Here is a 60,948-nt window from a genome sequence, read left to right as displayed (position 1 = left end):
CAAATCCCCGCTCCTGTCAGCACAGCCATGGCCGAGCCCCTGGACACCCCCAGAGAGCCTGGGAGAGCCCAGCCTGGGATGGGGGGATGTGTTGGGATGGGGGGATGAGGGGGATGTGTCAGGATGGGATCTGTACCGGGATGGGGGGGATGTGTTGGGATGGGGGGCTCTGCCGGGGTAGGGGGGATGTGTTGGGATGGGGGATGTGTTGGGATGAGGAGCTGTGTTGGGATGAGGAGCTGTGACGGGATGGGGGATGTGTTAGGATGGGGCAGTGTTGGGATGGGGGATGTGTCGGGATAAGGGGCAGTGTTGGGATGAGGGATGTGTTGGGATGAGGGGATGTGCCAGGATGGGGGATGTGTGAGGATCAGTGTTGGGATGAAGGGCAGTGTTGGGATGAAGGGCTGTGCAAGCCCTGCCACCCCCTCCCCAAGAGGCCACCTGAGAGACCTCCCTGAGGGAAACACCCGCAGTGGGTGGGGTTGTGGTGAATCCTCCAGCCCAGCAGTGCAGGGGTTGCACAACCAGCACCAGCAACCCCCTCACACCCAGCTCAAGGTTGAAGAGTTTGGTGGTGCTTGGCCACAACACCCTCCTCCTCAGGAGCCAGAGGATGGGCTCCTCCATCCCTCACCTGATTTACTGTCCAGGTGTTTGCTTTTATGGCACTTACCACATGCATGGGTCACAGGAGGACTTGTGCAACAGGGTGGAGGAGCTTCAGCTCATGTTTAAAATCAAACTTAAGAGGACAATTGGTTTCAGAAATACAAATGGGTCTAGAGGCACAGCAAAGTTAAGAGGGCTCTTGGTCACTGAAGAACCAATGCAGCAGAAGGTCTTGCCAAGAGCAATGCAGTTGTAGAATAACAGATTTATACTTTGTCTCCCCACCTACTTTGATTCTGTCAAAGCTGACATACTGTCTTTCTTCTGGAAAAGAATCTGGTTGAACATCTTCCCTTTTTTTAAGATCTTACCACGAAAGCCACAGCAGAGCAGATTATTGTGTTTAAGACTGGAGTTTATAGTTTGTCACATCCCATAAAATTGACCACTGCAGGGTAAATAAATCCATCTTTTCCCCAATTCTAACTTTACTAACCTACCTTCCCCACCTTCACATTTAAAAGCAGCATGCTCCACTCACTGAAGTAAAACTTAACCTAAAAGTCATCAAGGCTCCATAGCCCTTCCCCCAGAATGACCCCCAGACCCTCACAAGTATCTGCATTTCCCAAATGAGACATAGGCAACCAGCATAACTTTTTCTAACACAGAAATGCTGTGTTCATTTTATAGTTTACTTACAAAAACATAAACATTTCAAGTTCTGTTAAGATAGGCAGCTGAAGGCAAAAAGGCATTTCAAGGCACAGAGTATCTATAATCCACATTCCACAGCCATTTTCAATATCCTGAAGGACATTCAACTTGCACAAAAGCATCAGTGAATAAAACACCAGACAAGATACTGGGAGCACAAGCAGCTCCCTGGCCCAGCAAGGGCATTTTACACCAACCCCAGCTTTGTGCAAACTACCCCAGTAGCACAGGAACTTAAGGTCCTAAATCTTAGTTCAATAATACCATCAGAACCAGCTCTCAGGAACTCCCAGATGTTTCCTGGAAATGCAGCTGCATGGCAGGCCAAACTGTTTTGTTTAAGGGCAGTCCATAAGCCTTTCCTTGTCAAGGAATATTGAGTGGTTCCCTTGCTTGCAAGAGAGAGGATGCACAGTACAGAGCTTGGAAGGGCAGCCACTCACACTCACACACACTCACACACACTCACACACACTCAGGGAGGGTTTCAGAGGACAGTACAGGGCTCACAAAGAGTCACAGTGCTGAACATGACATCCCAGATCTTCTGGACTTACTGCAGGAACCCATCTGCCTGACGTTCAGGGAAGCCAAAGAAAAAACAGATGCTCTCCTGACTGCTCAGCAGCAGGACTTGCTCCATCAGAAGGGAGGTGGGAAGAGCTGGCCTGGGTAAGGGAAGGCTCAGAAGGGCTGGGGGGGTGTCTTGCTGGAGTTAGGCCACTGTGGAGGGGCATCCTGCTGATCAATTGACTCGTAGGCACTGCGATCCTGACCTGCATGGGGGACACCTGGATGGGGAGAGAAGAGAACAAGCTTGGGAAAAAACCACCCAAACAAACAATATCACAAGAATCCTCTAGAAGACATCAACACCTCAGAAACACACCACCCTTAGCTGCTCAACCAGCTCCTCAGCACCTGTGCTCCTCACCAGGCAAGAAGGAAGGAAATTCATCCAAGAAAGGCAAACAACTGAGATGATTCTGAACATGCCTCTTCATTCCCCAGGAACTACTCTCTTGGAAAGCAAGACCTGCAATACCACATCCCACTTAACAAGCTCCTGTAACAGTGAATTTCAGCATGATCAGGTTTGCTATCTAGTGGAAAAATGAGCAAAACCAGAAGCAGCAGGAACCAGAGCTGGCTGACAGCATAGATTTAAGAGCATGATTCACCCGTGAACCACTCTTCCCAATAACCCAGCTGTGCCTCAAGTGTGCCACACCATGGCACTGAGTTTTAATCCAGATTGCTCCCAATTGCAACTATTAACAATCTGCCTGTGGTGCAAGACTGGTAGAAAATGATGTTACTGTCCAGGGATAAGCAGGGGAAGGAGAGAGAGAATGTACATGGACAGCTCTTTATTTATAGGCCAGGTATCTGCCATGGCTAGAAAGCAATCTGAATTAAAGGTGGGCACCAAACCATTTCAGAGGCTTGTTCTAAGCAGTAAGGATGCTGCCAAGCAACAAAAAGGATTTTGTGTGGAAAGAAAATGAGACAGAACAGATGAGAAAAAATGCAACACTTAAGTTCAAAAGGAAAATGCCAGATAGCAAGAAAACGAGAGAGGAAATCTGTCAGGCACATTATACAAAACAACAGCAGACAGTTTGTCCTGAAAAATCTTGAGAGAAAGACAGTTCAGGAGAGGATACAACAACATAAAATGTCTGAATTCCAGCCTGTGTGTGCCTGAGAGGAGACTCTGACAGTATCATGCTTTTACTGGGACACTGTGGCTGGAAAGGAGGAGGAATACTCCCAAATCCCAAGCAAAGGGCTGAACTCCTCAGTGATACCTACATTTTCCATGGGATACAAATCTCAAATCCCAGTTACAAGCCCAGAGAGCAGCCAATAAAAACTGTCACAAACGTGGCTGCAGTGGGCTCAGAGGCTTCCTGAGCCAGGTCAGAGGTGTTTGGCATCTGCAGGAGCAGGGGTGGAGAAGCCACCCACATCCCACTAACAGAGAGATGCACATAGCATCCCAAGCCATGGCCTCTTCCATGGCCTCTCCTCCTCCTAGGTTTCTGCAGGAAGTTTCTCTTCTTCCCTGGCACCAAAGCAGCAGAGGTGACAGCTTCCAAACTCTGGAAGGCAGTCACACCATCCTTTGCCCTCTTAAAGCATAAAAATAACTGCACCAGGCTGCTGGTTCTGCCAGGGTGAACTCCCACACAGCAAACAATCCCTGGCAGCTGCCCCAGCATGAACCAGCACCAGGGATGTTTGGCAAAGCTGACAGCCCCAGAGCACCCTGCTCTCTGGCAAGGCTGCTACATAATCATTAGCAAGTACAACCAGGAGAAAAATCAGTGCCTGCAGGCAGAGTCCCATGAGGTGAACACCAGCCCTGCTTTCCAAGTGAGGAAGCAGAGGTCCAAAGCATTTGAGGTAGCTGGGACATGAGGCCCAGAAAAGGCAGGGAGTTAGAGATGGAGCTGCTTTCCCTCATGCATAATTAGAGGGGGTGCTGCCTCTACTTTACCCCAGAAGGAAAAGAAAAGGTTGGCAAAAATAGAAGGACAGTCAATGCCTTCCAACAAGCACACTACTGCAGGAGGAAGAAGAGAGGAAAAGCCTGTCAGTTTTATTGAGTAAGAGAGAGAGCAATGGGATCAACTGTGGGCAAAATGGCTGTCAGAGGAGGAGTCCAGGTCTGCAAGGGAAGAGAGGAAGAGTGTAAATTTAAGGCTTAAGTCACAGCAGAACCACCAAATGGGAGAGGGAAAAGGAAAAGGAAGGAAAGGGAGGCAGAATTCAGCTGCACAGAGCTCAGGACAAAGGGTCCCTGGTCTACCAAAGCCCCCCTGAGCCTGAGGCAGGGGCAGGGTATGTGGTTACCTACGATCAGGCTGTACAAGGGTCCCTGGTCTCCCAAATCCCCCTGAGGCAGAGGCAGGGTCAGGGTGTGTGGTTACCTATGGTCAGGCTGTAAAAGGGTCCCTGGTCTCCCAAAGCCCTCCTGAGGCAGGGGCAGGGTGTGTGGATACCTATGGTCAGGCTGTAAAAGGGTCCCTGGTGTCCCAAAGCCCCCTGAGGCAGAGGCAGGGGCAGGGTGTGTGGTTACCTATGGTCAGGCTGTAAAAGGGTCCCTGGTGTCCCAAAGCCCCCTGAGGCAGAGGCAGAGGCAGGGGCAGGGTGTGTGGTTACCTATGGTCAGGCTGTAAAAGGGTCCCTGGTGTCCCAAAGCCCCCTGAGGCAGAGGCAGGGGCAGGGGCAGGGTGTGTGGTTACCTATGGTCAGGCTGTAAAAGGGTCCCTGGTGTCCCAAAGCCCCCTGAGGCAGAGGCAGGCTCAGGGTGTGTGGTTACCTATGGTCAGGCTGTAAAAGGGTCCCTGGTGTCCCAAAGCCCCCTGAGGCAGAGGCAGAGGCAGGGTCAGGGTGTGTGGTTACCTATGGTCAGGCTGTACTCCCCTCCACGCTCCCGGTACATCCGGTACAACAGGTAGCAGGAGACAGGTTTGAGGAGGAGGCTGAAGATGGCCATGCCTGCACTGAAACGTTTCTCATCAGTCAGGTGGTTGTTTGGAGGGTAGAAGACAGAGATGTGAATGATGTCTGTGAGGACTGTGAGCAGCAGGCCAGCCAGGAACTGGAAACAAAGGGAGAAGGGGATGTGAACTGAAGGGGGGATCAAGCAGGAGGAGTTACAGGGACAGCATCTGCTCTGCAAGCTCCAGGCTCACACAGTCAATGCCTTCAGCTTTGTGTCACACATTGCCACCCTGTGACACTGCTAGGCAGACAAGACCTTCCTAAATCAACCATCTTTTCCCAGGCAACTCTCAGCAAGACAAGAGGGCAGGGTCTCAAGTTGTGCCAGGGGAGGTTTAGGTTGGAGATGAGAAAGAATTTCTTTCTGGAGAGGGTGATCAGGCATTGGAATGGGCTGCCCAGGGAAGTAGTGGATTCTCCGTGTCTGGAGAGATTTCCAAAGAGCCTGGATGTGGCACTGAGTGCCATGGGCTGGGAACCACGGGGGGAGTGGAGCAAGGGTTGGACTTGATGATCTCTGAGCTCCCTTCCAACCCAGCCCATTCTGTGATTCTATGATCTTGCATTTTGTGCATTTTCCTCACACCTGGCAGGTGCCTTCTCATGGTCTCTGTTTAATGTTCAGAGAGAGGGTTTTGTAAAGCCCTTCCAACTCAAGCATATTAAACACTGAGTCCTCCCTTGGCATTACAAGTCACACCAGCAGGTAAAAAAAGGAAGGCTCAAGTATGCCTGGCCTCTGAGGAGTAAAATAAGCAACAGTGACTGCTTCTCACCATGGTTTACAGTGCTTAGAGATTTATACAGTCTCTTAAAAAAATAAAACAAAAAACCCCAACCCAAACAAGGAATTTTACTTGCTCACTGCTGTACTGGGAACAGCTGAAAATCATCACTGACTCACAGCAGCCCTCTCTGCCCTCCACCCTCTCCCCAAGCAGCCCCATGGAGGCAAATACCCTGACACTCACCATCATGATGGCATCAAGGGAATCTCTCTGCACAATGGCCCAGATCCCCACAGCGAGGACACTGAAATTTCCCCAGGCATAGGAGGCTGGAAACATGTAATTCATGCATCCCCTGGCAAAGGAGACAAAAAAAAAAAACCCAAACAACCCAGCCCACATTCACAATAAGCCTGCAAGTTTGTTTGCATTCATCCCTGTTCCCCTGCAAACACCTCACTCTTTGATTTAGGATCTTCTTGCAGACAGACAGGCACAAACATGGAGTGCTGCCTCCCTGAGAACATCCCATCCCATCCCATCCCATCCCATCCCATCCCATCCCATCCCATCCCATCCCATCCCCCCATCACTCACCACACTGTCAGCAGCCAGTGTACCAGAATGATGGCCTGTGAAAAAAAAAGAACAAAAACACAAAACAGAGAAATGACAGGTCAGCAAGTTGGAAGAACTGTGAGAGGACAGACATGAAACAGCTCCATCTGGTTTCTGAGGGACCTGGCCCCAAGAACCAGTGCAGAAAGCTGGGGCAGCAACTGGAGCAGTGAAGACACAAACCCATTTTTCTCTGTTTTTGCTGAGTGTTTCGTGTGGTGCTTACACTGCAGCCATTCATTATTGTTGTCATCTCTGTCAAAAGCTGATCCAGGGCCCACTGACCCTTTTCTAAATGGATTCTTGATTTTGGAACTGCAGAAGAGTTTGTGCAGACAACAGGACAGTCTGATTCACACCATGCCACACGTTTTATACATGACCAACCTGGCATCCCAGCACCAAGAAGTCCAGAGACAGCCACACCTGCAGCTCCGAACAACTTCACTCCAGTCCTCAGTAAATATTCCTTTTACCTCCTGCCAGTCTGTTCAGAGCAGTGCTTCAGCCTCACTGCAATATTAACAGACCTGAAGACACCTTCTAGGGACCTGAGACCTCATCACTTTTCACTCCCAGGGAAGCCAGCAGAGCCCAAATGGCAGCAGGAGGACAATGTTGTCACTGACTGTGCAAATGTCCCTAATGATCCTGAGCCTTGTGCTCAAGGGGACAAACCCAGGGAGAAAGCATCTTATTGTAACAAGTGACACAAGGATTCTCTTCCAGCAGCACCTGACATTTCTGTAACCAAGGAGACATATTCTACATAAGACAGCAAATGGGAATAAGAATGTACCACTTGAGTCTTCTAGACATCTATCCATGTGCACTTGCTTGTGAGCCTGCTGGCCAATCTCAGTGAAGGGAAACCACTCATCACTCTCTAAACATCTGTAAAAACCAGAATATAGATGGCAGGCTCCATGAGCAGCCTCAGAAGTGAAAGGATGAAGCCTGGACACAGCAGAGGATCCACAGGATCCACTCTTCCATTTCTTCCAGGTGTGAGGAAGGCTCCGAGTGGCATTTATGCGGACATCAACATAAGGAAATAAACAAAACCACCACCAAAATCCATCTGAAGCACACTCCTCTCACATATTGCCACACACACACAAAAAAAAATTAAAAAATAAAATAGGGAAATAAGTAGCAAAAGGCCAAAGTACTTTGTCAAAATGGGAAGAATGTATGCAACTTGGGCCCCTCAGCTCAGGAAGGAGCTTGAGGTGCTGGAGCAGGTCCAGAGAAGAGCAAGGAGGCTGTGAAGGGATCCAGCAGAATTGCTGTGAGGAAGGGCTGAGGGAGCTGGGGGTGTTGAGGCTGGAGAAGAGGAGGCTCAGGGGAGACCTCATCACTCTCTGCAACTCCCTGAAAGGAGGTTGGAGCCAGGGGGGGTTGGGCTCTTTTCCCAGGCAACTCTCAGCAAGACAAGAGGCAGGGTCTCAAGTTGTGCCAGGGGAGGTTTAGGTTGGAGATGAGAAAGAATTTCTTTCTGGAGAGGGTGATCAGGCATTGGAATGGGCTGCCCAGGGAAGTAGTGGATTCTCCGTGTCTGGAGATCTTTCCAAAGAGCCTGGATGTGGCACTGAGTGCCATGGGCTGGGAACCACGGGGGGAATGGAGCAAGGGTTGGACTTGATGAGCTCTGAGCTCCCTTCCAACCCAGCCCATTCTAGGATTCTACGATAACAACCCCTCAAACCTACAAGGAACCCATCCTGCACCATGCCCAGGGGGTGAGGTCTGCACTGGAGCTGGTTCTTGTCCCTCTAGAATGTCACAGCCAGGGAAAAAGGAGCCGTGTGCTGGGCAGGCATAGCCCAGCCTGGTGACCCAACTGGCCAGGGTTGACCTGGCAGGAATCTCAGGGTTTGTAGAGATGGAAGAGGAGCTCCCCAGGCAGCATGGGCTGGGAACTGCAGCAGCAGTGGATCAAGGGTTGGACTTGATGATCTCTGAGGTCCCTTCCAACCCAGCCCATTCTGGGATTCTATGAACTAATCATTAAGACTAAAAAAAAAAAAAAATAAAGATCTCCTGACATCCTGTTACATTCACTAACTGATCCATTACAAAAGTAGTTGCTCAAGAAGGGAGTTAATAACCAGTGAGGCTGTGACACGAGTGCAGCAGAGCCAGGAAGGGAAGGGCAGAGGAGTGAGCTGTGCCAGGAGCCCTGGCACACTGCAGATGGCTCAGGAGTCCCAGCTCTTCCCTCACTGCATTGCCCCAGCTCAGCTCCTCAGCACTCACCCCCAGCAGCCTTGGCTCTGTCATCCTTTCAAACCCTGCTCAAACAGATTTTTATTAATGACTGGCTTTAATTGTTCCTGAAAGGCTACAAAATGCTTCCCCAGCACCGCCCGCTTCCCCTTCTCCCAAACTGTACCACAGAGACCAGGCAGAAACTGATAATGAGGAAAACACAAGTTGATCTTGAATAAGAATGGAGAGATGCAAATAGCATTTACTCAAGAGATTATCACAACATCAGGGAAATTCTTAATTAGGTAGTGTTTAATTGCACGTTACGTACCCACAAGACCCCTCAAGGCTCAGCACTTAACATAATTAGACAGGGTGGCTTTTTTTATTTATTTTTTTCTTTTTATAAAAGCTGTCTAGATCAATATTACCATTATTAAATTATGAAGCCAGACCAGTCCTCAGCACAAAGCCAGGTAAGGTAGGGCTGATAGGATGAGGGACTGCTGAAATAAAACCAATAACCCTTCCTGGTTATTAGTCCAATTTACCTGACAGTTCTTCAGGGCACTGTGGAATTACCTCGTGGTCCTGGTAACATGGGAGATGCAGTGTTAATGAAAAACATTCTTTAAAGCTACAGTCACTATATTAAATAATTTGCAAGCAGTCTCCTGATGTGACCACAGAAGAACTCAGTTTTTTTCCATCTGTTCAAGGTGCAGCCAAGGCAGACACAGATTTCTGCTTTTGAGACAAAAACTCTCCAGACTTGAACCAGTGCTGGGAGCAGAAAATAAGAAAGGTGGAACCTTTGTCCCCATCCCTCCTGAGGACATCAGAAAGATGAGCATGTGATTCAAAGCATGGAATTGAGGAGAGCTGAGGGGAATTCCTATCTCCTCTGCAAATCCCAGCATGTGATGGAATTAATTGCCAAGCATAAAAAGAGCCCAGATCTGCCTGGGTCTTCTTAGATGGGAAACTCTTTGGAACAGGAACTTGCTCCTTGAAACATGTTTGAGCACAGAATCCAGCACTGGGCTGAATGCTGACAAATGTAAAAACCCCATTGTTCCAAATCACAATTCTTTTCTTACAGCACCTTTAAAAATCCTACTTAATTTCTTTCTTCTTCAGAGTGAGCTCTGTGACTGACACTGCCCTGAGGATGTACTAGCCAAAAGCTAGATCTGAGTGGCCACCTGTGAGTGAGTCACCTGTGAGGATGCTCTCATTATGGTAACAGAGGTAATCATGAGAGTGGTTGGGCTGCCCAGCAGGGGTTGGCTTGGCTCTGTACTTAGAGATTTTTAAAAGTCAGCTGAATTTTAAGTTGAGCTATTTGATCTGACTTTGATGTTAGCTTTGCTCTGAGCAGGAGGTTGGACCAGATGTCATGCAGAGGGCTCTTTTCATCTGATTTATTCTGTGACTCCATGTCCATTTAAAAATGCCCAAGCCAAGCCATGTGTTTCCAGGCAGGTGGATAACAGGGCATTATCCAGGCTTCATCACCTCAAACTTTGCATTCTGAAGCTCTGCATGGTTATTGCAGTAATCCTGGGTGTCAAACACAAGGTGAAAAAACCCCACATTTGTACAGCTTCCCACTTGCTTCGCTGAGCAGTGCAGTTAGGGCTGAGCCAGGAGATGCTGTTTCCTGAGCATGTTCCTCATCCACTCCAGCACAAAGCCTGCTACATTCATTTTATTGCTCTGCAAGGCTGAGAGAGACCCTGCTGTGTCCTGGCACAAACACAGCTCAGTCATGCAGTTTTCCTGGGGCTACTCCTATCACGAGGCTCCTCTTCTTTAATCTCCCAGTAGCTGTAAAACAGATCGTGCCAAGGAGCTGCAGTTACCATGTGATATTTCCAGTCCCTCTCTGAGCAATCTTCCTGACCTTTGGGACATGTTTCAGGCAGGCCCCAAACTCAGGAAGGTGTTTATTTACTGACTCCTGATTCCCCAGCTCTGCAGCCCCAGAGCAGCCCCAGGAAACCTGACAGCTGGGAAATTCTTAATGCAGAAAACGACTTGATGAGGACAGGGAGAAATTTGGGAATGGGTGTCTGAAACCAGCAAGGAAAGGGAACATTTTAGTTGTGTTGCCATGGTGACTGATGCATTCAAGAAGTCCCTACTTCTCAGCTCCCCTACTCCCACCCCCCATGGCAGAACCTGCATTTCATGTTAGCAAACTTTTTTAACTAAAATGTCTTGATTTTGCACTGCTCTTTTAGCATGGGGAAGAGGACAAGACCTCTTCATCTTCCCAGTGCCCTGGGAATCACACAATAGTCCAAATCTGTCACAGCAAAGGATCAGCTACTTTCCAGAATGGAATATAATCCACATGCCAAGCCTTGAAAAAAAAAATCCATTTGCTTACCTCCCCCAAACAAGGGAAGCTGCTTTTCTAGGGAACTCCTAAGTGAGGGAAACAGCCTCAGGTGAGCACTGAGCTTTTACATAGCACAACCACATGAAGGCTTTCCCTGAACAAAGCTGAATTTATAATGGTGCCTGAGATATTATTCCCCCTACCCAGCTCGAAACCCACTGCTCACAGCTTTGTGAATTGGCAGCAGGAAAAGACTGAGGGGATCAGGGATGCTCCCACTCCCTGGGCAGATTTAATCAAACAAAGCACCTGAAAGTTGTTGTGCCAAGAAAGATGCCCCAAGTAGTGAAGCTGGGAAAAGGTAGAGACACTGAGGAGTTTCAGGGCTCTGAGTATAGCAAAGGCAGGAAAAGGGGAAGGAAAGGGGAAGGAAAGGGGAAGGAAAGGGGAAGGAAAGGGGAAGGAAAGGGGAAGGAAAGGGGAAGGAAAGGGGAAGGAAAGGGGGAAGGAAAGGAAGAAGAGAAAGAGAAGAGAAAGAGAAGAGAAAGAGAAGAGAAAGAGAAAAGAGAGAAAAGAGAGAAAAGAGAGAAAGAGAGAAAGAGAGAAAGAGAGAAAGAGAGAAAGAGAGAAAGAGAGAAGAGAAAAGAAAGAAAGAAAGAAAGAAAGAAAGAAAGAAAGAAAGAAAGAAAGAAGAAAGAAAGAAAGAAAAGAAAGAAAAGAAAGAAAAGAAAGAAAGAAAGAAGGAAAGAAAGAAAGAAGGAAAGAAAGAAAGAAGGAAAGAAAGAAAGAAGGAAAGAAAGAAGGAAAGAAAGAAAGAAAGAAAGAAGAAGAAAGAAAGAAAGAAAGAAAGAAAGAAAGAAAGAAAGAAAGAAAGAAAGAAAGAAAGAAAGAAAGAAAGAAAGAAAGAAAGAAAGAAAAGAACCACATCAGAGGAATGCTTCAGTATCAAACACCAACCTCAAAAGCAAAAGAAGTTACTTTAGCATACTCCAGCTTCTTGGCAAGGATGTACTTCCCAAAGTGAAAAGCATAATGTTCCCATATCTCTGGCTACCAGATATTCAGCAAAACTTTCAAACTGCCCCAGCTAAAGCCCCCTGTGCAACACAGAAGGAATTTGAATTACCTAGCACAGGGATAACCCCAAAGTCAGTGGGACCATCTTTCTAAACTACTCTGCCCCACAAGCAAAAACTTTGCCTCCTCCAGATCCTGGGCAGTGTTTATTCTGGATAAGCTCTTGTCAGCCAGCTGGAAACCCCCAAGGACACAAGTGGCCACCCGGCTCTTCCCCCAGCCCTGTCCTTGCCCACTGCCCCTCAGCAAGGGGGAACTTCACAGCCATTGCCCGACGACCCCGAGCTTTTGACACGCTTTGCCCGGCTGACGAAAAAGCTTTACAAACACCAAGCCTTCCTCCTCGGAGGCCTTCTGGACACAAAACCACCCAGGAGAGGAGGGACCAGGCCGGCCCGGGCCAACCTCCCGCTTCTCCCCTCACCGCCTCCCGCCGGGGCCTCGCTCAGCGCCGCGGGGACAGCCGGAGGGGCAACCCGAACCCCCAAACCCCCGGGGGCAGCCGGAGGGGCAACCCGAACCCCCAAACCCCCGGGGACAGCCGGAGGGGCAACCCGAACCTCCAAGCCCCCGGGGGCAGCCGGAGGGGCAACCCGAACCCCCAAACCCCCGGGGGCAGCCTGGGAGCAACCGGAGGAGCAACCCCCAACCCCCGGGACAGTCCAGGGGCAACCCCCAAACCCCCGCGGGCAGCCAGAGGGGCACCCTCTAAACCCCCGGGACAGCCCGGGAGAAGCCGGAGGGGCACCCCCCAACCCCCCCAAAACCCCCGGGACAGCCAGAGGGGCAACCCCCTACCCCCCGGGACAGCCTGGGAGTAGCCGGAGGGGCACCCCCTATACCCCCGGGACAGCCCGGGAGCAGCCAGAGGGACAACCCCCCAAACCCCCGGGGGCAGCCGGAGGGGCAACCCCCACCCCCCCCAAACCCTCGGGACAGCCCGGGAGTACCGGAGGGGCACCCTCCAAACCCCCGGGACAGACTGGGAGTAGCCGGAGGGGCAACCACCAAACCCCCGGGATAGCCCAGGGGCAGCCCCTACCCCCCCAAACCCTCGGGACAGCCCGGGAGAAGCCGGAGGGGCAAACCCCAAAACCCCCGGGACAGTCTGGGAGCAACCGGAGGGGCACCCCCTAAGCCCCCGGGACATCCCGGGAGCAGCCGGAGGGGCACCCCCTAAGCCCCCGGGAGGAGCTCGGCCCTTACCTTGAGGTTGACAGCGGGCAGCTCCATGGCAGCGGCCCAGCCGCCCCGTCACTCCCGGCTCTGGAGCCGCCTCAGACGGGGTTGGGCCGGGCCGGACCCCGCGGCCTCCACCGGGCTGGGCCCGAGCCGCCCAGGGGAGGGAGATGGGGCGGGAGGAGCCGGGACCGCCCCGCCCGCGTCCCGGAGGAGGAAATGGTCCCGGAGACTCCGGTGAGCTGAGGGGGGATGCACGGCACTGGGTTTGCCGAAGGGAAAGGCACTGGTAGGGTAAAAATGCACCTGGAAGAGGTCGGTGACTCCAAACGCCCAGCCAGACGGCTCTGCCCGCGGCTTACACACATCTGGCAGCCCAGAGAGGGTTTGAAAGGATTCCCGGGGTCCTGACGGGATACCTGGGATCTTGACAAGATAACCTGGGATCTGGACAGGATTCCCAGGATCTTGACAGGATACCTGTGATCTTGACAAGATACCTGGGATCTTGACAGGATACCTGGGATCTTGACAAGATACCTGGGATCTTGACAGGATTCCCGGGGTCTTGACAGGATACCTGGGATCTTGACAGGATACCTGGCGTCCTGACAGGATACCTGGGATCTTGACAAGATAACCTGGGATCTTGACAGGATACCTGAGATCCTGACAGGATTCCCAGGATCTTGACAGGATACCTGGGATCTGGACAGGATTCCCGGGGTCTTGACAGGATACCTGGGATCTGGACAGGATTCCCAGGGTCTTGACAGGATACCTGGGATCTTGACAGGATTCCCAGCGTCCTGACAGGATTCCTGGGATCTTGACAGGATACCTGGGCTCTAGGGGAGTCCTGGAAAGCGAATGCCAGCAGAGGAGTGAGCAGCTTTCTGGAGAAAGAGAAAACTTTTGTGCACTAAGGTGAGGAGTGAAGAGGCTCTTGATAAAAAGGTTTAAGCACTCAGCTGTACCACCCGCTGCCTGCCAAGCTCTGGTCAGGTTTGGGGGTTGAGCCATGAGGCTGGGAGAGCCTTAGTTGCTTCCTTTGGCCCTGGATTTCCCGTTTTACAGCTGGGGAAGTTGAGAAGTGAGCAACCCAACCACAGGCAGTACAGCTATAACTTTACCTTTTCCCATCCAGTTCACAACAGGAATCTTCTCTGGAGGTGTGGCAAATGAACCGAACCAAGAAGTCAGAATGATCTCTCCCAAACCCTCCCCTCCTTGCCCAGTGTGTTCTTTACCTCTCTCCAGTGTAAGACTCCAGTATTTTATGAGGTCAGTGGCTTGGTTGTCATAATTTCTTGTTGCAGAAAAGCCTCTAAGGAATGAGGAAAGAGTCAGAAGCCCATTGCAGAAGCTGAATGTGGAAATGCATGAATCACCCTTCAGTCTCACTTCCAGCTCGAGCAGTGCAGTGCAAGGTTATTCATGAGAACCATGCAATTATAAACCTGCACTTGAACATTCTCTGTGCTGCAGATGTAGCCCTCCCCAGCTTGTCCTTCACTGCACCGAGTGCCATCCACTGCTCAGACACAGCATGCCTGAAGATCTCCCAAAGCAAAGTATAAAAGACTCTGAAAATCCCCCATGGAATCTCTGAATGTGCCACTACAGATGAAAGACCGAAATGTAACTCACCTATTGCCACACTCCACATGGGCTCTGACTGCATTTCCATTTCTGGGCCTTGCAGGGAAGCCCGACCTCTGCTCACAGAAGTCATGCCATTTTAGGTTGGAGATTAGAAAGAATTTCTTTCTGGAGAGGGTGATCAGACCTTGGAATGGGCTGCCCAGGGAAGTAGTGGATTCTCCGTGTCTGGAGAGATTTCCAAAGAGCCTGGATGTGGCACTGAGTGCCATGGGCTGGGAACCACGGGGGGAGTGGAGCAAGGGTTGGACTTGATGATCTCTGAGGTCCCTTCCAACCCAGTCGATTCTATGCTTCTATGATTCTATGAAATGGGATCAATTCCAGTGGTCCCAGTTAAGGACTGGATTTTACCCTGAATATAAAGGCTGGGATGGGGTAGGGAAAATTCAGGAGAGACTTTGGATAGCCATATTGCTGGCTCGGTGTTTGTGTGCAAAGTGCAACAGTGTAGAGAGACATTGTCAACCAGGTGCCTTGAGTTGCCAAAGAGTGGGTGTGAGTCCACCTGTGCCTGATTAGGACAGGCCCCTATTGGGCATGAGCAAGACCAGGGGGCCAATAAAGGTGGGACTCACACCCACAGAGGTAGGCACCTTCAGCTCACTCTGGTGTGAGGTATGGAGAGGCCAGCAGCTCATCGAGCCTCTGGAGCAGGAAAGGCTCTTCCCACTACACTTCTACCCTAGAAGCACTGTGTGGTGGCTGGAGTCCTGGAAAGACCAGCAGCTCGTCGAGCTTCAGGAGCAAGAATGGCTCCTCCTGCTACACAACAGGGATGCCCTTCTGCCAGGGTAGGTATCAGTTAAAGGAGAACTGTTTGCTTGAAAGGCAAATTCCCCTGTCTCAGTTTAAGCACTGTTTAGATGCAGCAGTATCTGGGTATCCTTTCTCCTTTCAGCATTCTCACCCAGTCTGACTGAGACAGCGTCTCGTCATGGTTTATGCAGCATGAGCCATAACTTGGATTGATGTGACTGCTGTTAATGCAAAACGTTTGTTTCCCCTTGTAAATAAAAGCACTTTACTTCATTTTCTTCATCAATGTATCATGCAATTAATTCAGCCCTCCTTATTATATCCAGGACTTGCATGTCATGGGCTCAAGGGACTTAGAAATGTCTTAATGATCTCATGGATATGAAAACCAGGAGAGCTGTAACAGACACTCTGCATTTGCACAGCTCTTACACCTCTCTGATCTGGGGGGGTTGGTTGTTTTTTATCTCTGCTTTGCTTTGCTTGTGCCTTGTAAATTGCCACCCTGTGTAACCTGCTGTCTCTGTTCCCTTCCCTAGGCTTGATAACTCAAACCAAAATAAACATGGAGAGGAAGATAAGCAGCCAGTTAAAGAAGACCTGCAGGGAGGGAGAAGCAGGTGACCCAGGAGACTAGACACAGGATATGGAGATTTTCCTGACTAGAAGACTGGTTCAGGTGAGTTAAGCTCACTGCAATTGATAGCCAGCAAGTAGCTGCTTTATGTCAAATATATTGCTGGCATGTCTTGTGCAGGCTGAGTAAAAACCTAATACACAGCTGGTTCCCTTCCTGACAGCATAAAAATGAGGCTAATAAGGCAGAAATGCTTTTCTGTGCTGTTCCAGGATCCTGTGCCCTTGGTTGGTACGATGATAGCAATTCCATGAGGAAGCAGAGGAGCTGATACAATTTCTCCTGCTGTCCTTGTCTGGGCTGTGGGGATGGAGATCAGCTCCATCCTCCCAGTTCTGCCCTTTGCTGTCACTCACCTCAGGTCTAGTCTGAAGGTCACCAGAGCTGCCCCTGCTTTCTTTGGATTGTGCTCCTGGCTGTGGAGCCAAAAATGAGGTGATCAATAGAGCCTTTTGGAATAAGCAGTGAGGAAGGGTTTGTCCTGGCTCTACGAACTCCCCTTTTAAAACCCAGAGGGAAATCAGCAATTGGAAGCATCACTTGGATTGGAGGGAAAACTGAGGGCACTTTGCCATGCTGGTGGGAAGCCTCCTCCTACAACCTTGCTGCAAAACAGGCTCTGGCAAGATGGGCTGGGGAGTGAAGAGCTGTGGTAATGTGGGGTCTTACCAAGCACACTTGGAAGCCCTTTCCAGTCTCAGGAAGGAAAACAGCTCCTCTGTTTTTCTTATATCTACCTAGAGCTTTTGGATATAGCTGGGGGACTCCTCCTGAAGATTCACTGGCACTCTGGAAAATGAAGTGATACCAGAATTTGGTTTATGGGGTACACATGATCACTGAGAACATTGCAAGGGAAAAAAAAACCAAACAGAACAGCCCTCATTTTTTCTGCTGAAAGAGGTGAAAGCAGTGCTTTTTGCAGGCTTTATGTAGCAGTGACTGGCATGGACTTGAGCAATTTAGTATAGCATGGGTTTGTAATTGAAGCACTTTCACCCACTGGGGATTGACAATGGGGTAATTACTGGGGGGTGGGAAGGGAGGGGAAGAGCATTTCAATAAAACACCCCCAAGCTAAAATGAATGCAGACTATTACAGACCTGAGACAGAATGATTCCCAAGTGTTTTAATTTGTGCTTCCACTCCTTGTCTCCCTTGCAGTCATAATTCTGGCAACTGCCAGCAACATTCCCAAGATTCAGCAGCATTTGCAGAGCAGGCAGCTGCTGGGATGATTATATCAAATCAGCATGCTGTCCTCTCTTTTCCACATCTAATGATTCTCACCCTTGGATAAGTGGTTTAAAATGATGCATACCCCTTGGACACATTGTGAGGCTGCTTAGAGCAGGAGTTTGGGTGGGACTCTGTCACCTTTCTTACATCCATGCCCTGCAATTAACTTTAAAAATTATTCCACAGAGCCCCATTATGGCTGGTTTGGGCCTGATCCAAAGTCCTTTCAGGACTATAGAGAATCTTGCAAGAGCCCTGGTGTAAGCTCTCAGAGGGCAGTAGAGAAGCTGAGCTTGTGCAAATTAATTTGAGTTTCTCAAACAATCAGTTGAAAAGCACATATAAACCCAAATTTCCTTGACGTTTGTCTCCCTCACTCTTATTCAGCCCTAATGCCCCCAAAGGCAGAAGGGGCACTGACTGCACTGTGACTGGGAGATACTGGGGAAAGGTACTGAATGTAACTCACTGGTACCATCACTCTGCAGCTGCTGAGGCACCGAAAGGCTTTGCTACACTCAGAAGGGGGTTGGACTTGTACAAATGTTGCCTCAGGGTTTCATATCACAGGCTGGGCTTGTATTCCACACCTTGGTGTGTTATTTACTCGAGAGCTTTCCTCTGCACTGCAAATTGCAAAGTCAGAAGTTGAGCTGGCTGACAGATAAATCAGGTTGCCTGATTCTTTTCACACCAGGATGGCTCTGCACCCTTTCTGCTTCACCTCTGGAACATCAGACTGAGAAGAATGAGTCTTGGACACAGGCTCTCTTTCTGAAACTCCAGTGTGACAATCAGTCCACTTAATTGTGTGACCTGGTTTGTAATAATTAGGTTAATTTTCACTTACCTTGCATATTAAACTAATCCCATCAGGTAAGAATCACCTCTTCTTTATACTCAGAGTTAGTAGCAGACCAAAAGCTGAAAAAGCAAGAGCTGATGGAGCAAGTCTCCTTTGGAGCCTATAAAGCTCTGCCTTAAAGTTCAGACTTGCTGTTGAAGCCTTCTTGTACTTCACCATTTGCAGCACAGGGTTTTCCAAAACACTGCCCAGGATCTCCCAAGGCTCCTGTTTGTGGTTTGTGGTGCTCCTGTCTCAGCAGCAGTGTGGTATGAGAAGCTGGCTTTGTCATACCTGTGCCTGTGGCTCTCCTCGGTGTCACAGGCTGGGTTTGAGCACTCTGTAATTGGCTGTGATCAATTAAGGGCTTTTTCACTGACAATGCCAGCACCACCCACCACTCCACAGCTGGGCTGAGGGAGGGATGGATTGCTCTCTCTGGATTAACAAATTGTGTCCTAGAGCTGGAGCCAAACCACTTTCCTTTGCTCTTGCCTTTTGGGCTGAGACTGCAATGCTGCAGGGAGAAATCCAGATAGCTCCAGCCAAAGGAGTGGCAGGATTTGCCTAAATGCTCCTTGAGAAATTCCTCCTTTAGTCTGCCTCCTGGCAGTGCAGGTGTGTGGGGGTCAGAACTAATACTGCATTCATAGCCTGGCTCTGTAGCCAGGACAGGGCACTCATCGTGTCAGAGCCATAAACCATTACACTGCCTGCATCTGAGTGAATACCCAATGCAGAGAGGCACAACAACAACAAAAAAGGAGTGCAAAATGGAGCTTTGTCTGCCTAAGTGGAACATGGAAGGGTTCAGGGAAGCAGAATAAAGAGAATTCTGGCCACAGCACTAAGATTAATATTTCTGTTCCTACAAAAAGTGCTGCATGTCTTCAGCTTCCTAAATAAAAAAGGCTTCAGAGCCCTCTCCCACCAGCAGCCAGGGCACTGGGGTGTTAGCAGTAGAAAAGAACACCTTTACCTAGTAAAACTACTCCTGTGTAATGCAGCTAGCCTGTTGCTCCAATGCATCACTCAAGTCTAGCACTAAGCAGTAATAGAAAGAAGTCTTTAAACACCTGGCTGGTTACCCCAGGCAGAGGCTGTCAGGGAAACACAGCTCCCCAGTTTGAGCAGAGAAGATTTTAAATAAAAAGTGCACAAGTGCTTTTTTATGACTACCTGAAGGGCATCAGTGCTACCTGCTGGCCAGGTCCCTTGTAGACACTTCTGGCTCCTGCCACATCCTTAGGTGCAGGCAAAGAAGCATCAGAGTTGCACATAAGATATCTATCATATCTTTATTTACATTTCATGGGAACACACATGCAACATGTTACAGGATTTACTACAACAGAACAGCCTGTCCCTAGCTCCTGGTACCAAAAACTTTATCTTTTTTTTTTGCTCACTAGGAAAACTATCACTTCCCCAGAAAGCTCCTAAAAATAATCATTAAAAATAACAGGCTTGGCAGGATAACTAAATGAGGGAGAGCTGCAGGCTGGGATGTCTTGCCACATCCTTGCAGACACCAAGTGGTTCCCTGGAAAGAAGGAAAGAAGAAGGCAAGAAGGGAGGAAAGAAGGGAGGAAAGAGGGAAGGAAAGAAGGAGGAAAGAAGAAGGGAAGAAGATGAGAAAAAGAAGGAAAGAAGGAGGAAAGAAGGAGTAGCACTGAATGGTCCCAGAAAATACAGGTAGGAAGTGGCAGTGTGTAACAGCTCTGAAACAAATATCTGTCTGTAGCAGTGACCAGAGAGAAAGCTCTGTCAGACAGTGTCCCCTCCCCTGGGCAGGCAGGTTCTTGCTGATCCTTTTTCCCACCTTTGATTCCTGCCTGGAGGCTCCGAGCTTCCTGCTCTGGCCCTTAGGAAGGATCTGCATTTCTTCTCAAGCAGGAGTTAAGGGGTAAAGCTTAAGCTCATGTCCCCTTTGGCTTGAGAGACCTTTCAAATCTTGGAAGAGATGAAACTGCAGAGCCTTTCGTTTGCCAGGACCATCACAAGGGGAGTACTGAGCATCTCTTACTAACCTGGAGAGAAGAGGCAATCCCAGTGGCAGGAATGTGCAGAGGGAAGGGATGGGGGGACACAGTCCTGGGGTGGAAAAGGCTGAGGCCACTTTACTTATAATTATAATTTATAATCAGCTTCAGCCTCCCCCGTTCAGAGCCTGCAGCTTCAACCGTTTCCTTTTTTCCTCTAATTCCCATTGCTAGGTTTATAAACATCTTGATCCCATCTCCTGACCATCCCAAGGCAGGAATCCCATCCTCCTAAACATTAATGAAGGATCCCTGCTCTCCGTTGGCCGACTCGGGCTCCACGCACCGCCCTTTCCTCCGGGTCACTCTGCGGTTCCGGTGGAATTTGGCGTAACAGCGCAGCCCTATGGAAAAGGGAGAGGAGAATCAGCAGGAGGGAGCAGGGAACACTGCAGCAGGAACACCAGGGAGCTGCTGGCATCAGCACTTCAGGAGAGAAACCTTCTGCCCCGGGGACAGCCCCAGAACTGGGTGGCAGTGAGATGGTTCCCAGGGATGGGGCTATTGCCTGCTGGGTCCTGCTCTTCCCTTTGGCTCCCTGTCCTGCTTTGGGTCCCTCTCTCCCCTTTGGCTCCCTGTCCTGCTTTGGGTCCTGCTCTTCCCTTTGGCTGCCTGTCCTGCTCTTTTTCTCCCTGTCCTGGTTTGGGTCCCTCTCTTCCCTTTGGCTCCCTGTCCTGCTTTGGGTCCTGCTCTTTTTCTCCCTGCCTGCTTTGGGTCCTGCTCTTCCCTTTTTCTCCCTGTCCTGCTTTGGGTCCTGCTCTTCCCTTTGGCTCCCTGTCCTGCTCTGGGATTTGCTGGCTCAGGCAGGAGGTTTCACTGGCTTCTTGAAACGCCAGTGAATTACCCCGATTGTTTCCAGTGATTTTTATGGAAGCCCTGCTTGGTTTCCCCCTATTACTTCCCATTACTGTCTAAGTGATCTCTCCACTGGGAAATTACTGTAGACTTAATGTGCAGCATCAATGGCTTGGGAGCTCCCCTTACTATTTATTTTCCTGAAGCTTCAGGACAGGAGGGAAGAGGCTTTGAAGTGCTGTTACTGGGAGGTCTGATCCAAAGCTCATCTCCTGCAGTTGCTCTGTTTTGGATGCTTGAAATGCAGGGTCTGAAGGAAGCTATCTGGTATGGAATTGCGGGTAGTAAGAGGGACAAAAAGGCATTTTAGTTGTAAAAAAACCATCAGTACATATTCTCCCATGGCAGTGAAAGGCAGTGGGAGCCTCTGGTCAGAGTAACTGATTGGTCTCTGGCACTGATAAGTTTATTTTTTGGTGTCTGTTGTCAGCCAGCACAGAATGCCTGGCTAGTTTAGCTACACAGGGTACAGCCTGGGTGAAAATAAGTCTCACAAAAGCCCTGATTTTCAGTAACCCAGGATCTGGTCACTGGGGTTGGCAGAAGTGCAGCTCTTTTTGCTTCCAGAGCAGGGGAAGCTGAGGATTTACAGCTTTTATGAGACAGCCCATAAACTGTCCTTGACTTCTTGGACACAGGAGACCCAGGCAGTGTCACAGGTCACTGAGCAGCCTTTGGACTGGATGTCCCTGGGCTGTGTTGGAGATGGGTTTCTGCCCCTCATTACCAACTCCCTCAGGGCAGCCTGGCCTCCCAGAAGGAGAGCTCTGCTCTTATCTAAGCTTCTTGTCTCTTTTATCTGGACCCTACATCTCTGGGGATCTTTTTAATGCTACAGAGGATGCTCATTTGTATGAAGTATAAAGCAGGGCCAGGGGACAGGGGGAAAGCCCTCATTAGCCTGGCAGCAGCACTTTTCTAGGCTGATCTCTCAGGACATCTCTGATGAGGACCTTCAAGTGTTATCTGGCACATCCAAGGTGAAGACTGTCATTTAACATTGGAACTCCAGGAAAGCAGTCTGTTTAACTGGAGGAAAAAGTGGGTGAGTGACCTGGTTGATATCCCTAGGTACCTAACACAGGTTACAAAATCTGGCAACCAGTTTTTTTTCTGGCACAGAAAACCCAGTGCCTGGAGCAGGCACCAAACATGCTAAGAGAAATGTTCACCTGAGTGCTTTTATTTTGCAGATCTTCTTGTTCCAGGGTAAAACCAGCCTCAGCATGTTCAGACCAGAAGAGTGCTTCTCAACACCTTCATAACACAGCTGTCCATTAAGGGCTGCTGGGGATTCTTCAGAAGTTGTTTTAAGAACCAAAAGCCTGTCCCCTGCTCACACCTACTGAATTACTACAAGTTTAGCTCAAATTCATTCAGGAAAGCCATATTAGGTCATGTAAAACAAGAATAACACTGTTTTCATAACCTGTGATACTTGAAAGCATCATTGAAGTGGTAACCTAGTGTGGCTGCTCCTGCTAGGCTTGTAGAGACCAGGATTTTTATTTTCAAGGGGGAAAACAAGATAACTCAAAGGTCACATCAGGAGGCAGTGGCAGGGAGAGGCTCAGGGCAGCAGAGCTTGGCTCCTCTCTTCTCATTTAAACCACTAATCCCAGTCCACACAGCCAACTGGGAAGCCAGGTGGAAGGAAAAGAGCAAAGAGTGGAACTCACCTTCAGTGCACATGCAGTCATCATAACATTTGTTGTTGAGGCCTCGGTTGTGGGGTTTGCAGAGGTGTTCACGGAGGTCACAGCAGGAGCCTGCAACAGAGGGAAGAGGGACAGAGCCCTCCTGGATCTGCTCCCCCATGCAGGGCCACTGCCACCCATGGTTCAGCACCACCTCTCCCCAAAACATGCCCTGCCCTGCCCTGCCCATCCCTCGTGCCAGCAGGACTGAGAAATCAGGGTCCTTGTGTTAGAACCTGGGCTGGGTTTCAAACCATCTCATCTTTGGAGGGATGACTGTACCCAGGTGGTCCTCACCTGGCAGGCAGTCAAGGTGATGATCACAGGGCTCTCCTTCAGCTCCCACAGTTTCATTGCCACTGCTGGGGCCCTTACTGCGGCGTTTCTCTGGGGAAAAAAACCCAAAAAAACCAAACATGCTAAGAGAAAAGTTCACCTGAGTGGTTTTGTTTTGCAGATCTTCTTGTTCCAGGGTAAAACCAGCCTCTAGCTTCAAAACCTCAAACTCCAAACACAATCACACAGAATCACAGAATGGGCTGGGTTGGAAGGGAGCTCAGAGCTCATCAAGTCCAACCCTTGCTCCACTCCCCCCGTGGTTCCCAGCCCATGGCACTGAGTGCCACATCCAGGCTCTTTGGAAATCTCTCCAGACACGGAGAATCCACTACTTCCCTGGGCAGCCCATTCCAATGCCTGATCACCCTCTCCAGAAAGAAATTCTTTCTCATCTCCAACCTAAACCTCCCCTGGCACAACTTGAGACCCTGCCCTCTTGTCTTGCTGAGAGTTGCCTGGGAAAAGAGCCCAACCCCCCCCTGGCTCCAACCTCCTTTCAGGGAGTTGCAGAGAGTGATGAGGTCTCCCCTGAGCCTCCTCTCTCCAGCCTCAACACCCCCAGCTCCCTCAGCCCTTCCTCACAGCAATTCTGCTGGATCCCTTCACAGCCTCCTTGCTCTTCTCTGGACCTGCTCCAGCACCTCAAGCTCCTTCCTGAGGGGCTGAGGGGCCCAGAACTGGACACAGGACTCAAGCTGTGGCCTCCCCAGAGCTGAGCACAGGGGCAGAATCCCTTCCCTGGACCTGCTGGCCACGCTGTTCCTGAAACTTTCCCAGTCTAAGCTCCTCCCTATTTCTCAACCCTCCGTCTATCATTTTTCCTTCATCTTCAAACTCTGCATCCCAAATGAGAAACATCCTGACCCTGAGCACCAAACACAACCAGCTTTATGCTTTTTCTCTCTTTCCCCACCACTGTGAGCTCCCATCCATCAGCACACCTGTGAACACCAACCGTGGGGCAAGCCTCAGAGAATGCCTTTTGGGAAAGAGGAGAGGGAGGTTTAGCACCTTTCTTTTTAGCAGATGGCCACATTTCTGGTTTGAGATCCTCATAATCTGTCCAGTCAAAGAGTGCCATATCTAGGGTGGGCATCACATCCCCATCATGCCTGAGGCGGGCCTGCAAACCACAAGAAACCAAAGAGCCAACAGATTACACTCTTCTAGTGTCACTGAAGTCTTTGCAACTTTTCCTGGTGCTTTTAGACCCTGAAAAGGCTTTCTGAGCCTCAGGGCAAGGGGGGAAGGAAAATTGGACCTTATCTGTAGGAGATTTCTGTCTGCATCAGAGGCACAGAGCAGTTATCTGCATCCTCTGTACCTGTGACCGTGGTGATGTGGCTGGGAGAACAGGAGGCTCTTCTGTGGAAGCAGCCAGGTCCAGTGCAGTGATGAGAGCCACAGTGGGACTCAGACTTGGAGCTTCCTCTGCCTGGAGGTTCTGAAACTGTTCCTCAAAGCTTTCAGGTTTCTTGTACAGGGAGCTTGGGCCACCCTCGGGAGTTTTCCCTGCAGAGGGAGGGAAACAGGGGCAGTAGCATCAGATTTCTCATCCCTTTTCTCTCCTAGTGCCATGGATTTGAGTTCAAGGGAATTCTTATTCCATCCAGCCACTGGCAAGTGTTCTACCACCCTGAGCTGCCCAGTTTAGCCCAGTCTAAATCAGTCATGGGCTATTAAAGTAATAAATCAGGTCCAGAGTATATGGAGCTTGGTTATTACACACTTAATGCACATACATCATCACACCTTCTTGAAGATATGTCTGTCTCTTGCTTAAGAAGCCAAAGACTCCTTCTTCTGGTCTCAAAAAGTACAAAATACACCTGTTTAACCATTTTCAAACCAATGGATTAAGCTGCTGTGAACACATTCTTACTTGATTTTAGTATTGATTATTTCAATATAGCTCAAGTCAGGACCTACCTAACCTGACAAAAGATCTTCACAGCCTGTTTGTTCCCTGCTTTTCCCAAATGTTCATTTCAATATAGACCATAAGTTAAACCAGAGAAACAAAGCCTGTTTGTAGTCTGAAAACATTGCCTCAACCAAGCTCTGTTCCATCCATTTCTGTATTACTTAACAAGAGGGGTTTAGTCAGTCCCCTGAGCAAACAACTGAGCTCTTCTTCCTGATGCAGGGAGGAGTGATAGCTGGGCCCTGGGGATGCTGACACCCAGCTTGTCAAATGGTGCAGATGGACACAAATTGCCTGGTTTGAACAGAACTTGGGATTTCCCACCCTGAGCACACCACACCACAGAGACACCCACACCTTGGCCTGCAAAAGAAAGCAGTGCCAGTCAAAAGCAAGCAACACTGGGTGCAGTTTCACATACACACATTTTCTGGGGTTTTTTGTACTTCAGCATACATCAGAATAGGGCTTCTGATGAGAAGAAACTGATCTTTAAGTGAAGCAGGAAGGTTGGACGGGTTTTAGTTCTGGTCATGTTTTGATGTCAGTGCAGAGGCTGGGCATAGCTTGGACATGTTTGTTCGTAAGTTGAACCAGTAATTAAAAAAATAAAAAATCAGGCCACCCCAAAACAACCCCCCCCAAGTCCTAGGAACTTTCTGAGCCCCCCCTGTAAGGCAAACCCAGGTCATTTTCACAGAGCTGCAGCCAGCAATAAAACCCTCTTGATTCGGGAGTTCCCCTTTTTTCTTCTGCCTCTTTTGTTCGGCAGATTTCTCCCAAGAGCAGGCAGACATCCCACACCCTCCACACACCCGTGTGGCTCAACCTCAGCTCCATCTCCTTGCCCTCACACAAGTAAAACTCATTCCAGGTGACCCAACTCATCCCAGGTGGCCCTGGAGCTCACGTACCCCTGTGCTGTTTCACTCTGTCCCTGCGGCTCTGGCGCCGATGCTCTCGGTTCTGCTTCTTTCCTCTCTCAGCCCCAGGGGACTGGTTGTCCCTCTCAGGATACGGGAATTCAAACCCCAGGAACATGTCCTTGTTTTGTTTCAGGGCTGCTGGCTGTCCCTCTGCCACCAGTTCTTCCCCAGCTGGAGCTCCACTGCCCGTCCTGAAGGTCTCCTCTCCCCCTGGCTGCCCTCGGGAAGGCACGGAGAGGACCTTCTCCTTCTTGGCCAAGCTGTGCTTGTGGTGATGCCCACTCCTGGGCTGCTGCAGCCACATCTCTTGGTTTTGAAGATGGTTGTTGTTCTCTGGGACATTTTTCAGCTTTGTGCCAGGCTCCAGGGAAACTGCAAGACTGATGTCAGAAAGAAGCAGCACGCACAGGAGAAGGAAAGGAGAGGAGGTGGGGGAAGAAGTTGCCATAATCCTGGGTGCTCTGCTTCACCTGCAATTAAAAAACAACAACCAAACAAAACCCAACCAAACAGACAAAACAGGAAAAAGAAAAATAAGCAAGCAACTTGTAGGAACTGTGAAGACAAGCAAGATTCAGGTGTAGGACACTCAGATGAAAACAACTATGGTGTCCAGAGCTTGAAGTGGGTTTTTTCTTTTTTTTCCCCCCCTCCTTGGTTACCTCCTCCTCCTCTCCTCCTCCTAGTTACAGCAGCTGAGACACGTGCAGGGCCTGCAGGGCTGCAAGGTCCCAGTTTCATGTGCAAATGAGGGCCATCAATCAGCAGGACACATCCCTTTGATTCCTGCCTAGCCCCCCTACCCTCCCATTCACAGCCAACCAGCCGAGGGGCTCTGCCTCCTGTGCCCACCCACCAGCTGCCTGCCTTGGGGTCTTTGCTGCCAGGTTGGCATCCTGAGCCTGGCACTGCTGCTCCTCTCAGCTGCTTTCCTTGCAATGAAGATGTCAGGATGAACAGAGCTGGAGGCAGATGGTGGCCTCAAGGGAGGAGCAACAACCCCCAGCAGCTCCAGGCAGGGTGTGCATGCACACACCCACTGCTTCAGGGTGGCTGAAGCTGGCCAAGGGAATTAAAAACACTGGAAATGTTGAGCTGGAGCAGAGAAATCTATCTTTTGCTCTCATCAGAGCAGGGGATGCTGGGCTGAAGACCAAGGGGCAGGGAGGCAGTCTGAGTTTTCTCTGGTTTGTCCCAGTTTCCCTCTGGTGACCTCTGGGTGAGGCTGTCACTGAAGGGGCAGTTTAAGTGCAAAGAACACTGAGACAGAACCCCTCAGCACAAAGCCTGCAGACTATTCCTCCTCATTCTACTTCCCAATAGTATTTTCCTGCTCTTCCTTCATCCCAGTGTTTGTTAAGGGACGTGGTTTGGGGACATGGCACAAGTCAGCTTGTACTCACTCATTCACCAACCCATTCTGCTTTTCCAGGATTCAGCTGTGATTGCTCAGAGCCTGGGATCAAATGCTGAGTCCAGACCTCTCCTGGAGGCAGGCAGGCAGCACAGGGGACTTCTCTTTAATGCAGTGTCTGAAATTCAAGCAGGTCTCTCTACTGGCCACACAGGAAAACAAAACCACTACTCAAGGACCATTGAGGAGGTGCTGGAGTCATCACACTATGAACTAGGATTTTATTGGCAGCTACCAGGGACAAAGGAAAACCCCACCGACAGCTAGATCCATTTAAAAAGCACTTGAAATCCTGCTTCAAAACCCATGGAACAAACAGCAACCAAGCAAAACCCAAGCTCTGCATCCATTGTTTTTTTCCTAGGGTTTTCTCTGTAAGAACCAGAGCGAACCAGATGGATCAAGCCATCACTCAGAACAACTCAAAGAGCTGGGAACAGCATCTCTTACCTTCTCATCTGCAGGCAAAATGCCAGGAGGAGAGAACAAGTGCAAAGGGAAAGCGAGGCAGGTGGCTCCCATCTCCCTCCCCCAGCCAGGGACCCTTTGATGGGGAACCTGACAGACACAGGAGCTGCAGAGTCTGCTTTTCAGCAAGAGCAGGAATGCTTCTCAGTGCTGCAGGGCAGTAAAACAGAAGCTCTGCTTCAAAGGGTAAGGGGCATTTATTTAATCTGCCCTGCTGTCTTCATGGCATGACACAGGATGGAACCGGGTTGCCTCATCTCTGCCCTGCCTGTGATCCTGTTCCTGTGTCTCTGGGAACCTTACATTAATAATGCAGATAAATACCTCTCCTGAACCACTGTCAGAGGAGGCCTGAGCTGTCAGCCAAACCAAACCAGTGCAGGGATACGTTTTGGTACCTTGGGTTAATGCAAAACTGCTGTGCTAGAGGCACAGAAGTCCCAACCTTCTCTTGACCCCTTGATTCCATTCCCTGATCTATCTCTAGCTTCAGAAACCTCTTCCTACCTCCTCTGTATCTCTTACTCTATAGAATGTGTAAAATGCAGCTAGAAAACACCCCCAGCATCCCCAGTTCTCCTCAGTGCTCAGGTCACTCAGTGTCTGAGCACCAAAGTCAATTCCATCCTCTCCTCTCTCAAGACCCCAGCCCACAAGAGAAGCCTGTGCTAGCCCCAGCCTTGTTCCCAAAGTCCCAGCAATGTTTTCACACTGCTGCTGCACCCTTTCTGGAAAGGGTAAAAATCTGCCCTGAGGAAGGCAGAAGTTTGGTTTTGTAAGGAGATTTATTTCCTACACGCCTCGAAAAAACCCCAAAATCCACATTACAACTCCCAGAATTCATCTTCTTAATATTCATCTATTGGTAAAGAAACCAGCTCCAGTCCTTGCCAAGCTGAGATGCCCCTGTAGCTCTTCACCCCACCAGACCTCCATCCTCCTCACTCCACCTTCCCCTCCCTTTGTGCCCCCTCAGGATCTGAGCCTCTGCAGGTACCACATCTCTCTGCTGGCAAGAAAACGTGTAAAGCAAAGATAAAGCCTTAGAGCTACCCAGGGTGCAGGCTCAGGGCTGATGACTGGTTTGCAGTGCTGTCTCTCAGCCACTATTTCTGATGCATTTTGGGTCAGGACAGGCAGAACCCTGTGAGGGGAATCAGGTGGTGGGTTTTTTCATCTTGGGTAACCTTCCCTCTTTCTCTGGACTCTGGTACAGTTGCTCTTACCCTGCTCTCTAGGCAGCCCTGGACAGGGTAGGTCCACAGAAACTCAGGCATGTTTTCCCCCTGTAAACACAGCTCTTTCACCTTGCTGGGCTCTGAAAATGCCTCTGCTGCATATGTTTTGTGTTTGACAAAACAGGAACATCAGATCAGCTGCATTCATTTGCATCTCTGACTTAAAACATGACACATGGCAGCCCGAGCTTTAACTTTTCACATATGTTCTTTGCATCACAGCCAAGAGGAACCAAACTCTCGAGCCAAGAACCTGAGAATATCAAAATCCTTTCTCACCCCAGACCCCAAACATGCAGTCTGTAAGCTCAAGGGCTGCCCCAAACCAGTCCCCAAGTACTCTGGGGCAGATTTCTCTTTGGCTCTGATAAGCTCAGCCTTTGGCAGGAGTCTCTCAAGGTCTCCTGGGCTCCAGGCAGCCTCAAGCTGCAGCAGGAGACAAAATGTATGTGGAGCTCCATGGGTGCTGTGTGTCTGTGATGTGTGGCAGGCATGACAGACAATAAACCCAGCTGTGTGTGCCAGGACCCCTGGAAATAAGGAGCCAGAGGGTGATGGATGGGCCTGGAGCGGGACGGAGGGGTAGGCTCTCTGGTAGCTGACATGCAGAGAGCTGGCTGGAGCCAGGAGGATGGCATTGTGCAGATAAATGAGATTTCACTTCCCTGCTGGGTCTCTTTCCATCTGTTTTTCTGTTTCTGGAGGCAAATACTGGGAGGCTTCATTCACAATCTGCCAGGAGACCTTCTCATTTCAAAGGGATCCCTCCCAGTTTTTTAGGGTCCCCAAAAGCAGGCAGCTAACCTTACATGCAGCCCTCTCATCTCCTTACCAGTGCAAAAGCAATAACAAACTTCTCCCCAATGTTTCCTGAATGTTCACTTTGTAAAGAATGATTTTATTGCTGCTGACTGGGACATCCTCAGGACAACAGAGTCCCCAGATCACAGAGATCCACTCCTTTTGGGTGGCCCTTCAGAGCTGCCTCCTCCTTTCTTTTCCTATATCCATCAACACCTTTCCTCCCTGCCTTGCCTTTCATATCCATCTGACTCCACAGTTCCCTTGTCCCTCCTGACTGGGTTTGCTGCAGGAGGTTTTCACCCTGCAGATATTTAGGCGAGGCTACTTGAATCCTGCCACCACCCTCTGAAACATCTGCTTTCCTTTGGCTTCTGCTGGTTTGCTCTCACCAGACAGCAGACAGGGACACAAATTCTCTAGCACACGAATTGCACCAGTGACATAAGAGTCAGGACACAGAGATTCAGCCTTGCAGGGAGCTGATGGAGCAGGAGTTAACTCTGTGCCTCCACAAAGCATCTTTCTGGAGCAGCTCTTACCCACCTGAGCTGTGGCTCACTCAGCATCAGCTGAAGGGCTGGAATTAGAAAGGATTTCTTTCTGGAGAGGGTGCTCAGGCATTGGAATGGGCTGCCCAGGGAAGTAGTGGATTCTCCGTGTCTGGAGAGATTTCCAAAGAGCCTGAATGTGGCACTGAGTGCCATGGGCTGGGAACCACGGGGGGAGTGGAGCAAGGGTTGGACTTGATGAGCTCTGAGGTCCCTTCCAACCCAGCCAATTCTATGATTCTATGAACTGGGACTCTTTTCACTGCCCCAGACCATCCCATCAGCACCACTCTGCCCTCCTCTCCTCTGAGGACAGGGGCTCATTGACACTGCCTGCCCCGGGCAGTGCCCTCCCTGCAGCCCCCCAGCCGTGTGGGTACCCAGGCAGCTCTCTGCTTGTCACCTCCAGCACTCCTTGGACACCTTGCAAACCCTTCAAGTCACTTTGTGCCTCTCCCCATCCCCTACCCTGACCATCACAGAGCTTTCCTGCTCTCAGTGCCCAGGAAGGTCCCCTCCAGGGACAGAGCAGCCCAGCAAGTCCCAGTGTGGGAGGCAGGAGGGCAGCTGAATGAATATGCAGCACCCTCTGCTCTGCTGCCCTCTGGGACTGGATGGAGTGGCTGACACAGCCCTCACAGCCAACCTGCCATCCGAGAGAGGAGACCCTACCCAATAATGAGATTAAAATAGCAATGAGCCTGAGATTAGCATCCAAGATACAGTCACTTGCTGTCAGCACAGCAGCAAAACCCTCTCCGGTTTGATGCACAATGCCTGGTGACAAACGAGCCACAATCAATAGCACAGGTCACTGCTCACCAGGCTGGAAAGCACCCACCAGTGGGACAGGGAGGAAGGGGGAGAGATCTGGCCCTGTCTTCACGGGAAGGGAGGGATTGGGTGTATCCTGACAAGCTTCCAGCGTTTTTCCTTGCATGTCATTCTCACTTGGAGCTAAAACGTGGAGGATTAATGCCACCTTCTCCAAGGGAGAGGAGCTGGGAATCCAAACCCATTTCCATGAAGGCCTCTGGTTGATGGAAGACTTCAGGTGTGAATTGGATAAATGTCACTTAAACCCCACATGATGAATTGGTGGCTGTAAGGAGCCTTTCACCGGGGCCAAACTGATTGAATTCAGAAAACCAGATCTCACTTTGATCAACAGAGGAAGAGCAAGACCCGTGGGCACCCACGGGCTGGGTGCAGGGCACCCCACGGCTCAGCACACCCGGGACACGCGGGGAGAAGCTTCCTTCACCCCCACGGCCGCTTCCCACGGCGGCTCCGCCCGAACCCCGGGGGGGCTCAGCACTCACCGGCGAGGGGCGATGCCCCGGGACGAGGCGGCTTCGCTTCCAGAGCCGGGAAAGAGCTCGCAGCAACCCCCGAAGTCGCGGGGATTTGCGGGAGGGCCGGCGAACCCCAAAGCCCCCCCCGCATCCCCCGTGCTGCGACCGCGGCGGGAGCGGGAGAGCCTGGAGCCGGCTCCGCGGTTCGGGTGACAATGGGGCTGGGGACCGGCACCGCTCACCGGCCCCGCACCGCTCACCGGCACCGCTCACCGCACACACACCCGCACCGCTCGCCGGCACCACTCGCCGGCACCGCACACACACCGGCACCGCACACCGGTCCCGGCCCGGCTCGGTGCTCGGCTCCCCCCGCAGGGCGATGCCGCCGCGCCCCGAGGCACCGCACCCCCCGGGCGTCCCGGCGGCAGCACGGGCGGTGCGGGTCCCCCTCGCCCCCGGCTTTTGCCTTCTCTGGGCGCACAAAAAGTGGGGAAGTGCCCCCCGCACCCCCGACTCCCCATTGCCCCCCGAAGGAGCCCAGCTCGGCTCCGGGGGTCACGCACCCTCCCGTCCCGTCCCGTTCCGTTCCCCCCGGGCAGGGTGCGGGTGAGCGCGGTGCGGGAACGCTGCCTACCTGTGGGCGGCTGCGGGGTCTGAGCAGGGCAGGGCTGTGCGGGCAGCGGGAGGGGAGGCAGAGCTGCTGCGGGGCAGGGGGTGTTCAAACCCGAGCGGAGGAGGAGGAGGAGGAGAAGAAGGAGGGAGGAGGAGACAGGGGGAAGGCAGTGGGGGAATGCGGAGAGGAACTGGGGACGCCGGGAATCCCGGGGGAATGGGGTGCATGGTGCGGGGGGAGGGCGGGCTGGGAGGGGCTCCGGGGGTGCGGGAGTGTCCGCAGGCAGGAGCTGAGGCTGTCCCGGCCAGGGACCGGGCAGACAAAGGACGGAGACAAAGGCGGAGCGGCCCGGGGGGGGGGGGTTCCTGGGGGCGGGGAGGGAGGGGTGCGCATCCCGTTCCCGCTCACCTGCGGGGCGGGCGCGGCGGGGCTCAACGCAGCGGCTCCTCCGCGTTACGGGAAGGGGCTGGGAAGCCGGGCCCGGAGGTACCAACGTGCCCCGCTCCCTGTCCCGAGCCCCCAGCCCCGCAGTATCGGGGGGAACCTGCGGGACGGGGGGCACCGTGCGGGAGCGGCACCCGCGGACCCCGCACCCCCCCCCCGCACCTTCCCCGCTCCTCCCGCCGCCAGGGGGCGCTGGGGCGGCCGCCGCCGTGACGTCACACAGCCGCGACGCCGCCCGGGCTGCGACCGCCGGCGGTGCCGGTACGGAGCGGGGAGGGTGCGGGGTGCGGGGTGCGGGGCCGTGACCCCGAGGGGCCCTGGGGGAAGGGAGAGCGGTGCTGAGCCCGCTGCGGGACCCCGGTTTGGGAAGGGAGCGGGGAGGGTCTCGGGAATGCGGCGGGAACACCGGAGGGAAGGCGGCTGAGGAGCGGCGGAACCGCGGGGTCACTGCGCCGGGGCCGCGATCTCTCCTGCCGCCTGCCCGCTCCTTACGGACACGGCCCGGGTGCGGGGGGAGTGCTCAGGGTTCCCCTTGCCCTCCCCGGGGGCAGCAGAGCCGTGCGGGGTCGGTGGGGGAGTCGGGGCAGGAGAAACGGAGCGGGCGGGGGGGAGGGACTGCGTGTTAGACGGGATCCCCGAGGGCTTCCCCTCCCTGAAAGGGCTTCACAAGCACAGAGAAGGGAGCGTGGGATTTCCCCTTCCTGATCCTTTCCCTTCCCTCCCCTTCCCATCCCTTCCCCTTTGCCCCTTTTTCCCCTTTTTTTCCCCTTTTCCCTCTTCTTTTCCCCCTCCTTTCCCTCCCTCCTTTTCCCTTCCCTCCTTTTCTCCCCTTTCCCTTCCCTTCTTGCTGCCTCTGGGAATTCTGGAGATTGATCTCAATAGGTCTTCTGTGACACATTCCATATTAACTCAGCCCTCTCTGCAGGTTGGGTTTCCTGGGGCCTGGGCAGCAGCAGGATTCCCAGGTTGTGGGATCAGAGGGAAGCAGAGATCCTGAGCTGAAAAGGCAAAGTCTCATGGGAGTGATGTGAGAATAACCCAGAGATCAGAGCAGCTCCCTTGTAGTACAGGAGTTAGAAAGGAAACAAAATCCTCCTTCTGCCACTGAAAAGTGTCTGAACACTGCAGGGGAGGGAAGGAAGGAGGAGTTGTGTCCAGTTCTGGGCCCCTCAGCCCCTCAGGAAGGAGCTTGAGGTGCTGGAGCAGGTCCAGAGAAGAGCAAGGAGGCTGTGAAGGGATCCAGCAGAATTGCTGTGAGGAAGGGCTGAGGGAGCTGGGGGTGTTGAGGCTGGAGAAGAGGAGGCTCAGGGGAGACCTCATCACTCTCTGCAACTCCCTGAAAGGAGGTTGGAGCCAGGGGGGGGTTGGGCTCTTTTCCCAGGCAACTCTCAGCAAGACAAGAGGGCAGGGTCTCAAGTTGTGCCAGGGGAGGTTTAGGTTGGAGATGAGAAAGAATTTCTTTCTGGAGAGGGTGATCAGGCATTGGAATGGGCTGCCCAGGGAAGGAGTGGATTCTCCGTGTCTGGAGAGATTTCCAAAGAGCCTGGATGTGGCACTGAGTGCCATGGGCTGGGAACCACGGGGGGAGTGGAGCAAGGGTTGGACTTGATGATCTCTGAGCTCCCTTCCAACCCAGCCCATTCTGGGATTCTATGAGTTCTCCAGCTCAGGGGCAGCAGGGAGCTTGGTGTCTCCATCACCTGACTGCATCCAGAATAAAGGAGCCAGGGAATAAACATTCTTCCTGTGCTTGTGTCCAGGCTGTGGGCAGGATGACCACTCTGACCAGGCAGGACCTGAACTTTGGGCAAGGTAATGGCTTGTGCTGAGCTCTGGGGGGCTCTGAAGGCTGCTGGGGCTGGGGGCTTGCTCTGTCCCAACCCTTCTGCAGCCAAGGGGAAGGGGGAGAACTTGACACAAGGCAAAAGACCTTAAAAAGTTTTTCTGAGTGCTTCCCCCTCTGTAAGGAGCTTCAGCAGCTTTTCCTTTGGCTTTGCAGTTGTTGCAGATGTCCTTTCAGAGTTTCTGGAAGTGGCTGTTCACCTCATCTTGTATGTCAGAGAAGTTTACCCTATTGGGATCTTCCAGAAGAGGAAAAAATACAATGTCCCTGTCCAGGTAGGAGATCTTCCTGGAAGCTGAGAGGCTGAGAGGCAGAACAGCAGGGAGCTACCTAACAGGGATGGCTCTGACCCTTCACTGTGTTTCCTGCAGATGTCCTGCCACCCAGAGCTGAACCAGTACATCCAGGACACCCTGCACTGTGTGAAGCCTCTGCTGGAGAAGGTGAGGTCATGGCAGGGCCTGATGGAAAGCAGAACAAATCCTGTCTGTGCTGCAGGGGTTATTGACTAAATCCCTACAGAATATATCAGCTGATAAAGTTACTAATAATAATTAAACCAACACCTCCAGCTTTGCTTTGCAGCCTTGCAGCTGATCATTTAGGTGCCAATTAATCCAATTAATACATGGATATCAGGAGGGGCACTTGGATACTTCCAGTTCCATCTCCTCACACCTCACCAGTCCCAACATTTAAGCACCCAGCTGGCAGAATATTTGTGCAGCAAGAAGAGGCACTGGGATAAGGGCTGATGGGTGGCATTAGGTCAGCAGCTCCCTGGGCCTCAGTGATAAAGCTGTCACTTTGCATCTAGCAAGAAATGGCTTTAAAAAAAAACATTTTTTCTGATCAAGAATGATCAGACAGTGCTCCAGCTTCGGGTGACTGCTGCTGCTGGGAGCCACAGCACCTAAACCTGCTCCCACTTCATCAGAAGCATGTCAAGCACCCTGGCTGCAGAAAAAAAAAAAAAGGGACTTTTTTTTTTGTTTTCTTTCTTGCAGAACGACGTGGAGAAAGTTGTAGTGGTAATCCTGGATAAAGAGCACCACCCTGTGGAGAGATTTGTCTTTGAGATCACCCAGCCACCTCTTCTGTCCATCAGGTAAAGTCTCCCTTACTGCTAGCCCCTGCCATCCAGCCCCTGCCATCCAGCCCTGCCTCTGGATTCTGGAAGCAGCTCCAGGTGCTTTGCTGCACCCCAGTGACAGCTGCTGTCCCCCCAACAGCTCTGAGTCCCTGCTGTCCCACGTGGAGCAGCTGCTTCGTGCCTTCATCCTGAAGATCAGTGTGTGTGATGCTGTGCTGGACAACAACCCCCCAGGTCAGCCTGTCCCCTCTAACAACCCCCCAGGTCAGCCTGTTCCCTCTCAACAACCCCCCAGCTCAGCCTGTTCCCTCTCAACAACCCCCCAGCTCAGCCTGTTCCCTCTCAACAACCCCCCAGGTCAGCCTGTTCCCTCTAACAACCCCCCAGCTCAGCCTGTCCCCTCTCAACAACCCCCCAGCTCAGCCTGTTCCCTCTCAACAACCCCCCAGCTCAGCCTGTCCCCTCTCAACAACCCCCCAGCTCAGCCTGTCCCCTCTCAACAACCCCCCAGCTCAGCCTGTTCCCTCTAACAACCCCCCAGCTCAGCCTGTTCCCTCTAACAACCTCCCAGGTCAGCCTGTCCCCTCTAACAACCCCCCAGTCAGCCTGTCCCCTCTAACAACCCCCCAGCTCAGCCTGTCCCCTCTGCCTGACAGCCTGGGCTTGAGTCCCCAGCTGTGTCTGATCCTCTGGGAATTCTCCCTGACCTGGAGCACGTTTCCCTCCCAGGTTGCACCTTCACAGTTCTGGTTCACACCCGGGAGGCTGCCACAAGGAACATGGAAAAGATCCAGGTGATCAAGGTGAGAGGTGACTCCTGCTGCCTGCAAACACTGGGAATAAGGGAGTTTGGGCACTTCTGATGCCAAGGCTTGGGAGCTGCTTGGAATATCCCTGAGATTCCCACCTCATCCAGGAGATTACACATCACAGCTTGAACGTGTGAGGATGGGACTGAGCCCACACACAAACCCCACCCAGGCACCCTGCCCAGCCTGGAGTTGGAGCTGCTTGCTCACTTCCAGGTACTGTGAGACTCACACAGCACAGAGCAGCCCCCATCCCACAGCACGTCTGGATGGCTCAGTCCTTATGGAACCTTCTTTTCCTTGTTTTTCCTAAACTGCTGCAGTTTGGGTGCAAAAATACATTTTTTCACCTTGCAGAAAGTAAGTGTGCAGGTCACTTTAGAGAGCTAGGTTATTTTAAGAAACTCTTCTGAGGTTCAGGGAAGTTGCTCTCTTAGCAAACTTCTTCTGGGTGTCCTTAGGCACAATAAATAAAGCATCAGTGTAGAAACTAAAATAGTTTCAAAGGGGAAGTCTGCTCTGTATCATCTGGGAATGGAAACTGGTGGCAGGCAAGCCCCTGACCTTGCAGGGTGGGAGAGGAGTCCCTGCCCTGTGCATTTTTAAGTTGTAATTAAATGCTAATGAACAGAACATATTAGCTCAAGGACAGCTAAGAGTACATGTTTTAAAGAAGTGAGATGTGGGTTAAGTGAAGTGGGTTAATATATTCAAATATAATAACAATAATAATATAATTTGGTAGAAATTTATATTTATTTAATATAAATTTAACATTAATCTAATATTTAATAATAATAAATATAATATAAATTCAAGATATTATAATCAAATATTCTATTTGATGCTGTAACTGAAGATAATCATGAGGAGGCACAGAGCAGTGTGCCAGGGTTGAGTTTTGCTGTTTGCCTCAAGGTTTGGCTTCCCTCTTTCTTCCCTCAGCCCCTCAGAGCTCTCTCAGTTAATGCTCTCCTAGTGCTGAGAAAGAGCTCCCCCCTTACAGAGCCTGCCAGCCTCTGGAAATAAAGCACTTTGTGTTCCAGGACTTCCCATGGATCCTTGCTGATGAACAAGATGTGCACATGCACGACCCCAGGCTGATTCCCCTGAAAACCATGACCTCTGATCTCCTCAAGGTGAGCAGAGCATTCAGTGCTGACCCTGCCAACACCTCCCAGCTCTGGCTGCTCTGCACTTCTCTGTAGTTAACAGCTTTAATACTGCTGAGCAATCAAGCTCAATCTCACAGTCATTCACACAGGGCAAGACTCCTCACAATAAAAATCCCCCTGCTCATGAGGGAAGGTACAAACTCTTCCTTTTTAGCCTGCTGCAGGGTTGTTTTTCCCCCCTTTTACCTACCTGCATAACTGAAGCTGATTTCTCTCCTCCAGATGCAGCTGTATGTAGAGGAAAGAGCCCACAAAGGCACCTGATCTCCAGCCAGCCTTGCCTTGGAGCCTCATCTGATCTTCCAGTGGAATGAGACAGCTCACAAACCATACCTTGCCCACCCTCTCTTCAGCAGGTCTTCTGGGTGAATGTAGAGCAGCTGCTGCCTCTTGATTTCAAGTGCTCTTAACCACTGTACATAGAACTGACTTGGAATGTGGAGCCAGAGCCTGTTCCCATGTGCCCTCGTGTGGGAGAGTGAGTAAAAAGGTTTTGTTGCAGTGAATCCCTGGGAGCAGGAGGACAGGGATGCAGTCACTGTTTGTGCAAATCCAGCCCTCACCTCCAGTGCACACTGGAAGTGACACAGCCACCTCTTCTCTGCTCCTCTAGAGCAATGGACTCGTCCCAAGGGTGAGTGAGGCCTTAGGTAGTGTCTGTCCCCTCTGACTGTCCCCAGGAGTCTTCAATAAATCATAAATTTTACCCTATCTGAACGAGGCTGAGTTGTGTCCAAAGCAGCCTCTGCCCTGACGTGAGGAAGTGTTTCTCTTTTTTGTATTTTATGTGGAGTTTCCACCACTTTTCCATTCTCCTCTGTAACATGGGTGGAATCCTGGGACAGCCCCCAGCAGGCTCTCCAGCCTCTCCCTCCCCTTCCCAGGGGAAAGCTTTCACCCACAGCTGGCATTACCAAGATGGAATCTGTCTGCCCAGCAAGGACACTTGCCAAATAATTTAACTTTCAGCACAGAACAGACAAGGGAAATACAAGGGGGTGGAAGAAAGCTTCAGGACTGGCTCTGTGCACACAGGGGTGGAAAAGAGGGGTCACAGAACTTGAGGTGACCCACGGGTCAGTTTAGTAGAGCCCTTCCTGCTTCCTTCAAGTAAAAACTTCAAGAACACTCCAGCCTGAGCTCGTGTGCTGCTTTAAGATTTTATGTAGTCACCCAACATGAATATTTTGACTGTCCAGTACAAACCAGTAGACTACTCTTACTCTCAGTGCAATACTGGTACTCCCATGCTTGGGCAGAACAAGGGCAGCATGGAAAAAGCCCCAAAAGGCACTTGGGTTGTAAGGAGCCACCTTCAGGGATTTCTCATCTCCTCTGTCTCTAGGTGTTTATTCCAGCAGGGAAGGCAGGTACCAGGGACACAGCATTTATGTGACAGGGGTGGCAGATTCCTGATGCTGTGAAAGGTCTGATGGGAAAGATCCATGTGTTTATACACCATCTGAGCCAGGAAAATACCATCTAAAACGAGTGGCTCTGAAGCAGAGCCCTTGAGAGCAGCACTGGTAATCTGAAATGAAACAGCTGAGCCTGATCCATCACAAGTTCCATAAACAAAAAAGCTTTTCTAGTTAATATTTGGCTATAGCACAAGGACATATTAACTAGCAAAGAGGTGACATATTTAATTGTCCTTATCTTCCTGGGGAATTGCAGCAACATCCATAGTGCAAGAGGATGCAAGACAGAAGTCCTCCCAAAGGGCTGGGCCTGCAGAAGTTCTGCAAGAAGAACCCAGGGAGTGCAGACAAACAAGTGAACCTGAGACCACCTCAGTGCAGTCCTGAGGTAAAAGCAAACACTCTTGTGCCTTCATAGCAATGTGTAGGGCCCAATGGTGATGCTGCTGTTGGTCACCCTGACCCCATACCACCCTGCCCAGAACTGGGTGTCTTGGCCTCCGTGCTGAAACAAGATGTAACGGACCCCAGCTGGGTAATTCTGGAAGGTGTGAGACATCTGGAGAAAGAAGAAAATTCCTCTTAGTCTGACTCAGTGTATCAGCACTGACCTAGAAGCTCAGACAACGATGGGATGCAAGTCTAGGTCTGAGGAAAAGCTCATTTTTAGGTCTCTTTTTCACTGGAAGTGCATTGCACCCCCTGCTTTGGAGGGAAGAACCTCTTCTCATTCAGCCTTCTACCCTGAAATCCTCTCCAAGTCAAACCTAACATTAAGCTTGATTATTAGGAATGTTATCAACAGCATAATGGGGAGTCTGCAGCCCATCAAACCAGTTCAACACGTTCAGCACTCTCAGAAAAGTTAACACCTGCAGTACTTTATCATCCACGTAGTAGTTACAAAACAAAGCTTTTTGGTCCAATAAAAACACAAACTGCTCTTGTCAAAGCCAGGAGCAATTAAAGAGACTGAGCTAAAATACCAGGGACACCTGGGGGGTCTCTTTAGAACCCTCTGGGCACTTAACAAAACCAACCTGTGCCTTTCCTGCCACTCCTGCTTCTTCAGCAGCAGGGACCCACTGCCCCTGTGTATGGAGGAGGCTGAAGCTCCACGTGGGACTTGTGACAAAGACCTTCAGGTGTCACAATACTGGTGAAAAACTGCTGTCCACAGGGCTGCTGCTTACCTCTCTCCACCTTGCATCACTCCACTGCTCTATCCGCACAGGCTTGGGGTGGAACTCCTCCAGGACCAGGTAATTCTCAGAGAGCAGCCTCACAGTCAGCTTGTAGCGACAGCCACAGTCATACCTGGCAGCATACCTGGAGAGGCAGGGGGTAACCCATGAGCAGGGCTGCCTCTGCAGCAGCATTTACTGCCCTTGAAGTGTTCAAGAAAACACCCTCCAGGGGAATTCCTGTCTCCAGAGGAAAAGGAATGGCACCCCTGGAGCTCCAAAGAAGTTCTAAAGCTTCCTGCTCTTCACAGCACTGCCACCTTCCTCCAGCCCACTGAACAGATGCAGTCTATGCTTTACTCAAGAGCTACAGCACCCAAAGGATAAAGAACCCATTTTATAGCATGGAAAAGCTCCTGAGGCCTCGCTCATCTTTAGACCAATACCAGGAGTTGTTTTCCATGCTTACACATACCAGTCCTTGACTACAATTTCAGGCCGTTTCTCATCCATCAGCTGATTGCTGTATCCTTCTTCCTTCAGACAGATGAGCTGAGACTTGTAGCAGGGCCTGCAAGAGGAACAGTCCCAGCTTTACAAAACACACCTCTCTTCCCTGTGGTCATCCTTTCCCCAACAGCTCTGCTCTCCCCAACAGACCCTGAAGGCCCTTCCAGGCTGAGCCAGGGCTTTTTCCAGAGCAAGGAAGTGAACTTCAGCTTTGTGCCCAGATGGAAGGGATGGTCACCTATAGGCTGGGTCAAGAGGGGTCCCTGTGCTTGTGTAACACAGAGTGCTAACAGGAAACTCAGGGCAGGTAAAAGCTGCTACCCTCCTGTTGACAGCTTTTATTACAGCACAACAAACACCCCTCCCACTCTTTACCCCTCTCAGGTGTGTCTGGTTTGCTTGCCAAGCCTTAGCCTTTGCCAGGAGAGCAGCAGGGATGCCATGGGGACTGTGAAGAAGTTCAAGGCAATACCTGGTAGGGCCAGAGATGTTTAGCACATGCTGTAGTTAATTCTCCCTTTACACTGACTCCTGATTGAGCTCCTTCCTTCACCCACACCTGGACCTGTCCCACCCAAGGCTCAGTGCCCTGCCTCAGTGTCCCTGCAGACAGACAGGAGGATGCAGCTCCAGAATGCAGCTCTTACTCATATGAAGTGACAAAATATTTCCGTGCTTTGGGGTCTGGCATGGCTGTTCCATGGTCTCCAGGCAGCTCTTCAACCTTCCATTCATCTCCACCGTTTTTATCAATTGTCCAGTGCTGAAAGCCCTCTAAAAACAAATGATAAAAAGTCTTAGGGCCTCACTTTGCTTTTGTTAAAAAAAAAAAAAAATAAATCAGCTACAGACTGCTGGGAACCTACTCTGATGAGCTTTTCAGTTGTTCCAACAGCTGAAAGTGACTCCTGGCTTTATGCAGCCATTACTTGTAATGTGGCTGTCAGCAGCTGGGACAATAGGTGGCCACAACAAACTGAATAATAACGTGGAATCACTGTAGTTATATTTATCAGGGCTCTGACAACAACAACAACTCCCCAGCTGCCTGAATTTCTCATCCTGAAGCCAACTCTTTCAGTGGCTCTGGGGATTCTCCTGGCTGCAGCCTCAGACCCCTCACTTTGTCCCCAGGGTGACTCTGCTGCAGGTTGTGGCTCTGCCCCAGCAGGGATCCATCAGCCTGGGGACCCGACGGGATGCAGGACACGGCCTCACCCCCACTGCTGGGGGGCTCTGCTACGAATCCTGACACCAACCTTCAGCACAGGGGTTTTTGATCAAGTTCCTCTTCATGTGGCAGAGCAGATAGAAGATCTTCCAGTCGGAGATGCTTCTGTTCACACTCAGGACGAAGAACCCATCCCGCTGGCACTTGCGTTTCCAGAGGGTGTTGAGATCCACCACGTACCGCCAGTGCCGGCACACAGCCCGGCACCTGTGGGTCAGGTCCCGGGCCGGTACCAGCGACAGCAGCTCCACCAGGACATCTTCGGGGAGGTCCTCGATGGTTGTTGTCATCACGGACCGACGGCCGGGGGGTGGCGGCCTGGAGAGGAAAAACCCCCGAGCGCTGAGCTGCGGGGAATAAACGCAATTGTCACCCTTACGGACAGAACCGCACCGAAACCCCCTTGCCCCTGGATGCCCCCGACCCAAACTCAGCGCCCCGGCCCCGCTGTCATACCCGGCCCGGCCCAACCTGGTCGTTCCGGACGCGGATGTGAAGCCTCCGCGTCCCTTCCGCATTGGGCGGAGCGCGGGGCGGTGCTGAGCGGGGTCGGGGCCGCCCCGTCCCGCAGCTCTTATCAAGGCAGCCCGGCCCGGCCCGGCCCACAGCTTCGGAACCGCCCGCCCAGCAGGTATGGTTCGGTACGGACGGCCCGGGGTGCGGGGATGGGGCGGGAGGCAGCGGTGCGAGGCAGCGTGCGGGAGCCCTGCGGGAGGGGGGGATGCGGAGCTGAGGGAGGGGAGCGGTGATGGTCCCGCAGCTGACAGAGGGGGTGAGGCAGGAGGAATCCCCGCAGCACAGGAAAACCCCCATGATTTTATTTTTTTTTTCGGTAAAAAAAGATTAAAAGATTTTATCCTTCGGAACTGTGGTTGAGGGTTGGGAAAGGGGTTAAAAAAGGGCAATGCTGCTGCCATAAAAGCCGGGGGGGTTTCAATGACAGTTCCCCCCTGCAGTGCAGACAGAGGGCACGGTACCTCTGTGTCTGGACATCCAGATTTAGGATCCTCTCTCCTCCCCCCTTTACCTGCACTGGGACTGCCAGGCTACCTGTCAGGATATTCCACCTGCTTCATTCCTCAGTGCTTTCCTAACCTTAACGACTCATTCCCGAGGAGTTTGGCAGCATCAGTGCAGTTTTGCTGCAGTCTTGGAACTTTCCCAGCTGAGATAAAAGCAGTGTCATGGTGCATCCCCCACGGGTGACCTGGCTCAGCTCTTCTCATCCCTGCAGCCCCAGGACTTGGGGAGCTGTTGGGATTCAGAACTAGCACAAGGAGGTGAAGCACAGACTTCTGACACCAAAAGGAATATGGGGCATTATCAGCTATTTTCAGTTGTGCTCAGACCTCTGTTTTATCCAAGGCTCATAACTAAGGAGATGAAGTGCCAGCCCCTGGAGGGAAAACCTTTCAGATGTAGAGCAAACCACTGCAGCTGGCAAGATGCTCAGCACTGATATCTGGTACTGCTCTGCAGCACTTGTTATCAGAGATGCTCTTAAGGGCAGAGCAAACACCCAGCTCCCTCCCTCTGCAGAAAGGGTCCTTGCTGAGAAGCAGATTGATTTTTGCATTTTTTGATGATTTTTGCAGCAGCAGAGATTTCCAGCAGGGCTGATTCTGGTCTGGGCAGCTAAGAACCTCTCACCATAGCAGCTGCCAATGACTTCCACACTTTGGGGGTGGATTTAGCTAAAGGCTTCACTTCCAAGTGAAGTGCAAATGCTTCAGGACACTAACTTAACAGGGCTGAGGAAGCCATCCACCCCTCCACACCTCAGACTTTCAGATAACATCTTTATTTTCCCTTCTTCCCAATCCATCAGTGTTTGACATCACCGAGGGGACACACACACATACCCTATGTCTGTAGGGCCTCTGTGTCACCTCTCCTTTCACTTTCCCTCCTCAGCAGCTCCCTCCAGCCTGGCTGAAGGATGGAGTCCCTCCCTGAGGCAGTGCTGATCCGAATCCTGGCCTCCATCCCTGCAGTGGATTTGGTGCTGGCGTGTCGTCTGGTCTGCTGCCAGTGGAAGAACCTGATTGATGGAGCTGCTCTCTGGGTCCTCAAGTGTCAGCAGGAAGGGCTGGCTGGAGCAGAGGCAGAGGAGGATGCAGAGAACTGGCAAAACTTCTACTTCCTGAGCAAGAAAAGGAGGAATCTCATCCGGAACCCCTGTGGTGAAGGTGAGAGAGCAGCACAACAAACCCTGTGGTTCCATGGAACGAGGCATCCCTAGGAACTGGCTGCCTCCAGTCTTTGGAAAAAAAACCCTCTCAGTTGCTCTCAGGCTGCAGCATTTTCTTCTTGCCCAAGAATCAGCTCAATGCACACAGTCAGATCATTTGAGAATCAGCCTTTGCAAAGGGCTTTACTTGACTTCCACTTTATGTAAGCAGCTTCCTCCAGCATCCAGGTTCCCTCTGGCTCAGACCAGAAGAGCCCCATGGTTAAGGTTGGTTAAGGCCATTCTAGAAAAACCACTTAGCAACTGAGAAAACTTACAAATCAGTCTCTCTCCCCCAGCTGTTCCCTTGTAATGATACAGAAAGTGCTCAAGCACTGTTCAGAATTTCACTTGGGTACTTCCTTGAATAAGCCCACGTGTACATCACCACTTGGGGGGGGATGTTAGGTTGTTAATATTGAGTTCAGCCAGAATAAAAGTTTTTTGCCTGACTCCTCCACTTAGTAGACATCTCCACAGCCTCCACAGAAAGTTAGTGCTGGATCTAACAGTGGGACTTTCACCAGCCAGAGAAAGCTTCCAGGGGGAGGTGGGCATGTTTTCCAGGCCCACACAAACCCAATCTCATCCAAGTCTCTTTTCTGCCATTTGCAGAAGACTTCCAGCACTGGGGAGAGGTGGAGAATGGAGGTGATGGCTGGAAAATTGAAGAGCTTCCTGGGGACTTTGGAGAAGAATTCCCTAGTGAAGAAGTCCACAAATACTTCGTTACATCTTATGAGTAAGGCTGCTTTCTTCTCTTCCCTGAGGAAAAGGGACATTTTTGGCTGCCCCAGTCCCAAGGGGGGACTGTGACACCAATCCTTGTGTTTCAGGTGGTGTCGAAAGGCTCAGGTCATTGACCTGAGGGCTGAAGGCTACTGGGAGGAGCTGATGGATACAACCCAGCCTAAAGTTGTGGTAAAAGACTGGTGAGTAGCAAGGATGCCCCAGGAGACAGAGTCAAGAGAGAGAAGGGAGAGCCAAGATAAAACCTTAAAGGGAGGGCCTGGAAAGCTCAGCTGCCAGGATCCCCTGGATGGGAGGCAGGGCTGAGTCTTGGCTTCCAGCCCCCCAGCAGCTCCCAGCTTTGAACTGGTGCATACAGCCTTGGAGACCAGGTTGCTGCTGGGGATGAGGGGAGGGGATGGGTTGGAGAAAGAACAAGGATGGATTTCCAGCTCAAAGCAAGAGCCCAGTAACCTGATGAGCTGGGTGGAGCCTGGATGCAGGAAGGTGCAGTGGTGTGCAGAGCTGAGCCAGGGGAGGTTGGCAGCTGGGCTCTCCTTGCAGGTATGCAGGACGCAGGGATGCTGGGTGCCTCTATGAGCTCTGGGTGAAGCTGCTCTCAGAGAATGAGGATGTTCTGGCTGAGTACAAAAGTGAGACCATTACCATCCCCCAGGACAACGATGGCAGCTGGACAGAGGTGAGTGACAGCTCCGGGCACCACGGGGGACACTCAGCCTGCATGAACCAGGAATACTTCCAAGCAGAGAGGAGCAGGAGGGTTCTCCTGGGGGAGGAGAAGGTTCTGTCGTGTTCTGTGGAGCCTCTCATTGACCAAAGGGATTATTCTGGCAGGATACCTTATAGAAAAAAAATGTGCTAAGCCAGCAGTGCAGGTGTAGGATGGAGGTGGGCAACTGGGGGAGGCATCAAAGCTCCTCCCAGTAACTCCCACTGTAAATGGGAGCTGTTACCCAAGGGGGTGGGTGTGAGGCAGAAGGCTCTGTGCCCCCAGGGCAGGTTCCTGGTGGTTTTACCAACAACCCCTTTGTCTCTCTCCTCCCAAAGATCTCCCACACCTTTTCCAATTACGGGCCCGGGGTCCGCTTCGTCCGCTTCGAGCACGGGGGCCAGGACAGCCTCTTCTGGAAGGGCTGGTATGGTGTCCGTGTCACCAACAGCACGGTGACAGTGGAGCCTTAGCCCTGCATGCTGGAGCTGACTTCCCTCAGGGCATCCCGTGGCCTTGGGATGGTTTCTGCATGGTGCTGCTTCGGGGGCTGTAGAGCATCCAACCTTCCTGCATCCCAACGTGTGTGCCAGGGGCCACAAGCCACCTTTCCTCAGGAGGACTCTGCAGAGAAGGTGACAGATTTGTGAGTGCACCCCAGGAGACCTCTGCCTTGCTGCTTGCAGGGGTGTTAACCCCACGGACATGAGATCACCTCCAAATCCTGCAGCCCCTACTCCTCTCCTGAGCTGCCGAGCCCTCAGCCCCAGCTGGAACACTCCCCCTGCCTGTTTCCTGGCTTGGGCACCCCTCAACCTTAAGGGCTACATTGGGCATATTTTCTGGAAGTTCAAGAGTGGGAGAAAAGGAAGAAAGAAAAGCAGAGACTTTGTCTGAGCAGACAAGGAAACCCAGAGCCCTGTCCCATTCTTGTCACTGCTTCCATGACCTGCAGCCAGGACCTTGGCTTCTCCCACTTATAAACCACAGAAATCCTTGGTTGCCCCACAGGAGCTTGAGCTTGGCCACCAAGTGCTTTTCTGATCCTCAGTGTAATCTGTAGTGATGATGATGATGCAAAGCAGTAGGAATTGGCTCCTTGTCCCTAACACTGTTCCCAGCATCCATTTATTGAGAATTGATTTGATATTGGGAACCAAAACCTCTCTGGGGCTTCATTTGGCTTCCTCAGACAGACAGCAATGGCCTGGAATTGCTGCTAGAGAGAGGAGGAGGACTTGGGGAAAGGGGTTAGGAGGAAACTGGGGAGGGGGCCCAGGAACAAGTGGAAACAAATGGAAACAAAGCCCCTTCCTGCCCTCCCCATCCTTCAGTGCAAGCAGCCCCTGCTCAGGCTCTGTGCAGGCAGGAGAAATTCTTCACACAGAAAGCTGGTGACATCCCCACTGGAGCTTGGGCCTCCCTGCCCCCTGACAGGGTGTGCAAAAAGCTCACATCTGCCCCACTCCATCCCCCTGACAGCCAGAACTCTGCATGTGCTCCCATGGGTGCCTCTTGGGACCACTCAGGGCTGGGAGCCACCATCCTGAACAGACCCTGAAGCTTCCCTGAGCCTGTCCCCACTGCTCAGTCCCCTTGGAAAAGCATCTCCCTTACAGAGCTGGTGTTGCACAGAGATTTTGGGGCCCCTCTGTCTCTCTGGGCTGCCAGCACACAGATACTTGAATGCCACTTTGCATCAAAGTGCACCATCACAAGTGCAGTGTACTGCTACTACCTGTGTACTACTACGTTACTACTACCTGTAGCCAAAGGAGAAAGCTGCTGAGCTGCTCACTTTGTGCACATTTTGCTTCATTGGGCTTTCTGCACCACTGCACCTGGGTGCCTGGGACACACTGGCCTCCCAACCACAGCTGTGCCAAGCCAGAGTCCAGGTAAACTGAATAAAATGACACAATTCTGTGTGGCTCTTCTGTGTCTGCTGGGTGCTTGTGTCCTCTGCTTCATCCCAGAACCTGCAGTGAGTTTCTGCAGAGCCCCAGAGCAGAGCAAAACGAAGCCCTGGCAGGGGAGCTCTGGCATTTATCTCTTGTCAAGTCTAATTGAGTTTTTCTCTGTGAAACACCTATTATTACCCACCCGAGGGGGGCTGTGGACAGATGGAGGAGTTTGCTTCCTCACCAGGCACTCAAGACTGGGGATGGGAGGGATGAGGGAGAAAAGAAAAACCTCCAGAAGACTGTCTGACAATTCCCTGGGGCTTGCAGCCCAGCTGTTCCAGCCAGCTGTGAAAGGGAGGATGGTTTAGGAGACTGATTCTCCTAACAGCTTGGAGAGGCTGGGAATGGCACCTCCTGAGGTCCCACCTGCACCTCAGGCTTCCAACCTAAAGCTGCAGCCAAGCTGAGCACGGCCACAAACAGGATGGGAAGTGACTTTTCCTTGCATTTGGGTCCACGAGCCTGTTGGGAGTAAAAAAAACCTTCAAAGAACTGGAAACTACTTGTGGGTAGTGAAGGAAAAAACATCTCCTGGGCACCCCCCAGCCTTTGTGGCTCAGCCATTCCCAGCCCTTCATCCCTGGGTGAGCAGGGATGGGTGAGCATCCCTGGGTTAGCACTGAGCTGGTTCCATCACCCTGTCCTTGTCCTGCTCAGTCTCCTGCCCTAGAAGGGTGACAAAGGACCTCAGGATTCTTCCTTGCTGGGCAGGCACTTTGGAGGTCCAGAAAGAGCATTTTCAGTGACTGGGAAGTCTTAAGGCTTCTAAAATGCCAAGCACCAAGCAGGGAAAGTTTCCTCTCAGATCTGGCTGGGAGCAGCACAGCTTCCCCAGCACTGTCCCAGGGCTCTGATTTATTGAGCATCACTCCCATCAGTCACACTCCTTCCCTTACAGAGTTTCTCTTTATCTCAACCCAGCCCCTGAGGATCAGCAGAATCACACCAGAGGAGCTGGGCTGTCTGCAGCCCCTCTGCACCATGCCCTGGCACCCCAAGCCACTTTGTCACCTTCCCTGGATGCCAGGAGGAGTCCCAGCTCTGGTTCCCTCGGCTCACCTCCCTTCCAGGCACTTGCAGCAACTCAGCTGGAGCTGCTCCCTGTGCAGCCCCAGTAACCACAGCTCAGTCAGCATCAGCAGGAGGGCAGAGAGGCCACAAAAAAGTCCTGAGAGTGCTCACTGGGCTGATGGGTGAGGGGGGAACACAGTGATGGCAGCAGGAGCTCAGCACACCCAGGGGTGTGAGCAGGGAGCTGTGTCCCACCCAGCACATGGACATGAAAGGGAACTGGTGGGGAGAAGGGGAGCCTGGTTTGTGGGATGAGTTGTACCAGCACCCAGAGATCAGGGAATGCACAGATAAACCCACAGGCATCCCAGAAACCATCAGTTTGTCCTTCCTGCACTGCCAGGACTGGAATGGCCCCTAACAAACCTGCTCCTGGGTAGTGATACTTTTCCTTTGGGCTTCCCCTTGCAATTCCTCCTGTGTCTCTCCCCAGTGCTGTTGCAGAGGGAGAGGAGAGCTGAGAGCAGCAGAGCCCCCAGCCCTGAGGAAGAGGCTGCTCATCCCTGAGGAAGGCAGGAGACAGGGATGATACCAGAGCTCTGCTCCTGCAGGCCTTCCAAAAGGTCCTCAAGTCAGCAGGGTAAAAACTCCCAGCTCACCACAGAGCTCCCCTCATCAGCACCAACACCCCAAGCAGATAAAATCCTGATCCAGATATGAGCAATGACTTTGCATGTTTTTGTAAATTAAACCTAATCTTATGTTGACTGTGCTATACAAGGGGAAATAATGAAACAGATTAAGATGAGATCTTGTTCACCCTTGCTGAACAAAAGCCAATTAATTGCCAGCAGGATTATTGTGAAGTCTTTCTTGTCTGAGACAGCTACAAGCAGATGGAGTCTGGGTGCTGGTGGAGGAGCTGTGCTTATTGGAGTGAGAACTCTGCCTGGACAGAGAAGCCCAGTGCAGAAACTCAGCTAACCACACAGAGCCTCTACCTTGCCTTTTTCTCCAGCCTCTCTTGCCACTTTGCAGACAAAACCAATGCAGACACCCCCCAGCCCAGCCCTGCCTCCTCACAGCCATCTCCACATCACTCCTGGCACAGATCCATCCAGGTGGGGATTTTCCAAAGCTTTCTGGCTTTACCCCCTCCAAAGTCTTTCTCAGTCTTTCTGAGAAATCAGAAAAGAAAGAAAATCTGAGAGATTATTTTTTTTCCCTCTGTTCTCCAAGCTCCATCTCTCTGGTACCTGCCTGGTTCACAGCAGAGCCACCTCCTACCTCTCTGCCTCTTTCTGATGTAAAACAGGAATCTGGGGAAAAGCAGGGACTGTACAGAAATGAAACAGCACCAACACTGCCCAGAAAACAAGGAGAGGCTTGGAACAAGAAATATGCACGGGATTTGATGAGACTTCAGACAGATCAGAGGGAGAAACCCCCCGGCCTGCTGGGTGCATCTACATCGTGCAGAGATGGAGCAGATGCTGAGGTGCTGCAGGGTGGTGGAACAGCACAAAAACTCCTGGGATGGAGAAGCAAATCCTGGCTCCAGCTGGGAAAGGAACAGAAACCACCAGGAGCATGACTGGAAAAAGGGGAACAGCTCAGCAAAGCTCAGAGCCCCCCAACCCTGCCAGCCCCTGACAATCCCCATTTTTCTGACAGGACCAAGAACCCCCCCATCCCACCAGGGATTAAATCTGTAGCAGCTAGGGGAAAAAAAAAGGTATTGAGTGAATTTGTCAACAATTTATGTGGAGAAAACACTTCTTACTTTCACACCAGGTTAGAAGAATAAGAAGTGAAATTAAACTCTGTCAAAGCCTCCAGTGCTGGCATTGATGGACAAAAATGACTTAGCAGAAGAAAAATGGGCAGGGAAAGTGATTTTCTTTGCCTGCATTGCCAGGGGAATTAAATCTTTTTTTTTTCCCTGTCACCACCAAGTGGAATAATCCAATATATTAAAGTTAATGTGCTTCTGGTATTTATTGCTGTGTCTTTGACCTAACAGAGTTTTATTCCTACATTAAGAGTAAAACCATTCCAGAAGGCAAGCTGCAAAACTCTAGATCAATTACTACCTTCTCCAACAGCTGAAAAGTGAGTTATTTCTTGGTGAAGGAAAAGAGTAAAAAAATAATAATAAAAATTAAAAATAAACCTCCCTCTCTTCCCTCTGCACCATGAGCTCTGCACTGCAGATCTGGTGGAGCTGGGTAATACTGAGTTTGGTTTCTAAGCAACATTTAAAAAAAAAAAAGAAAAAACCAGGTAGCAGCCCCAATCTCCCCCTTTTTAAATGCAGTTCCAGCCCCTTTGGGTCCAGCTCAGGTTTAGGTGCCAGGAGGAATCACAGAAAGCCAAGAAACAGAGGATTCAGGTGGACAGAAGCAGGGGGATAACTCCCTGCGCCCAACCCCCTGCCCCAGATATGAAGAACACTCCTTACCTTCAGGCTTTGGGACACAGGACTCTGCCTGGAGGGGTCTGAGCAGCACCCAGAAGCTCAGAGGAATGAAAAGCTGATTTGTTTCTGGTCTGGCACATCCCTTGCAGAACAGGAGATGCTGCTGCTGGAGGGAGCTCAATGCAGAGAGTTTGGGATTTGGGGCAGGTGGGAAAAAGGTGGGGAAAGGAGACAGGCAGGCAAGCCTAAAAGGCAAAAGAGCTTAAACATTAAAAAAAAAAAAAACAAAACAAAAACCAAAAAACACAAAAAACCACAAAAAACCCAACAAAAAAAGCCACCAAAAAACCCCATGGGATGCCTTAATTCCTAATCCCTACCTAGGCAGTGCTTGCTCCAGGAATAAAGCTCAGGAGACACCTCTGTGCTTCTGAACCAGCAGATTTTGTTACCTCCCATGAGCTGGTAACTTTGCTTTAGCACAGCCCTGCCCCAGCCTGGACTGAGCCTGCTACACCCCCAGCCCTGAGCAAAAAAACCTCCAAGGGTATTAATCCAAATATCCTCAGGGTTTTGGTAACCTCAGGAGGGAGCCTGCACCCCAGCCAAGTGCTGGGCTCCTTCCCACTCTGCTCACCTGGGGTTTCCTGCTGTGTTTTCACCCCAGGAACCAGGTAAGAGACATCAAGGAGAGCTAAAATATGAGCTCAGAGCCCATCAGTCGATCAGCTCAGGAGTCAATGGACACAGAGCCCACTGAGGCTTTCGTTTGCCACCTGGAAACCTGCTCAGCACAGCTCTGAAGGCTGTGTAATGACAGAGAGGTTTCTTTGCACTGCCTTGCTTAGGAATTAATTCCAGCAGCTTCATTATAAAGAGCAAACAACAAAGGCACATGGCAAAGGACTCCTTGAGAATCCAGGGGGACAAACTTCTCCTGCTTCTGAGGAGATCCCAGGGAAAAAAAAAACAAAACAACAAAAACCCCCACCAGAAATGAAGAAAAAAGTGCAGTGCTTCTGAAGAGATCAGTAAATAATGAACAGCAAATCCTTTCCCCAGCACTCGGTCAGTCAAGTTCCATGAATAATTTACAGGGGAAAAAGGGACAGAAATGGTTCCCTGCACTCAGGAGCAGCAGAGCTGAGTGGGGGGATTCTGTCCTGGAAATAACGAGAGGATCCAGAGCATCCCTGACCTGCAGGGACTCCCTGGGGGACATTTCATGTCCAAGGTCTCAGCTGCCACCTGAGACACCTCTGCTGCCTGATCCTGTCCAAACCAAGCCCTGGGGAAGTGAATCCAACCAAAGGAATGGTGGCCCTGGGCATCTTTCTCCCAGGCATCCCCTAACTCCACCTCAGCCAAACCCATCCTATGAGGAATAACTCCCTGAGTCCAACCCCCTGCCCCAAATATGAAGAACACTCCTTACCTTCAGGCTTTGGGACACAGGGCTCTGCCTGGAGGGGCAGAGGGCTCCCACCCTCCCAGATGGCTCTGAAGGCTCCATGTAGCTGAGCTGCACCACTCTGGTTTATTCCTAAATAAAACCACACTCTCCTCTCCAGCCCCCTTCACTCCCCCAGCTCAGGAGCTTCCCCACAAGTGCAAATGAGGTCATTAAATGACAATTCTCCTGTGGGGTAAGGGGAGGGGATTAAGAGATCCCCTCAGACCCCACTGAAATGCCTCCACCTTGGGATGGTTTGAGGAGCTGGGAGAGAAAGCACAAAACATTTATGCAGCCACATTTTGCTTCTCAGGCCCCTTAAGGTTTGACCTGCTCAGGATTTTCTCCAATTACCCTAACTGAAATCAAGTTGCCACCATAATTACTGGTTGGTTTTTTTTTTAATGTGATAAAAAAACCAAACCCACCAAAAATCCCAGACAAGAATTTTTGTTGGACCTGGAAGTGATGGCTGAAGAGGAGCCTTTCCAAACCCTGGGAATGAGATGCTCCAAAGTCCCTGGACAGGGTAAGGTGACAAAGGAGCTGATAATTCTCCTTTGGCAGCTTGTAGGGCAGCCTGGCTTTGTGGTCACCACACCTCCTCAGAGGTTAGCTGGTTAGCCGTCTCTCACAGCATCCTTGTAGATAAGTTGATCAAGTATGGGTTTGGTGATCAGGTAGTGAGGTGGATCAGGAACTGGTTGAAAGGAAGGAGTCAGAGAGTTGTAGTCAATGGGGCAGAATCTGGTTGGAGGTGTGTGACTAGTGGAGTCCCTCAGGGGTCGGTACTGGGACCGATGTTGTTCAATATCTTCATCAACGACTTGGATGAGGGTATAGAATGTACCCTCAGCAAGTTTGCTGATGACACTAAGCTGGGAGGAGTGGCTGACACACCAGAAGGCTGTGCTGCCATTCAGAGAGACTTAGACAGGCTGGAGAGTTGGGCAGAGAGAAACATGATGAAATTCAACAAGGGGAAGTGTAGAGTTTTGCATTTGGGGAAGAACAACACTATGTCCCAGTATAGGTTGGGGGCTGACCTGCTGGAGAGCAGTGTAGGTGAAAGAGACCTGGGGGTCCTGGTAGACAAGAGGATGACCATGAGCCAGCAATGTGCCCTTGTGGCCAAGAAGGCCAATGGCATCCTGGGGTGCATTAGAAAGGGGGTGGTTAGTAGGTCAAGAGAGGTTCTCCTCCCCCTCTATTCTGCATTGGTGAGGCCGCACCTGGAGTATTGTGTCCAGTTCTGGGCCCCTCAGTTCAAGAAGGACAGGGAAGTGCTTGAAAGAGTCCAGCGCAGAGCTACTAAGATGATGAAGGGAGTGGAACATCTCCCTTATGAGGAAAGGCTGAGGGAGCTGGGTCTCTTTAGTTTGGAGAAAAGGAGACTGAGGGGTGACCTCATCAATGTGTTCAAATATGTAAGGGGTGAGTGTCAGGAAGATGGAGTTAGGCTCTTCTCAGTGGTGACCAGTGATAGGACAAGGGGTAATGGGTGTAAATTGGAGCACAGGAGGTTCAAGTTGAATATCTGGAAACATTTTTTTCCTGTAAGGGTGACAGAGCCCTGGAACAGGCTGCCCAGGGGGGTCCTGGAGTCTCCTTCACTGGAGACATTCAAAACCCGCCTGGACACGTTCCTGTGCGAAGTGCTCTAGGTGGCCCTGCTCTGGCAGGGGGGGTTGGACTAGATGATCTTTCGAGGTCCCTTCCAACCCCAAGGATTCTATGATGATTCTATGATGATTCTATGATGATTAGCTCACCCCTCCCAGGGTAAAAACCAAAGCAGAGCTATAGACATGGAACAAGTCACTGTGATTACAGATTATTCCTTTTTTTTTTCTGCAGGAAGCTGGTGGCAAAGGCACCTGGCACTTAGAGGCCAACTCAACAACTCTTGTGGCACCCTTGTCCCCTGCTGCTGCCACCCAGCACCCACCCAGACCAGCAGGGACTGGGACAGGCAGTGCCTTGCCTCTCCTTACCCATTTTTTGCAGGTAAATCCCCATTCCCAGAGCATGGGGACTCAGGAGGGATCCAGCCCCTGGGCTCCATCCTCAGCTTTTCCACCCAAATGATCCACAGTGCAAAGCAGCTTCCATGGGGAAAGGGGGAATGAATCCCTCCCTGCTCCCCCTCCCGAGCTCAGCTTATCCCTGAAGCATGAGATTCAATTATCCTCAGCATTCCTGGGGCTCTCCTCACCAGAAGTGTTATTAACAGAGCTGAAATTATCCAGCCCTGGTTTACACTGGAGGGAAAGACAGGAGGCTGCACACCACAGCTGCCAGGAGGCAGAGGATCTCCTCCAGAGAAAGGGGAAAGGCTCTTCATAGAATCATAGAATTAGCCGGGTTGGAAGGGACCTCAGAGATCATCTAGTCCAACCCTTGACCCACCGGAGCAGTTCCCAGACCATGGCACTGAGTGCCACATCCAGTCTGTTTTTAAATGTCTCCAGGGACGGAGAATCTACCACCTCACCGGGCAGTCCATTCCATAGCCTGATCACCCTCTCCGTGAAGAAATTCTTTCTAATATCTAACCTAAACCTCCCCTGGCACAACTTAAGACTGTGTCCTCTTGTCTTGTTGAAGGTCGTCTGTGAAAAGAGTCCAGTTCCCACCTCGCTACAGCCTCCTTTCAGGTAGTTGTAGAGAGCGATGAGGTCTCCCCTGAGCCTCCTCTTCTCCAGCCTCAACACCCCCAGCTCTCTCAGCCTCTCCTCATAGGGTCTGTGCTTGAGTCCCTTCACCAGCCTGGTTGCCCTCCTTTGGACCTGCTCCAGCACCTCAAGCTCCTTCCTGAGGGGCTGAGAGGCCCAGAACTGGACACAGGACTCAAGCTGTGGCCTCCCCAGGGCTGAGCACAGGGGCAGAATCCCTTCCCTGGACCTGCTGGCCACGCTGTTCCTGAGCCAGCCCAGGATGCCATTGGCCTTCTTGGCCACCTGGGCACACTGCTGGCTCATGGTCACCTTCCTGGCAATCCAGACTCTCAGCTCCCTTTCTCCAACCACTCTGTGCCCAGCCTGGAGCTCCCCATGGGGTTGTTGTGGCCAAAGTGCAGGACCCGGCACTTGGAATGTTGAACCTCATCCCCTTGGGATCATCCCAACTCTCTAGTCTGTCCAGGTCCCTCTGCAGAGCCCTCCTGCCTTCGAGTTGGTCCACACTTCCTCCCAGCTTGGTGTCATCTGTGAATTTGCCACAGCACTGTCCCCCAGGGGAAGCCCAGGATCCCTGTGGCCCCAGGGGATGCCACACAAATCTGTCACCAGCCCCAAGGGACAGGGGATGGCTGAGCCCTGGGGACACTCATGCAAGCTGTGACCTCCTCCTGGTCTTTTAGAAACCCTCACAATTCCCAACCCCTTCCTGAGCTCTGGCCTAAGCAGGACTGTCCCAAAATTGTGCTCCTTGAATCCTTCACTGGGGACTCCCAGCGTGTGGAGCCCACGTGTGGAGCTGTGCACACAAAATGACATTTGAGAAAAGCCACATCTCGGGCCCCCTCTGCACAAAGCTGTGCTGGGAAGGGGAGGAAAATCTCATCTCCTCATCCCCTGGCTTCTCTCTGCACACCCAGCATCCCCTGGAGGGGTTTCCCCTTCTCCAGACAGCTCCAGTCCTTCCTCAGAGCCTTCTCCTGCTGGAGCAAGTTCCCAATTCATCACTGGTTTAAAGAAAACACTTAAAGAAGTGATAGCTAAATTAAACCTGCTGAGAGGGCCTGTTTAATTGAAAATGCCATCTGTAATTTAAATGTCAGAGCTGGGATGGTTATTAAAACCCTCCTTGATTACTCTGCCTCATTTCACAGTTTCAAAACAGACAAGAAAAAAGCTGCACATGGGCCTCATAACACAGCAGCAGCAAACAGTTCACCAGCCTTCCCACCACTCAGTCCTGCCCCACAGCCATTGCTCCTTCTCTCCTTGGCTCAGGAGGGCAACAGATCCTCTTGGAGGCTGCAGAGCAGGCAGGGAATCCATCCATCCACCCACCCACTCACCCACCCACCCATCCCTCCATCCATCCCTCCATCCATCCCCCCCTCCATCCCTCCATCCACCTATCCCTCCATCCATCCATCCATGCCTTCCTCCATTCCACCCATCCCTCCATCCCTCCCTCCCTCCCAGCCCCTCCAGATGCTGTGCAGAGCAGAATCCCCTCCTGAGCTCTGTGTCCTCTTGCTGCCTGGCAGCACATGCTCTCTGCTCCCCCCTCCTACCCTCAGCAGTCCCATGGCACCCACAGGGGGTCCAGCAGCCCCCCCACCCAAGGCTTTTCTGCTCTGAAGGGGGAGAGGTGGGTGGGGGAGTGGGAGGAGAAGGGAGAAGCTGATGTTGGGATCAAGGTCAGGGAGAACAGAGCCTTATCCTCAGCCCAGCCAAGGCCAACCCCAGGTTCTGAGTCAGAGGAGGGAAGAAAACAAATGAGCAGCTGCTGAAGTAGCAGAGCCCAGGGCAGGTTGGTATGAAACAAGCCCCATCCATCACCCCAGGGCTCCAGTTAATAAACCACGGGGCCTCAGTGAATTACAGCAGGAGGCAGAGAAGCCCATGCTGCAAGTCATCTCCTGCCTGCTGCCCCTCTGCTGGGGCAGGGGAGCAGCCAAACCCCCCCCAGCACCTCCTGCCAGGTAGGAAACTCCCAGCAGCAGAGTTGGAATCACAGCTGCCCAGAAAACCCATCACCAGCCCTGGGTACCACAGCACGCCCATCCCCTTGGCCTCTGGGCCCCAGCAGGGCATCTGCATCCCTCAGAGCCCCCCATTCCTGTCTGGGTACTGTGTGGAGTGGAAAAGCTTGTTAAATTAATCAGCACTGCAAGTGGGGGCACTGGGAGCACAACTAATTAGTCATTAATGATAATTGTGAGAGTTGGAGGAGGCTTTAATGAGCACCTTGGTCAGCTGCCTCTTTTCATCTCCCCAGCTTGCTCTCTTCACCATTATGGTCAGCCCGGGATGGGGGCAGGGGGGGTGAAATCCATCCCTCCTGGAACATCAGGAGCAGGAAGGGACCCAGGGGCAGCCCCAGGAATGCTGAGAGCTGTGTCCCAGCTCTGCCTCCCCCTGCTCCCTGCTGCAGAGCCAGGGGCACACAACTTCCCACACCTCAAACCTCCACATCCCTGGTTGGTGTTAATTTCATTCCTTGGCTTCACAGTGCAAAGGACATGAGAAATCATCGGGGAATTTTAAAATGCCTGGAGAGATGAGCCAGGACAGAGGGTACTTAGTGCTGCTCCAGATAACCCAGGATTTACCTGCAGTCCTTGGGCTTTCCTCCTGCTAGTTGGACAAGGAGCAAATCTTGTCTTCTGTGGCCCTCAGCAACCATTGAGTCTGTAGGAAAACAGGGGAGAAAAAACGTTTTGTCCTTTTTCTCTGCATTTCCTGACTCTGGCTTACAGAATGTGCTCCCTTGGTCCCAGGTGAAAAAGTCCTTTCCCTGGGGCAGGCAAGTGGCACCTGGTTGCCTCATTTCACTACAAAGGCAGGGACAGAAAATCCCAGATTTCTTTCTGTATCAGCTGCTCCCTGCAACATGAAAGCAAGAGAGCTGTGAACACTCCAGGGAAATGGTCTGCTCAGGAGTTAATGGGGTGAGAAGCAGGGTAGGGAGCAGGTAAGGAGCCAGGAGGTCTGGGGCCTGAAAAAACGACCTCAAAGCAGGACAACAGGAACCATCTTGCCTACGAGATCCCCCTCCCTCAAACAAAACTGAGTTTTAAGCAGCCCTGGGGGTGCTGATGTGGGCTCTGCACTGAGTTCATCTGCCAAAAGCTGGAGGTTCTCTGGGAGGCAGACTCGGAGCCTTCCTCCAGAGGAGCCCTGCCCAGCACCACCAGATGGCAGAGTGGATGCTGGGGAGGGAGGGATGATCCCTGTCTGGAGCTGCTGGTCAGAGCTCCACCTGCGTCTCAGAAATGCCATGAATCTGGAAGTTTGGTGATGAAGATGTACGAGTGCCTGTGAGAAAGCTGGGATCACCCAGAGCTTGGATGGGCTGGAGGGATCCCCCCTGTCCTGTCACCAAGGTACCTGCTTGAGAACCTCCTGGGGGCTGGAATTTTGCTTCTGCACCTCATGTGTGCTGGAAATAAAATAGATGCTGTTAATTAGGGCCAGGGGAGGAGTCTGCAAGTTTTCCGGAGTTGGCTTCCAGCTGAGAAAGGCTCAATGCCAGCTCTACCTCTGAGTATTCCCCTCCCCTGGCTCCCAGAAACCTGGGGGATGGGGATTCTTCCACTCAGCACTTGGAGTGGTACCGAGTGCCCTGGCATCACCCCAAGGAAGCACTTCCAGCCCTGATTAGCTGTAATCACAGGCAGATCCCAGACACACACCCTGGTGTTATTTTAAGATGCTCCACTGACATTTGAGAGGAGAAAAACGCTGAACTGTACACTCAGGCCTGGACCAAATGCTCAGCTCTGCAATCAGGGAAATTGCAGCAGGAGGACAGAAACCAAAACTGCTTTTTCAAGGCCACCCATGAACCAGCACCAGAGCCAACACCACAAAAATCCCACACCCAGCCTCCTCCTGAGAGCCTCCCAGACCCAGCTCAGCCTTTTCAGAGCTTTTTACTCCATATTCCACAGCAAAACCAGAACCCCAGAACTGGGGAAGTTTTAGCAGAGCAGAAACTCAGTAGCAAGAACTTTCAGATTCAGGCATCTCAAACACCATTTATTGTACCCAGATTCTTTGGTTTATGTTTGGAAGATGCACACAGACTTCAGGGTCTGATAGCAGCACAGGTGAGTGACCAAAATCTTTTTACTTTCTGCTCCTAATGTCCTCCCAGCTGCAGGGACACAAGAGACACAAGGCCCTGCTTGGATGAAGGATGCATCCATTAAGTGACCTGTGCATTGCTGCCCTGCTTTGAGCACTCTGTGTATGGTTAAATCACTTTTATTATCACTTTTGAAAGAGGCCAAGCCACTCAAGGAACAATCCCTCTAATAATCCTAAAAAATACCCCAAGGATTTTGCCATCCTGCACCTGAGCATGTTATTTACAGGAGAGATTCGTGACACCTGGGAAGGATGGGGTAGTTTCAAGAACACTTTTAAATATGTATTCACCTGACAGACTGAAGGAACCAATCTAGGTTTGAAAAGGTCCAAAAATGATGAATTTCCAAGCTCTTCCCTGGTTGTCCCTAAGGGATGGGGTAGGGATGGAAGCAGCACCTGGAGCTACAGGGGGATTGAATGCAAGAGCAGAGCTGAACACAGCAGCTCAGGGAAAACACCAGGGGGGTTGCTGAGTGCAGGGATTGGGGCAATATTTGGGAAGAGCAGGAAATCCACACACATCCCCCAGGCACCAAAAACCCAGCCCAAGTTCCCAAGGCAATTCCCTCCTCCTGTCTGAGCAATGCCACTTCCCCCAGGAAGGACACAAACAAAACCACAGCCCAGCTCTCCTGCTAAGCAAACCACATCATTAGCAGAGCTTTTCCCTGCTTCTAGGTCTTCTCCCCCTCATTTGTTTTAATTAAAGCTTCTGCTGCTGGCAGGGGAAAGCAGACTGCCAGCCCTGAGAGTAGGAAAGAAACAAACAAACAAAAAGCCACTTACACACACACAAAAAACCCCACTGCAAGGTTGTGGCATCCTGCCTGTTTTCCAAGGGAAAAGGGGATTTTGAGCCAGCAGCTCTGTGAATCCGAGGGGAATTGCTTGGTTCTGCTCCTGCTCCCTTCCAAACACCTCAGCAAAGCACAGACCATGAGGTCAGTGTGAGAAAAAAACAAAAAAACCAAAAACTCCAGAGTTGTATGGCATGAGCAGCAAAAGGGACCTGGTCCTTCAGGTCAGGAGCTGACTGGGCCATTCCCCTTTCCTTTTCCTTTTCCTTTTCCTTTTCCTTTTCCTTTTCCTTTTCCTTTTCCTTTTCCTTTCCTTTTCCTTTTCCTTCTCCTTTTCCTTTTCCTTTTCCTTCTCCTTTTCCTTTTCCTTCTCCTTCTCCTTCTCCTTTTCCTTCTCCTTCTCCTTCTCCTTTTCCTTCTCCTTTTCCTTTTCCTTGGAACACATCCATCTGTTTTCTTCTCCTGAGCAGTAGAGAAACCCCCTGGATTGCAGCAGCTTCACCCCCTGGCATGCCCCATGCTCCCTGCCCTGAGATTTGGCTGCCCAGGGGAGCTGGACCCTGAGGATGAAGCATTGAGAAATTTCTGCAGAAATCAGATTCCCTTGCCTTGTGGTTTGTGCTTTATAGTTGTGCACCTCACTCAAATGCAGATTTTCTTCCCTCCCAGATTTCCCTGAGATGCTGAGGTTTCTAATTAAGCAGAAAGGCTAAAAAGCCTTCCTTACAACTCTGGAGTTATGAATAATGACAGCAACTCATCAGT

General features: G+C 51.5%; 5 protein-coding genes and 1 long non-coding RNA gene across 13 annotated transcripts; 3 read left to right on the top strand and 3 right to left on the bottom strand.

The window, feature by feature from the left end:
* Positions 1-1,265: 1,265 nt before the first annotated feature.
* On the bottom strand, positions 1,266-13,149 carry AGTRAP (angiotensin II receptor associated protein). 2 transcript variants are annotated; one of them, XM_008491219.2, is made up of 5 exons: positions 13,030-13,149; positions 6,168-6,202; positions 5,814-5,925; positions 4,741-4,939; positions 1,266-2,120 (listed from the first exon to the last, which is right to left on the bottom strand). In XM_008491219.2, exons 1-5 carry the CDS (start codon positions 13,054-13,056, stop codon positions 2,014-2,016), a joined length of 480 nt encoding a protein of 159 aa, XP_008489441.1. In that variant the 5' UTR covers positions 13,057-13,149; the 3' UTR covers positions 1,266-2,013. The 2 variants fall into 2 exon arrangements, with proteins under 2 accessions (XP_008489441.1, XP_030319409.1); XM_030463549.1 differs by lacking the exon at positions 1,266-2,120 and adding an exon at positions 3,908-4,003.
* A 40-nt stretch (positions 13,150-13,189) lies between these two features.
* Positions 13,190-16,060, top strand: LOC115599492. 4 transcript variants are annotated; one of them, XR_003988461.1, is made up of 4 exons: positions 13,194-13,239; positions 13,839-13,929; positions 14,150-14,286; positions 15,963-16,060. It is a non-coding gene; the product is annotated as an uncharacterized LOC115599492 (long non-coding RNA). The 4 variants fall into 4 exon arrangements; XR_003988462.1 differs by having other exon boundaries at positions 13,819-13,929; XR_003988463.1 differs by having other exon boundaries at positions 13,195-13,239; positions 13,799-13,929.
* A 3,365-nt stretch (positions 16,061-19,425) lies between these two features.
* Positions 19,426-32,923, bottom strand: DRAXIN (dorsal inhibitory axon guidance protein). 3 transcript variants are annotated; one of them, XM_030463644.1, is made up of 8 exons: positions 32,719-32,732; positions 27,331-27,459; positions 25,916-26,397; positions 24,402-24,589; positions 24,089-24,200; positions 23,036-23,125; positions 22,721-22,810; positions 19,426-20,530 (listed from the first exon to the last, which is right to left on the bottom strand). In XM_030463644.1, exons 3-8 carry the CDS (start codon positions 26,373-26,375, stop codon positions 20,418-20,420), a joined length of 1,053 nt encoding a protein of 350 aa, XP_030319504.1. In that variant the 5' UTR covers positions 26,376-26,397; positions 27,331-27,459; positions 32,719-32,732; the 3' UTR covers positions 19,426-20,417. The 3 variants fall into 3 exon arrangements, with proteins under 3 accessions (XP_030319504.1, XP_030319506.1, XP_030319505.1); XM_030463646.1 differs by lacking the exon at positions 27,331-27,459 and having other exon boundaries at positions 32,332-32,923; XM_030463645.1 differs by lacking the exon at positions 27,331-27,459 and having other exon boundaries at positions 32,719-32,922.
* A 56-nt stretch (positions 32,924-32,979) lies between these two features.
* MAD2L2 (mitotic arrest deficient 2 like 2) lies at positions 32,980-38,385 on the top strand. Its single transcript, XM_030463618.1, has 9 exons — positions 32,980-33,015; positions 34,515-34,566; positions 34,754-34,872; positions 34,969-35,040; positions 35,605-35,705; positions 35,830-35,924; positions 36,420-36,493; positions 37,546-37,638; positions 37,897-38,385. Exons 2-9 carry the CDS (start codon positions 34,527-34,529, stop codon positions 37,936-37,938), a joined length of 636 nt encoding a protein of 211 aa, XP_030319478.1. The 5' UTR covers positions 32,980-33,015; positions 34,515-34,526; the 3' UTR covers positions 37,939-38,385.
* Positions 38,386-39,232: 847 nt separating this feature from the next.
* LOC103526187 (F-box only protein 6) lies at positions 39,233-42,610 on the bottom strand. Of its 2 annotated transcripts, none has more exons than XM_030463615.1 (6): positions 42,492-42,610; positions 42,049-42,367; positions 41,437-41,563; positions 40,755-40,850; positions 40,289-40,424; positions 39,233-39,654 (listed from the first exon to the last, which is right to left on the bottom strand). In XM_030463615.1, the coding sequence occupies exons 2-6, from the start codon at positions 42,308-42,310 to the stop codon at positions 39,508-39,510; spliced, it is 768 nt and encodes a 255-aa protein (XP_030319475.1). In that variant the 5' UTR covers positions 42,311-42,367; positions 42,492-42,610; the 3' UTR covers positions 39,233-39,507. The 2 variants fall into 2 exon arrangements, with proteins under 2 accessions (XP_030319475.1, XP_030319476.1); XM_030463616.1 differs by lacking the exon at positions 42,492-42,610 and adding an exon at positions 42,477-42,483.
* LOC103526149 (F-box only protein 2) lies at positions 42,604-47,587 on the top strand. The gene is made up of 6 exons (XM_030463617.1): positions 42,604-42,651; positions 43,935-44,209; positions 44,866-44,992; positions 45,087-45,182; positions 45,544-45,679; positions 46,048-47,587. Exons 2-6 carry the CDS (start codon positions 43,960-43,962, stop codon positions 46,180-46,182), a joined length of 744 nt encoding a protein of 247 aa, XP_030319477.1. The 5' UTR covers positions 42,604-42,651; positions 43,935-43,959; the 3' UTR covers positions 46,183-47,587.
* The last annotated feature ends 13,361 nt before the right edge of the window (positions 47,588-60,948 follow it).

The sequence above is a fragment of the Calypte anna genome, chromosome 21, assembly GCF_003957555.1.
Source record: "Calypte anna isolate BGI_N300 chromosome 21, bCalAnn1_v1.p, whole genome shotgun sequence".
NCBI lineage: Eukaryota > Metazoa > Chordata > Aves > Apodiformes > Trochilidae > Calypte > Calypte anna.
The sequence above is the reverse complement of the archived record's forward strand: the minus strand, read 5'-3'. Positions and strand labels throughout refer to the sequence as shown.

Bases quoted from the DNA above. Each gene is read 5' to 3' on its own strand.
- AGTRAP (XM_008491219.2), bottom strand. From the start codon at position 13,056: ATGGAGCTGCCCGCTGTCAACCTCAAG. The intron at 6,203-13,029 runs GTAAGGGCCGAG...TTTTTTTCACAG, and splicing joins TGCCCGCTGTCAACCTCAAG to GCCATCATTCTGGTACACTG. The intron at 5,926-6,167 runs GTGAGTGATGGG...CTCCTTTGCCAG, and splicing joins CACTGGCTGCTGACAGTGTG to GGGATGCATGAATTACATGT.
- LOC103526149 (XM_030463617.1), top strand. From the start codon at position 43,960: ATGGAGTCCCTCCCTGAGGCAGTGCTGATCCGAATCCTGGCCTCCATC. The intron at 44,210-44,865 runs GTGAGAGAGCAG...TGCCATTTGCAG, and splicing joins CCGGAACCCCTGTGGTGAAG to AAGACTTCCAGCACTGGGGA. The intron at 45,183-45,543 runs GTGAGTAGCAAG...CTCTCCTTGCAG, and splicing joins AAAGTTGTGGTAAAAGACTG to GTATGCAGGACGCAGGGATG.
- DRAXIN (XM_030463646.1), bottom strand. From the start codon at position 26,375: ATGGCAACTTCTTCCCCCACCTCCTCTCCTTTCCTTCTCCTGTGCGTG. The intron at 24,590-25,915 runs GTACGTGAGCTC...CTCCCTCTGCAG, and splicing joins CAGAGTGAAACAGCACAGGG to GGAAAACTCCCGAGGGTGGC. The intron at 22,811-23,035 runs GTGAGGACCACC...CCTCTGTTGCAG, and splicing joins TCACCTTGACTGCCTGCCAG to GCTCCTGCTGTGACCTCCGT.
- MAD2L2 (XM_030463618.1), top strand. From the start codon at position 34,527: ATGACCACTCTGACCAGGCAGGACCTGAACTTTGGGCAAG. The intron at 34,873-34,968 runs GTAGGAGATCTT...TGTTTCCTGCAG, and splicing joins AATACAATGTCCCTGTCCAG to ATGTCCTGCCACCCAGAGCT. The intron at 35,925-36,419 runs GTCAGCCTGTCC...TTTCCCTCCCAG, and splicing joins GCTGGACAACAACCCCCCAG to GTTGCACCTTCACAGTTCTG.
- LOC103526187 (XM_030463615.1), bottom strand. From the start codon at position 42,310: ATGACAACAACCATCGAGGACCTCCCCGAAGATGTCCTGGTGGAGCTG. The intron at 41,564-42,048 runs GTTGGTGTCAGG...ATTTGTTTTTAG, and splicing joins CAAAAACCCCTGTGCTGAAG to AGGGCTTTCAGCACTGGACA. The intron at 40,851-41,436 runs GTAAGAGCTGCA...TTCCTCTTGCAG, and splicing joins TATTTTGTCACTTCATATGA to GCCCTGCTACAAGTCTCAGC.